General features: G+C 37.2%; 1 protein-coding gene across 1 annotated transcript; it reads right to left on the bottom strand.

Annotated features, from left to right (window-relative positions):
* Positions 1-15,294: 15,294 nt before the first annotated feature.
* On the bottom strand, positions 15,295-50,144 carry LOC131040643 (homogentisate 1,2-dioxygenase). The gene is made up of 9 exons (XM_057973597.2): positions 49,642-50,144; positions 45,568-45,798; positions 37,513-37,592; positions 21,561-21,728; positions 21,204-21,379; positions 17,891-17,960; positions 17,618-17,772; positions 15,935-16,018; positions 15,295-15,838 (listed from the first exon to the last, which is right to left on the bottom strand). Exons 1-9 carry the CDS (start codon positions 49,857-49,859, stop codon positions 15,617-15,619), a joined length of 1,404 nt encoding a protein of 467 aa, XP_057829580.1. The 5' UTR covers positions 49,860-50,144; the 3' UTR covers positions 15,295-15,616.
* Between the last annotated feature and the right edge of the window lie 21,945 nt (positions 50,145-72,089).

Raw genomic sequence — 72,089 nt, forward strand, 5'->3', positions numbered from 1 at the left:
ATCCTCTTCTGAATCCAATTCGATCACCAATGATTGATCAACTCCTCTACCTGAATGATATTACAATATTCGCACATTACATTCCTTGACCATGACCTTTTTAATAACCATGATACTTTACAATGAGTTTCTATCTCTTATTTTTACAAACTCTAAGGCCTAAACCAATTAGGTCGGCCACCTAAAGATATAATAATATCATTACATAATTCCATTTACAATTATATGCCATGTCATCTTAAAACCAAAACAATAATAACAAATCCATAAATCATCTTGAATCATCCAAGTAACATGTAGAGTACACGCTAGCATGATACCGGTCCATAACCTAGATAGGTACCGGACCTATTTTGGGTCCACCATGCCAAAGCAATGTCTTCAAGCATTTGAAGCACGATCAAAGAACATCTTTAGCATCCTGAAATTCTCGAAGAAACTGCACCAACACCAATTGTGCATCCTGTTACGATTCCTCAATGAAAGCTCTGTCGGTAAAGCCTTAAACCAGTGTCGGTAAGGGTTTACCAGAGTGTATGATAACATCCAATTACCAAGCTAATACCAACTGACCAAAACATGCCCATGGAGCATATAACTCATGAAATCCAATATACTTCACCAATCCAAACATGTCAGAAGTGTCAACAGATAATCTCTTCTGTCAATAACATTGGATCTTATACCGATAACCAAAACTTGTCTGTCGGTAACCATCCATATTAGCTAGTGTTGACATATCAATGACAAAACATCAATGCAACACATAATCAATTCATCCATAATGCCAACAAAGATGTATTTCATCAAGAGAAGCTTGTATCTACACGCAAGAGATAGAATGTAGAACAACACATAACATCAATATCAATGGCTTGGCCATTTCCTAAAGTGGCTTGTTTGTGTAGAATGTTGAAGTTGTGTTGCACTATTGAAAAGTGATTTAATGTAGTTATTCTTTTACACAATATAAGTCTAGTGTAGTTATACTAAGAGCTTGCCCATATGAGTAAAACATTGAAGGCCTTGTGTGTTTGTAGTCTCAATGAGAGTTGTAAGCTTCCAATATATGCACAAACATTGATCTGCCCAAGGAACAATTTTTAGCTCTTGCATAGATTGTTACAAACATTGAAGTTTGTGTGGTTTAGTCATGAAAGGTGTTGTTTCAAATAAAAGGCATGAAAGAGAAAGCTATCCCATTGTCTAGCTTTCAAAAGTCAATCTTGCAAGTAGTTGATGGTCACCTTGGCAATTTTCACATGTGGTCCACATGAGTATACTTTCCTGGGTATTTTTAACTTGCAATTGGAGAGTATGTGTTTTAGACTACTATGTGTACCACTTTTTGACCAAGTAATCTAAGATTCTACAAGGTTACTTCTACACAAGGTACTATTGATGATTGCCAAACTATCAATGTGCAATGCACTATTCTGATGGAGGAGCATCCAAGGTGTAAGAGCAATCTTGCATCACCTAGAAATATTATTTAGTTTGTCAATAAGGGTTAATAATGACAGGGTTACTATTTTTAGTAAGTAGTCAATTTTATCCAAAATCTTACACAAACCTCCTGAATGTTGAAATGAAGCCAATGGTCAAGGAATTATCTCAATATCTTGTGCCATTCAAAAAATATTCAAGTTTTTTTGGAAATTTCTACAATAAAACTTTAAATACATTTTTTAGGGCCTTAGAGGCTCCAGATGGGCTCAAAAGTTGACTTGAGTTGCAATAAAATACTCTGCCAATGTAGGCCACTTTGCAAGCTTTCCAACGATGTATGATGATTGAAGATTCAACTATTGATTTGAAAGTTATGGCCCCTAGAGCTTCGCATAATGAAATTTTAATAAAATATGTTTTTAAGTTGAAAGTTGGTCGGTTAGGGTTTTGGCACCCAAAAAATAGGGGATTCCACTTTCCAAAACATTCTACGACAGTTATACATTCTAGATAAAGAAGGTGAATGGCGGTGACAAAAAGACAATTCGGTAATGCAAAATATGGCTCTGGCTTTATTGTAATGAGAAAGCCCATGTGGTTATAGCATGTTATTTTTTGAATGTTGTAATTTCATTTGATTGAGGTAATAGAAAGCAAGTGTTTCCTTTCTCACACTTTCTATTTATTTATTAGTTGTTGTTGTTATGGTTTTGGATTTGTAAGGGGAGTACTCTTCATCAAGTGGTATTAGAGAAAGAGTTTCCAAGTGTGTAAATAGATCATTGAATGTGAGATGGTTTGCACTAGGACAATGGTTGTGGGTTTGTGAGAAAAGTGAAAAAAATGTTTCCGCGAAGGAATTGTGGTGAAATAAATATTGGTGTGACACAAGAGGATTTTAGAGCCCTTAAGAGACAACTTCAGACACTATAAGAGGAGTTGATATTAGGGAAAGAGATGAAAGCGAGGATGAATCTGAAGAAGAAAATCAATTTGAACAAGAACAAGAAGTAGCCAAACATCCTAACAAGGCTAGGCTTTTTAGGCCCATTTTGAAGATTGGAAGAAGGCAAAAATTTGAAGTTTCCACATTTTTTGGAAATCTTAATTTAGAAGAGTTGATCAATTGGATCAATGATCTATGGAAGAAAATTTTGAGTATGAAAGGAGAAATCTCGAAAGGGTCAAGTTTGCACAAAACAAGCTAACAAATCATGCAAGTATTTGGCGGAAAGAAGTTTAGTTAGAGAGAAATAGGAGAGGAAAAGAGAAAATAAGAAGATGAGATAATCAAACAAATTGAAGAGATGATTCATTCTTATTGACTATGAGCTTGATTTGTTAAAAAGGATGCAAAGGTTGAAGAAAGTAGGGAAATCTATCAGAGAATATACAAAAGAGTTCTATCGAGTCTTGATTAGAACATGCCTTTTTGAGGCCAACAAGGAGAAAGTTGTTTGTTACATAAATGTGTTGAAGCTAAGTATTTAAGAAGAGTTGATTTTGGTAAGAATGTCCACCATTGAAGATGCATATTAATTTTCTTTGAAGGTATAAGAGAAGTTAAATAGAAGATTTGAGAACAAACAAAATGGAAGAGGTCATGGTGGAAATATTGGTGGAGAGTCTTATGGAGGCCAAAATGAAGACTTGAAGAAGAATGAAGAATCTAGTAGTAGTCAAAATTTGCAAGAAAATAATTCTTATTGTTCTTGCGACCAAAATAATGGAAATTAAAGAGGAAGAGGAAGAGGAAGAGGAAGAGGAAGAGGAAGAGGGCCAAGAAGAGGAGGCTTTTGTGGGACATGTTTCCACTATGGAGAAGGATATAGAGCCTATGAGTGTCCCCAACATCAAGGGAGGACAAACAGAAGACCTGAGGGTAATGCACAAGTTGCCTAGATGTAGATGAAGTTGTCAAGTATTCACATTTTGAAGATGTGGATAGATGAGAGGTTCTTTTTACTAGAAGAGTCTTGTTGAATGATGAGAAAGAACTAGCCCAAGGAAATAATTTATTTTTCACAAGATGTAAGTGTAATGGTAAAGTTTGCAATTGTATTATAGATGGTTGTAGTACTAATAACCTTGTTTCAAATGAAATGGGTAGTAAATTAAAGTTAGAAAGAAGAAGAAATCTAAATCCCTATTGGATTGCTTGGTTGCAAAAGGACCATAAGGATTTGGTTAATGAACAATGTCTGGTAAAGTTCAAGATTGAAAACTATCATGATGAGGTATTATGTGATATTATGCCTACAGATGCTTGTCATGTGTTGTTAGGGAGACCATGACAATTTGATCATCATGTATTATATGATGGGTATGCAAATACCTATTCTTTAACATATGATGGAGTTTGACACAAACTGAAGCCATTAAAGGAGTTAGAGGAGAAGGTATGTAGTAATGGAAGATTATGTTTATTGTTGGCATTTGCATGAAGATTGCATTAATGATATGTTATGTTGTCATTGATGCCAATTGAACCCGTAATGGTATTTATGATATTGGCTTGTAACCGGTAGGAAGAGCTTTGAGGAAGATGTTATAAACCCATATGTTAGTTTGTGAGTTGAACCGGTAAACCAGTGTATAAGGTTAAACCCTTTTCTATGCAATGTAACCGGTAAACCCTACCAGTTATTTTTTGTTAAACCCTAACCGATCAAGTTTGTTGGTTTAAGATCTAATGATGAGTTGTAAAGATGGAGACACACGTGATCATTGAATGAGGATAAGTTCATATTGTTTTGGCATGTTTACTTGTTTGTTTGATTGTCTAGGGAATGAGCAAAGTGGATTGCATCTAATGCATAGCGTGTGATGAGTTACAAAGTCCGATGAAGCGATGATCATGGAGCGGTTGGAATTTTCTTGAAGAATGTGAAAAGATTGTTATGATTTCTAATGGTCAAGATTGAACCGACTTGTTTGTAATTTCTATGAGAGAATTAGGTTTTTGTTGTGTTACCGACCTAATTGATTTGTATTTAAGGTCGATGAAGTTGTTTGTAAGTGTGTTGGCAAAGTGTTGGCTGAAAACCAGTTGACTTTGTGGAATTAGGTTTTTGTTGTGTTACCGACCTAATTGATTTGTATTTAAGGTCGATGAAGTTGTTTGTAAGTGTGTTGGCTGAAAACCAGTTGAGTTTGTGGTTGCCTAATCGGAGAAAGGATCTGTAGTTTGTGTAAAGGCAGATTGAAGCTTAAAAGGATCTGATCAAGCAAATGTAGTGCTATTCAGATATATCAAGAAAACCTATTGTTTTCTAACAATTACAATAGAAATGAAATCCCTTAACCGGGTAAGCTCTAACAAGCTTGGTTACTTATTAAATCCTCTAACAAGGTGGTCCATTAGCTTGGATTCTCAAACCCTCTACCGAGGTTACTCCTAACAGGTATTTTGTTTTTTTATCAAGGCATTTTGTAAATCCCTTAACCGGGTGATTCCTAACAGAATCAGTTCTTAACAGAAATTGTAAAATCTTTAACAGGCTTGGCTCCTAATAGGGCGAACTTCAGAAGAGTTCAGATAGCTATCCTTGTGAGTCTCATCTCACTGTGGTTTTTACCTATTTGGGTTTTCCACGTATAAACATTTGTGTCAAGTGGTGAATTTTTTTGTGGTTATGATCTTATTTGTTGATTTGATTGACTACTTAACTATTCTGATAAGGCATGATAACTGGAAGCATTGAGAGTTTGAATATGTTGAGAAATGATTAAGCATTTTGATGTTTACAAGATTAAAGTTGTTATAACAGTTAACCAGTTGATGTTGAGTATTGATCTTGATAGTGAAAGTTTACTTTGAGAGTTTGAATTTGAGATTGCGCAGTTTTTCAGTTTGAATTTGAGTGCAAAGTTGTAGAGTATGTGAGATGGCAAAAGGAACAAGACAAAATACAAGGCCATATCAACCATTACCTATATTAAAGAGGCCATGGGTGTTAGAGTAATCGGGTCTTTACTTGATTAATTAAACGACATTTGTTTAAATAATTAAGTTCCCCTTTCTCTTTTACACTTAAGCTAACTTTAGGTGCATAATAATTAATTCTTTTATTAATTATTATGTGCAAGCCTAGGGTTTTCTCTTTTAGGGTTTTTTGACCTATTAGAGATTGAATTCTTTTCTTTTGTATCATTATTCTATTACACATTTTTGTGAATGCAAAGCTCTCATATTCTTGAGCATTTCCTGTGTTTATGTTTGTTCTCTGTTGCTTCCTTGCTTTTCCTTGTAACAGGTTTATTCAGCTTGCAAAGATCATTTGGGTTCCTGTGGTGTTGTATTTATCAACTCTCATAGGGTATCAGAGCTTCAGATCTGCAGCTACTTGTTATTGTTTTGAGTTTTTTTTTGCATTGGAAGCAGATCTGGGGTTTCAGAAGTTTTTTTGTGCACCTAGGGATAGGCCTTTTCTGAGCACTTTGGGCCTAAACGGACCTCACCATCGTGCTCAGAAGGCCCCAAAACCCCTATGGTCATATAAAGCTTGATCACTTTCGACACCTGAGCCTTTGGGGGGATATTTTTTTGTTCTGTACCAGGTCGTACGACCCTGGCACGCAGTTTGAGATTTTTTTTTTCAAAAAATCAATTTTTTGCCATTTTACGACATGTAGGCCGAAATTTGTTTTTAAAAAAAAAAAAACTCATTCAAAAATTTTGCAAAAGTTTTTAAAAAAAAAACAATTTTCTTTTGGGGTTACAACCCATGATACGTAGGGTACCGTGGGCCCTCTAACCCTGTAGCAGGCCCGTACTGCACGCCGCCGACCCTGACAGCTCGGGCCCCATCGGCCTCCACCTGCCCGCCGTCGCCCCTTGCACCACCCACTCCGCTACCGGAGCGCCACCCTCGGGCCACCTCCGCCCGAACCTACCACCAAACAGCCTCCGTGTGCCTTTTCTCTTGCCTTTGTAAGGGGGGTTGGTTTTTTCTTCCTATCTTGAGCATACGGAGTCATTTTTTCAAAAACAAATAGGCATCAGAAAGCTGGTTCCGAGCCGAACCTCATAGTATTGGAATTTTTTTTCAATTTTATTATTTGACTGTACTTTTTTCCAATTAAAGTGGGGTTACTTTTTTGCACTTCCGGGGCCATAGAATGTGCAAACGGACTCCATTTTTCAAAAACAAATAGGGGCTGGAAAGCTCTCAGATGACTTCTCCAGACGCACATGGGTGTACTTTCTTAATTACGGGTCCGATGTCTTTAATTCATTTCGAATCTTTAAGACATTTGTAGAGAAGCAGTCTAGTTGTTCTATTCGGCAAATACATACAGATAATGGGGGGGAGTATGTGAATCAGGCTTTCAGATATTTTTGCACTGAGCATGGTTTACAACATCAGTTTACTGTTCCCTACACCCCTCAGTAGAATGGTGTTGCTGAGAGAAAGAACAAGACTTTCTTTCAGCATGTTCTTTTATCTTTTTTTGGAGAGGAGTTTTTTCCCACTGGGTTTTCTCCTTTTTCTCTATTTCACAGAGATTTCCTTGTATTTGGGTACCTGATCAGGCCTTGTTGTCAGGACCCATCTTTCTTGCTTTCAGTAGTTGTTCTAGGTTTTAGCTTATCCCTAAGTCTAGCTTAAGGGGGGGTGTTAGAGTAATCGGGTCTTTACTTGATTAATTAAACGACATTTGTTTAATTAATTAAGTTCCCCTTTATCTCTTTTACACTTAAGCTAACTTTAGGTGCATAATAATTAATTCTTTTATTAATTATTATGTGCAAGCCTAGGGTTTTCCCTTTTAGGGTTTTTTGACCTATTAGAGGTTGAATTCTTTTCTTTTGTATCATTATTCTATTACACATTTTTGTGAATATAGAGCTCTCATATTCTTGAGCATTTCCTGTGTTTATGTTTTTTCTTTGTTGCTTCCTTGTTTGTCCTTGTAACAAGTTTATTCAACTTGCAGAGATCATTTGGGCTTTTGTGGCATTGTATTTATCAACTCTCACAATGGGAGGATATTATCATGGATTTTGTTCCTGATTTACCGATGACTCTGAGAGGACATGGTTCCATTTTTGTGGTGGAGGATAGATTCTCAAAGATATCACATTTTATTCCTTGTAAGAAGATTAAAAATGTTGTACATATGGTAGAAATATTTTTCAGAGAGGTGGTGGGGCTACATGGTCTACGAAATAGTATAGTTTCAAATCGAGACACCAATTTTGTTGGGTACTTTTGGAGGACATTGTGAAAAATGTTGAAGAGAGATTTGAAGTTCAGCTGAGCGCAATATCCACAAACCAATAGCCAGATCAAAGTGATGAATAGGTTTGGGTAAATTGTTGATATGCATAGTAGGAGATAAGCCTAGGAGATGGGATTTGACTTTACCATAGATAGAGTTTGCATACAATAATTATGTCAATAGGAGCACTGGTAAATCACCATTCCAGATTGTATATGAAAATAGTCCTAGAAATGCTTCAGAGTTAAAAAAAATGGACAAAGGAGAAAAGAGTAGTGTCAAAGTTGAGGACTTTACACAACACCTAAAGAATTTGCATGAAGAGGTGAGAACGCATATTAATAAGATGTATATTTAATACAAGGCAAAGGTAGATCAAAAAAAGAGATAAGGAATTTTAGATTGGAGATGAAGTCATGGTTCATTTCAGAAAAGAGAGGTTTCCAATGGAACATATAATAAGTTGAAGATGAAGAAATTTGGGCCATGCAAAATCTTGAAGAAGCATGACTCATGAAATGCTTATGAGGTAGAGTTGTCAAGTGCACTTAACATTTCACACATGTTTAATATTTTAGATTTGACTGAGTATCATGAAGGAAGTGTTGAAGATGAAATAATAGAAGCCTAGTGGAATATTCAACCACCTACATCAAATAGGGAGATAGAAGACATCTTGGATAGTTGTGTGGGTAGGAGTAGAAGGAACGAGCAATGTGAAGAGTACCTAGTTAAATGGAAAGGAAGATCTATTAAAGATTCATCATCGCTATCTAAGGTAGAGGTTGACCGTCTTGGTTTTCCTCAAAACACTTGAGATGTGACAATGTCACTTCTCAAATTACCCCGGGTGTTAGATGCATGAGCATCGACCAGGGTGTAAGAGAAATCTTGTATCACTAAAGAATACTGTTTAGTTTTTCATTGAGGGCTAATAATGACAGGGTTACTATTTTTGGCAAGGATACTATTTTCAGTAAGTTGTTAGTTTTGCACGAAATCTTACATAGACCTCTTGAATGTTGAAATGAAGCCAATGGTGGAGGAATTATCCAAATATCTTGTGCCATTCAAGAGATATTCGAGTTTTCTATGAAAATTCTTCAATAAAACTTCAAATGCATTTTTGAGGGCCTTAGAGGCTCCAGATGGACTCAAAAGTTGACCAGAGTTGCATTAACACACTAAGTCGGGTTGATGTGTTTTTAGGCACATGCAAACACATAATAAAATACCCAAAAGTATCTTATCCTCTCTTGATCAAAGTCTCTCAAATGCTGAATATTTGCATAAGGATCACTTGAGATAACTCCAAGGTTCTTAATATGTCAAGTCACGACATGTGGATTTAAGCTCAATGGTTAATGTGATTGTTGTTTCTTCAAGGGGCCTTACATTGTACATGAATGCTTGAATTTCTTAAACTTTGATTCTATCTACTTGCGTGGAGGAAAAAAAAAAGGGACAAAAGACTTAGGGTTTAAGAAGTCTAAGAATGTAGGAACGATGTACAATCTTTGGTGAAACTTGACTAAGCCTTGCTTTGAGATGCAAAGCAATAACTCGACAAAGCTTAGTGCAAGCTTCTAAGGAAATTAGATGATTTTCAAATCATTATCAAACATAGACACCATTAATTGAATGCATATCAATGATTGAATAACACTTGAATTTAAGCTCATTCAAGTATTCCAGTTAACCACACAAGGCGAATTTGCAATCAACAAACTGCTACTGATATGGATTAGGAGTTTCACCATGGATCATGCACAATGCTATATCATTCAACTAGTCAAAATGAAAACAAGTGAATTAAGAAGTAAAGACCATGAAACTTGTTGAAATGACACATTAATTCACCATAGCTTCAATGAAATCAAATGCTCTTTACAACAAGATTTTAGCAACAATCTTTGCCTTCTCCTAGTCTAATTTCGATTGTAATGATCTAACTATTTAACACCTATCAACTATTCACTCTTCACTCTAACAAATGAGAAGATTGAGCCTTATATAGAGAGCTCATTACAATTCAAAGGGTCGGATTGATTTGAGATCAATGGCCGAGATTACAAGATGAAAACCCTAATTAGGGTTTGTTATAACAAACTTCCTTCTGGCCAATAAGATCATTACAATAATTTGGACACATGTCCATCTTGATTCTTAACCAATGAGAATCGAGGTTAGGTACATAAAATAGTATTTGATGAGGCACCATGTGTCACTTGCTCCACCATGAAATGAAGCAGATTCATTGAAATTGGACTCGCTGATGTGGAATTCCTCTAATTGGATGCCATCTCAACTTGCTTGTAGACCTGATTCATCATCATGAATGAGTATTGAGTAATATCTCTTGATACTCTACATTATCCAGTTTACTCAATGTGATGATGATGGGAAGCGAACTTTGATTAACTCTTCTGAAACTATCTGTTTCCTTGATCATGTTTGATGTAGACTGTGTGATGACTTTGATTGATCATCCCTTGCTCATGATACAATTGATGAATGGTGCATCTGGTTGGACTAGACTCCTCAATGTATTGACTAGGATTCTTAGATTCTCGAAGGGAATTCAAGATTGTAAAACATTCTTTCATCATATAAGTTACTTTCCTTCATGCTCCAAGGTCTTGACTTTGATCTATGCTTGGCATGACTCGGGCTTGATCTTGATGTTGACTTGTCCTTGATTCCTTAATCAACTGCAAAGCAAACAAAAGTGTGGCAAGCACATAAAATACATATTAACTTCATTTACCTTCCACTTTTATATGTCTGATTTTGTGCTCGCTATAGGTTTGACGCAATGTGAGTTTTCACACAATTTTGCCCTCAAAGTGGATAAAAGATGTCTTCAATTTGATCTTGAAATCTTCTCTCAACCAAAATCACTGCCTTCAAGTGAATTTTGATCAAATGTAATGATCAACGTGATCATCAAATCGTCGGACTGGGTGTGTTTTGTATACTGAATTGCATATCAGAATGAAACTTGTTTGTATTTGTCACCAAAATCGCCACCTTGGATGATGTTTTGAAATGAACAAGAATACTCTCTTATATAGGCGTTGAGGGCTAAGGATGTGTCTTTTTATTCCAACTCCCTCATAGGCCAACTTGCATCTTACAAGGAACTTGTTAATTTGTTCTTTGCTTGGGAGCACTCATTCTTGAAGGCTGACCTCCTCATTTTGCTCATAATTTTCGGCCTTTTAGTTTTCCTTTGTACATAGCAATCTTGGTGGATATTTGAACATGGTTTGCATCATTTGGTCTAAACGACATTTTGAGGTACCTTTGCAACATTTGGTTGGAGGCGATATTTTAAGACACCTTTGCAACATTTAGTCTAGGTGGCTTTTGAAGACACATTTGTAGCATTTGGTTGGAGGAGGTATTTTAAGACACATTTGCAACTTGCACACTTGGGCGGAATTTGAAGGCACCTTTGCATTGCAAAGCTTGGGTGGATTTTGAAGGCATCTTTGCAACTTTTGACCTTTGTAACATTTGACCTTTGCAATTTGCACACTTGGGCGGATTTTGAAGGCACCTTTGCAACTTTGCTTTGAGGTGGCTTTTGAAGATACCTTTGCATCTCATGGTCGGCCATATTGACTTGTTTTGCAAACCATGAATTGATCGACTGAATTGAATATCTTTGCAATTTTTAACTTGGATCGGTTAAATCAACTAGCTTTGCAACTCTCCACTTGATCGGCCAAATTAGGTTCCTTTGTAAACCAAACATGATCGGCCAATTTAAGTAGCTTTGCAGTTTGAGACTTGACCGACCAAATTAGATAGCTTTGCAATTCTCTTTCATTCGTAGCATCTTAACTTCATCAAAGCTTCATTTGTACAAACTTGAAATTGTTAAGCTAACATTTATCAAGATCGATCTTTTGAGTAAACTCATGCCTTTGTCAAGTTTCACATCAAAACCCTAGCTCATGCCATATCAAACCCCTATTGCCTTCTAAGTTCTAACTTGCAAATTGACAACCTTTTTGCATCTTGACAATCTTAGCAACTTTGCGAGTTTGACAAAACCACATCCTTAAACTCACCCCCTTTCATAAGCAAGGGCAAACAACTACTAAACCTACCAAGCTAAACACTAAGCAAAGCAAAAAAAGTGGGGGTCCCCATTTGCAATGGCTCGATGTGTGAAAACGTCACAACATGCCATTGTAGGTCTCCACACCCCTAGAGCTTTGCATACTAAAAATTAAGTAAAATATTTTCTTAAGTCGTAAGTTGGTTGGTTAGAGTTTTGGCACCCACAAAATAGGGGATTTCTTTGTTGTTGTTGTTGTGTGTTTGGGTTTGTAAGGGGGTACCCTTCATCATATTTGTTAGTTCTATAGTTCCTTTAAGTGAGCATGATCATTCCTCTCCCTAGGAGAAGTCAAGCCTCTTAGGAGTTATGGGTTGACAATTTCACACTATGATACAAATGAGCTACATTAGAGTGCTATGAAAACTCAAACCCTTCAATTTTGAAGCCTATGGGAGTGGCTCACACTATTAGCGATGAGGTCCAAGGAGGTTGACGAAAAAATTCTTTTATCTAGAGGTTAACAATTTTTTTGAAGTCCCTAGAAACAATTTTGTTTTGCACTTTCTTCTTGCAAGTGATGGCTTAGAGAGGAAAGCATTGTAATGCCTAGAACCTAGATAGATATATCAAACAACATGAAACATGAGACCGAGCCTTTTGCTTTGACATTATGACTCGATTTCTATCTAGAATTGAATGACACTTTGCATGTAGGCAAAGTTATGGCTAAGCGAATGGAAATGGGTTTACTTCCAATAGCAAGCTTGAGTTGTGGAAGCTATATAGTTTCATTGATAAAGCAAAGAAGAGAGACAACAGATGCATGAAGAATAACGTACCTCTAAGCCACAACTTTTCTATTTCCTCTAGGAGCATTTGAATTATGTTTCTAACTTTGTTTGATCAGGAATCATTTGTAAATTGTTTTGTGGAGTTTACTTTGGCTACATGGTACTAGTTTTCCTTAGCTTTTTGGGTTGTTTACATCCTTGCATGGTCATTCTAATTAGTTGTGGATTGGTTGTGGACTGCTTGGGGATTACTCCATCTCTCCTTGGCAGTTCCATTTCTTTTACTAGAATATCCTTACCTTCTATGGATGCATGTGAATGCTATAAGAGCTAGCAGGAAGCTTTGCCTAGACAGAAATAATTTCTTGGCCATTAATTTGTTTGAAGGGGTCATGTGAACAATTTAAAAAGGGAGAAAAATGGCAACAATTGCAAAAAAGAGATAGAAAAGGAGGGAAGGGTCGAACCAAGAAGAGAGCATATTCAAAGGAGAAAATAAAGAAGAATGCTAAAAAAAGCAGTTTGATGCTGTAGAAAGAATGAAATAGAAGATACGTTGCAAAAGAAGAAAACAAAACATATAATAGAAGTTAAACAAAGCTAATTTGTTGGGCTACATGGAACACATGTTGAAGTGGTGTTTTGTGAGATAATTTTTTTGTTTCAATGCATTGTAAGCTAGATTTGGTCTACTAAAAAAGTATTTTATTTTCCTAAAGCAATGTATTTACTTGTGCATGTTGAATGAGCTACATAAGCTACAAAAAAAACCTGCAACTGAATTTTGGTCTCCAAATTGCATATAGTTCACTATGGTTTTGTTAATCAATCTCTCCGACCTTGATTTCACCAACTCCTAAAAGTGGCATGGCGTGATTAAAAAGTGTGTTAGTGCTTGTATTGCACTACGCTATTTGGAAACAATGTCTGCATAGACGTTCACAAAGCCACTCTCTCAAATTCTCAACCATGTACAAAACATCTCAGCATTGTATTATATGTGCAAGGGAATGATGTAGCAAGAGAAGAGTTTAGTAGAGTCAATGCAGAACAATGTGAGCTACACAAATCAATCAGTGTCACTAAATTTCAGATGACAAACCCTGATAGTATAAAAAAGGCCATGTTCACCGAACCTTGATAGTGTTAAAAAAAAGCCTTGTTCACCAACACAGTAGCTTAAGGGAGGAGTGATTTCCTTAGTTAAGAGACTTAGTCATATCAAATTTGTGGCAAAAAAGCTTGTTGGCAAAACAAAATTAGGATCATTATTAGGCACATAAGTATTTAAAAGCCCTAATGACCAACAACTAACATAAAAAATAATTCACACAACATGATATGGCAAGTATCACTCCCAATAACTAATTGTCATGAAAAGCATTAATGACAGAAGAACAGTAGTGTCAATCTAAACTCTATTGATGTGACATAGCAAACTATTGGCCTAAACTTCAATTTCTTGCAAACAAATGATATTAAAGGGTCTGAGTTGTTGGCACAACTCATATAGAGTCCTTCCTTAATTAAAGACTCTATTAAAACCTTTTACATTCCAAGACAGGGAATTCATCTATCCAAATCTACAAGCATAGAAAACTAGGTAAAGTTTGTTGGGTTTATTTTTAAAAATTACCAAGAGAAATAAAGTGATGTTTGCCCCCTATTATCCTTCCTAGGTGAGCCATTGTTCCCATGAAGTGCATTATGAGACCTCCCAATAGGTGGGATAGACGAAGAAGGCATAATGCCTCTATTTTTCCTCAAATTAGTGGTGCTTAGGAATGCATTATAACTTAAGTTTGAATTAGAAAAATGGAAAAAAAAACACAAAATCCCTAGGGTCAAGTGGTTTGAACATTTGCTACAACATATTAGGGCTTGACATTCCCACCCCTTATTTAGGGTTTTTAGATATTGTGGCTACTTTCTTGTATTTAATTGATACAATCCTCTTCTTTCTTAATGATAAGAGAGAAACTAGAGGTCAATGTCAATTTCAGGTTGACATGTGCCAAAGGAGGGAAATCTCTTTAAAGCCTTTGATGAGATCAAGCTCAATGCAAGACAACTTAACGGGTTGTGTCGAGTAAACATTGTTTGACTTGTGATATTTAAGTCACTCTTAAGGGTTTAACAATTTGGTCCAAAAAAGCCTAAGACAACGAAACAACTAACACTTTAAATGATGCCTATTGTTAAACCACAACCTTGGGATCACTATAATTTTCCAAATGAACCATCAACATGAGTTGGCCATCAACATTTGCACATGTTGGGCCTTGACAAAAGAGGAGAAAGAAAACTTTGGTGACATCATTGGCATTATGCCATACATCTACGAAGCATGCTAGATAGGTGGTAGTGGATTGCTCATAAGGGTTGTGACCAACATAGTAAACAATTATACTATTATTTTATAATATAAAGAGAATTTACAACATAAGAAGGTCAAAGCACCTATCTACACACTATGGGGGACTTTTGGATTCATTAACTTGTGGTAGACCTTTGGAACAAAATTCCATATTTTGGTTTGGTGTCATTCCCATTAACTAACAAAAAGTTAAATTGGGCTGGATGAGGTGAGGACCATACTTAAGCAAATCCACCCAAAGCATATGGGGAGAAATGTGAGGTTTTAATGCTAACATTGCCTAGAAAATATGAAAAAGACGAATGGTGTATGAAGTGACAAAAAGTACATAGCGTACACATCCAAAACCCAAGCAATGCCAAAATATTCTTAAGGCAATCTTCACCCAAAAAATATTTGGAGTTTATATCATTGATATCTATCAAGAAGATAGCCAAATACGGCATGCCATTTGATATCTAAATACTGTAGGTCGTTGTATTAAGCAGCATTCTTTGTTCCTAAGAGAATGCTGAAGCCATATTTCAGACAATAATCTGCTATTACCTCCCACGAGGTCAGCAACACCATTCCAATCTATGCTACGAATAATATATGGGCAATCATCAAATTATATCCTAAATATAGATGGGAATGAGCTAACAGAGCGCTCTAATACACATATTTACATGCAGCCTCGCCAATGTACCCATTTCATAACTGTCAACTGTCTAATGACCCATTTGCAGGCTGCACATCCTCAGTGGCATTTTCATGATTGAAATGGGACTTGAGACCAATCCAACACTTGTAATAATCATGATCTCTATGTGGAGAGTTCAGAGCCCATGGTGTGATTCTAGGTATCAGAGAAGATTCAAACATGAAGGCCATCGTATCTTTTATTTTGGTTGGCTTTGCATCATTTCCTCCTGCTATTGTTGCCTAAAATCACCCAAAAAATGTAGAATATAATTAAGTTATAATCTGCCAGGAAAAACGTATGATGCATTACATTAGAAAAACTACAGAGGATCCCACCTCAAAAGTACTAGTATCTGGTCCATGCGGAGTCATGCAGCTATGCAAGCTTGCAGCGCCAGCTACAAATCCGTCTGCTTTAGCCTGAGATACACATACATGTTATTTTATATACCTTATAAAAATTGACACTGAAGAAAAAACAGAAAAAGTAGTTTCCATGGCAAAAGTAACAACAAACTTTGAAGGTTGCAGAAGAAGTGCTTAGTGAGCTTTTCAATGGTAGGCTAGGAAACATAAATTTTGGAGGTAGCTGAAGAAATGCTTAGTGAGAATTTCAACTGCAGGCTATGAAATGTAAATTTCAGAACATTGTGTAACCATTCTTTGTGAACTCAATGGTTACTGACTAGAATCTACTGCAAATTAGCTGTCACTAAGTTGCATATAATATTCATAGAATCCTTCTTTGAGGCAGGCCATGCATTAAGCATTTTGCAAGAGACATTTCCCATTTTAATAAAAACAATTATTAAAAAAAAACATGCATATAAACCTTTTCTCATGGTAAAACTACTTACAAATAATATTTTTTAATTGATTGTAAGAAATTACTATAAAAGCATAGACCCAAGTATCTTGAACCTTGGGTTTTGATACCATGTAAGAGTTGAGGGCAATATTCTACAATTGACATAAATGAAATGCCCACAAACATTCTAGAGAACATAGAAGTTAAAACCCAAAGATATTGGGGTGGATTCCCCTAAGGAATTCTAGTACATAATATACTCGATAAAAAGAGAAAAAATCGCAATATGACATGATCGGTTGGTAAAGCCTTGTATTTATTCATCTAGTCCTATTAATATGTTAAGTGATTTGATCACTCAATTGCCTACTGGTCCAAACCTAGAATATTTCATTAATTTAGAAAAATACATTGACTAATATAAGAAAGAATTAATAGAAAAATATTAATGATTCTGATTTACATTCGTGTGAATAATACAAACTTAAGTTTACTAGCCACTTCTTATGCATTTCATTGATGGTTGTCTAGTCAACTCCCCTTTAAAAAGCACTAAGCCTGTGGAAAACACTTATAGATGAAAAGCTCTTTATAGTATGTTGCTCTCTTGATTTTACCCATCATATCTCATCTCCTCGTATTCTTCTTGCTTCCATTATATCATTTCAATTTTCACCCATCAACTCATCTCCCCACGTTCTTTACACCTATCTACTTCCATTACAATCACCATATTCATGTTGTTATTAGGATAACTTCGTATTTTCTCATGTCCCCACATTCTTCTCACTTATCTACTTCCATTCTAAATACCATATCTGTGTCATGCAGTTAGGGATAACATTATATTTGCCCTCTTCTTCGGTGATTTCAACATGGCATCCACAAGCCACACTTGTTGATATCATAATAATTAGATGTGTTCAATTGGAATTTATACATTGATTTTCTAATATCAGAAGCTATAATTAAAATATGTTTCTTAATATAAACAGTAGCAAATGTGAAACATGCAGAAAAAAATAACATTTATCACACTACATTCTCTATTTGAAAGGCAAAACTGGCAAACCAAATTTGTCAAAGAAACATTCGAAACACTTCACAAAAACTGAAAAATCAGAATGATGGTTTTCAAAGAGCTACAGCATCCCTAGCATTTTCACCTGTCAAGAATTGAAAAGAATGTAATTACTGAAGAGTCCACCTACCTCATAATTACCATAGATCAGGCCCATAAATTCACTCATACAGTTACGATGGTAATATGGAGGACGGAAGGTGTGCTCTGCTACCACCCAACGTGGTGGAAAAATAACAAAATCAACCACAGCTACTCCTGGCTTATCTGATGGTACTGTGAGAACTGCAATCCCAATGGCATGCATCAGAATTTGAAACAATTTAGAATAACATAAGCTACCTGAGGTTGGGAATATAAACTAGTTACATATATTCTCTCAACTTGCAAGAAAGCTAAGTACCTGTGTTGATGGATGGATCGCCATGATCAAATAAAACAGTATTGAAAGGACAGAATTTCTCCAGATCATACTACAAAATGTTTACAAAATATTAGTTTGAATTTTTTAACTCAATTCTAGAGATGGAATTCAACGGAACGATGTGAGATAAAAAGGAGACTAACTCTTACATATACAACATCATTATTCAAATTAAAGGCAAGGACTAGTCAGAAGAAGAACCAGGAGAAAAAAGGTAAGCAATCTTAACTGATATTTGTTTAAGTCACAACCTTATTATATTGAATGTACGTAAAAAACTGGCTGTTGAGAAGAAACTTCTCTAATCATTTTTCCATAGAAAAAGAAACATTTATATGGATGGATGCTTTTTATTTGGATTAAGCTATTAATAACATTTTATGCAGAAAACTATTACAGCATTGGATTCGAAGCAATTCTAACTTCAACTGAGCATGGAGCATAAGAATTAGTTAAAAGAGGTTACTTTTAAACAAGCAGAATAAAAAAACAATCTAATCAAAAAATTCTGAAAATTTTTTCTCTATATTTTAATCCAGGCATATCCTTCCTGTAGGGAGCATGGGCATCAACTTCTGTGATAAAACCACAATGAGGGACAATGCAACTGATACTGTAACAATTTGGCACCAAATTGTGGATTAAATATGATGCCTAGGACTACTGAGTAGATTCCAAACAATGTTCTCTGGACCTTTCCATATCAGTCATAACAGACTATATTCAATGGCAACCTACTTTCACCCTATATTATATGTTCTTGAACATTCCTTCTTGAACTGCAAAATATGTCCAATCTAAAACTTCTTCAAAAGAAATTGCTGGATGCTGGGACATAAAAAATTGACCTTATCTTCAGTAAACATCAAGCTTAACATTACCACGTCACTTTTGAAAGGTGCTGTTTGTTTTGAAATTACAGCAAGACCCCAATCTTAGACCGATTGTATCCTCATTCCTCAAGTATGTCTCTCAATGGTTCAGTATTTTCTATCATAGCCTCTGAAATATTTCCGATTTCACAAGGCAAGTTTGCTATATATTTGGGATAAACAACTGAAAATGCTATAATAAACATAAGGTTTTCAGTCCATGAAAATGATTGAAATGATTCTGGAGTCAACAGTCTGAATTTTGTTTACATCAACATTTCAGTACACCTTCCAGGAACCATCATTAGGATAAGGCAATATGAAGGGTGGGTTGCAGATTTAACTTACAAGAAGGCTTGTACACATTGGAAATGAGAAAGAAAAATAATATTTAAAATCTTTGGAAATGGTTAGTGGTAGGTGTGAGATAAAATTAGATACTTCATCATAAGAGAAGGTAGGTAGGAAAAAATTAAATAGTTAAATATTGAAAATAACAAAAAAAAAGAAAAGGAAATGAAAGAGCAAGGTTCAGTGGGTAAGAAACACAAGAAGAAGATGAGGTTTTATGGAGTTAAATAATTAAAAATTCGGAATAAGCAAGGAAAAGAATCAATGTTAAAGGTATAAAAGAATTTTATTTGGAAATGAGTAAGGGAATGTAGGTAGAAATTTATTGAAAAATTAACAGAAATGAGATAGAAAGTAATAAAGGGAGAAGAGGGAGGGGGATAAATGAGACAAGTACTAGCTGGAAACAGAAGACATGAAGATTGGGGAGATCTTGAGAGAGGAGAGGTGGAAGAAAAAAGATACAAACATGCAAGCGGCAGAGAAACTGAAAATGCTGCCAGTATCCTGAAAAGGTAAAGGCTGCAGTTACCTAAACAGGAAAATGATTGATTGAATAACTATAGCTGCAGTCTATCTAAAGAGCTCCAAACCACTTATTCATTATCAGAACCACTCTATCCTTATATACCTCCCCATTCGTGGCACATGTTAATGACTTTGCTACTAGTTCTCCTCCTCCACACTACTTTTCCTCAAGCCCAACCCCCACAACCACAATACAGTATTCCATGAATCTAGTATACCATACATTGCATATGACACAAGATTCAATATGTGTTTCTGTATCCTGATATGACCCAAGTAGGTCATAAGACATAGAGAAAATTGTACTAGACCAGAGATGTATCCTATTAAATTTCCTCAAAAAGAAAACACTCATCAATTGTTACGATGAGAAAAACACTTCTTTTCTAACACACCAACCATGATCACATTTTTAAGGCTCCTGGCTGTTAGATTTCTGTTTAAATTGTCCATAATTTTGGATAATAATCATTTTTGCAGACTGATAACAATGCAGTATTACCCTTCAAGTTGATAAGTGCCTACTTCATCTTTCAGCATATAAGTGACTGATCATTCAAACCTTATTCATGATAGTTTTTCTTATGAATTTTCAAGTTTCAACAATAAATCAGTATCCTGAAAAAATTTGTAGTTGTAAGACAAGTATTACATTCATTAAACATAACAATTCTAGTTTTAAGAGTAGACTTGAGAATATGAGATAACTGATGCACAGCCAATAAATGGAAGCCACTGGCAATGTCAATCAGACTTATAAGACTAAATGAATTTTTGGAGAGGAATATTTTATAAATTCTGTTATTAAAAAGCTACAAGATCCTACATATCAATCAGAAGCAATGCCACATTTTGACTATAAGGAGATCAAGGAGAAGTTTCTGTCACAGACAGCAACAATTAATAACAAATATTGGTAAACAAACCAGTCAGAAGAAGAAAAATTATAGGCTTCTTCTCTTCCAGGTAATGTCATCCTTTTATTGAGCCCTTATCATTTTAAGTTTTAACCATTTGAGCAGTTTAGAAGAATGCTATAAATTTTCAAATATGATCATACTTGCAATTGTTAAGCAAGTTATTAGCAAAGACTGAAACTTGGCAATATGTTGTGTCTTGATCCCATTAATTGCTTTTAGCTACTAGCTCAGCCCATATTATACACATGTACACATATGTAGCTTATGCCAACCAGCTACTGTAATTTATTGCATATTACCAATTGAATGGAACATATTTTATCCATCTTATATCCCCAACCCCAGTTTACAATGAGTTCATGCCTTCAAATATTCCATTTTAAGGATGCAAATAGAACCTTAATAGCCTGCCCAAGGTATGGATGCACTTTTCATGGCCAAGAGTGAACTAAAAATAAATAAACTAAAAAGCAGATGATAGACTCATATTGATTGAATACTTCAACCAAATGGGCTAATATCAATTGAAATATTTCAATCTTATGTGCCAAATGTCTCAAAATTCAATATACACTTGTTAGTTGCGAAGTATAAACAAGCCCACAGTTTGCTAGCACATACCTTGTAAGGAGCATAACTGCCATGCCATGCAACAACATTGAACGGAGAGAAATCCTGTTTTGCAGTAAACAGTGAACCTCCAAACTTGTGGACAATAGTGTAGCCAGGATATTCTTTATCCTCAAACCATGCTGTAGGGGTCAAAAAGTCAGGTGGGGAAGCAAGTCCATTTGCACCTATCCACAAAAATGTACAAATTATTTCAACTTGAATTTTATAGAAGAATACTAGAATGTTATAGTGCCAGGTTGCCAGCAACCAAAATCTTGAACTATCGCCTTCAGAAAACTCATATATTCTTTCCACAGTATCATTGTAAAATCCCCAAAAGTATTTGCATTGGATAAATTTGCATACCAATTGGACCAAGGTCAGGAAGTTGGAAATGGCCACCAAAAACCTCTACAACATACCCCCGTGAGGGCCCATCTGGTAGATCAACAGAATACCGGAAACCTTGTTGCAAAACAACTATTTCACCTGGAGATACCTGCAATCTTCCCAATTCTGTCGTTATCCATAATCCTGGAATTCATGATAGAATTAGTCAGTTGAAATTAAAAATGAATCTACTTTTGCATAAATTTTGAGCAGTCCTGAATAAAAGAACAAATTAAATGTATCATCTCTATATATGTGACATTTAGAAGGGTTGATCTAGAGATTATCATCACTTCAGTTTCTAATGAGTTTAACAGAAAAACCATATACATAACTACCACAAGTTTTTGTACTGAGAAACATGCACCAAGTACAACTTCTATGAACCTCCACTTACCACAGTTGTTTTGTATGTTTATTTATCCAGTTTTGTTGGAAAATGGGCCACCTAAACCAAATATGGACTGCTCACCAAGAGAGCTAGTAGCTCAGTGGTAGAGCACCCTAGCAAGCAGTGAATGGGAGGTCCCAGTTTCAACTCCTAGCTGGTCCATGAAAATTTTAATGTGGTATCAAAGCCAAAGTTAGCAAAGCTACTGCCAATTTTAACTGTGCTTCCTTTTGAACAGTTTGGAGAGAAGGCAATCCAAGCTGGGGGTCAAACAGATTTTACATTTAGGAAAGACTACTAAACTACTGCCTATATCTTCACTCGTCAAGCAATTTAGAAAGCCAAGCAGCTATTTTGTTGAGCCTCCTATTACCTTATCAAGTTTTCAAAAAATTCCTTGATTCAATTCCCAAACATCCCCAGTTCAAGAGGATTTAGGGCATTGGCATATCAGTTATATTGCAAGGCGTCATGACAGTTGCTGGTAGTTGAAAATGATAGCCTTACGAGTTAGCATACCCCTTCACAAGTTTTTGTGACAATAGCTTAAATAAATTCAGTTGGTACAAGGTTTCAACGAGAAGTTCCTAACATTCATCTTGGATTAAGCAGTCAGGGCCTCTTACGCAAGATCATTCTCTTGACAGAATTCACCTGGCACTTGTCTGACAGCAGCACTGTTGGTTCAGGAAATGAGAGTGACTTGTTCTCCTTTTCTTGCAGACTATTGTAATAACATAGCAAGGGGCTGTTTCATAGTTGATTCCCTACACTATGCAAGACTCACCTACTCTCTATGTTAGATTTGATGAATTTCAAGCTACCTTTTTATTTTCTGTATTCTTCACCATGCAATATCATATTCAGCCCCTTAGAGTAAATATGTCATGAACATTGTGCAAGATTGTTTCACAAGGTTATTATGCTACACCATGATTTGGAAGCTGATGTTCATCGTAATGTATTGTTTCGATTAATGTGGCAAGTATGGTTGAAAATCTCAGCAACAATGATATCGAATGGGGACATGAATGGACATGAAGAGACAAAATAGGTAAGAGATTAGATAGTGACACTTAACATGGTTACACAAATATTAGCATCTTTACCATTAGGTAGCTGAATACAACATGCTCATTAGACGTACACCTATACAAAAGTCTCCTTCAGCGAAGCTGCCATGACTAAGATATATAGAGATGAGAGAGGAAGACTTTGCCATCTTAGAGGAAACATTTAAGACACCTAATAACAATTGATGCACAAGGTCATCAACGAGCCCAGATAGCTGGCCCTTTAGTGGACGAGTCCAAAGAAGAGATGCAAATAGGAGACTACCAAGTGCAAGAAATTGACCTTGGGTTACAAACAAGGGCAGGAGAGAAGCATTCTTTGCAATAGGAAATAGATGAAATATTTAGAAGAATGCAAAAGGATGAGAGGACAAAAGAGGATCTCAAAACTCAAATTGAGGAGCTCAAGAAGTATATCAATGACCTTCTAGGACCTATGGACTCTGTTGCCCCTACCTCCAGTCTCCAAGATGCAAAAAATCCAAAGACGAGGCTTCATGATGCAGATGGTTTCCTACCAGCTACCATACAGTGCAGACAAGAGATTGTAACCTTGGGAGAAGAAACAACTAACAAGTCAATAAAGATATATCATTCGATCACTAAGCAATTGAATCTTTTGCACCAAATGTTGTCAGGAGAAGATGGTGAAACAAGTATAGAAGAGAGTATTCTCATGTGGGAAGATTACATCCCCATCTCAGGCATAACAAAGGCTACTAACGCAGATTTGCTACTCCAAGCTGCAATATTAGATGAATCAAATAAGGGTATGACAAGAGAATGGCTAAAGGCTATCAAGATGATTGTCACTGCCTTCAAGAAATCTAAAGATAACATATTAAAAATTATGAGGCTGCAACTACAGTCCTATTGAGAATAGAAGAGTTTATAGCAGCATTTTCATGCACATTCTTGGAAATAGAGATCAAAATGCACAAAGCCAATGCCATTGTATAGGAGTTCAAAGATAGTTTGTGTTTTATGGGAAATTCGGGCATAATTAACTAGAATAGATGAGCTAACCACTGGAACTCAAATTCTAATTAGCTAAATCCATAAATGACAATAGAATGTAATCAAATCAACAGAATAATGAAACTAAGCATTAAACTCCCTTCGTTGATCCAATTGGCTTCCATTGCTCTTCTGCATTATCATGGTTGCATGGCTCTTAGTGTTGTGCTGGAAATCCCGCATAAGATTGACACAATAATTTTGAAGATAGTGGTTATTGAAAATGGGAGAATGAAGCTCAATTTATAGATTTTAGAGAGGAGATTTGAACGGTCGAGATTGATACAAGAACAGATTCGATCAATGGTTGAGATCAGTTGAGACAGAACTGATTGAAAGTTGAACTCATTTGATTGATGAGTTGACTGAATAGATTGATCAATGAACTGAATAGACAAGTCTGTTCAGAAAAGCTGATTTGGAGTTAGAAAAGGTGATAGAGGAGTTAACTGAGTTAACTGATTAGATGACTGATTTGATTGCCTAGTCAGAAAAATGTGATTGACAGTTAGACTGAAAGTCAGCGCCCGTTAGGATTTTGACATGTTCTATAGGAAATTGACTTGAAATTCAAATTTCAGTTACATTTGATTTGAATTTGGATTCTCGAAAATATGAAATGAAATATGCACATTTTATTGAAATTAATTGAAATTAGCATTTGGGGAATTTTGAATTTTTGAATTTTGAAAAGAATGAGTTAGATAATTAAATAACTTAAAGAAATTATTTAAGGAAGACTAAAAATTGAATTTAATTAAATAATAAAGATTATTTAATTGAAGGTATTAATTTGAAATTAATTAAATAATAAAATTATTTAATTAATATTTAAAAAAGGGAGGTTGCATGATTAAGCAATTGGAGGGAAATTGAATAATTAGAAGTTAGAACTGATGAAATGTGATGATTAAATTAGTTTAGAAGAACAAAAATTTGATTAATTAAATAATTATTTAATTAATTAGGACGAATAATTAGCGTGTTAGTGATGAGACATTTTTAGGTGTCTACAGTTTGCATAGGCATTGTACTAAGGAAAGCATCAACCAAATGGTGTTGAATAAAGGTGAATCGACAAATATGTAGGTAGAACTCCCTTAGCTCAAGGAGATGAAGAAATTGAAAAGGTTGGGAAAGATCAGGCCATCAAGTTCAAATATACCAAAACCCCTGATCTAGAGGAGTTGAATGCAATTGTTAATGCCTTCAATAAGGCATTCCCAAAGGTAGTAGCAAATTCATGATTAATGTTTTAAGCAAGCTTAGTTATGAAATGAAGTTCACTAGCATTTGTTGCATAAGTTTTGATGACTTGAATCAGATTTCAAAAAAACTCTAAGTGCTCAATTGCACTTAGTGTTTTTCCCACGTGTTTTGGTGAGAGGTAGCGGTTTGAAGACAAGTTTGAGTGTGGATCTCTTGGATTTTCGCACAACTCCCAGCTACAGCTTCACATCGAACTCCAGTCTCATGGCATGAAAATAGGGCCACGTGGGAGGCATTTCTAGGTCCATAATTCATGCCATACTTTCCTCGTGCTGAAACGCTAGTTTGGCTGCAAGTTTTGGGCCAGATTTTGCTTTTTGCATCTACAAAATAATACGCCAACCTCTTGCATGAGGCATGGCAGAGGTTAAGATCAGTTGGGAATAAGTTAGACAATAGTTTAATTCCAATTTCATTTCAGTTCAAGCATTTTAAATGCCTAGTTATTGCACCAAAAACCCTAGGTCCCTAGTGTTGGTGTTGGAAATAAGCCACACCCGGACCGACGATGGACTGGTCCAAGAGGACCAGTAGCTCAGTGGTAGAGCACTCCAGCAGCATATGGAAGGTCCTAGGTTCGAGTCCTAGCTGGTCCATGTCTCAACATGGTATCAAAGCCAGGTCCAGGCTAGGAGCCCCAAGCACATGAGAAGTGTGGCTTAAGGGGGGGTGTTGGTGTTGGAAATAAGCCACACCCGGACTGACGATGGACTGGTCCAAGAGGGCCAATAGCTCAATGGTAGAGCACTCCAGCAGTGTATGGAAGGTCCTAGGTTCGAGTCCTAGCTGGTCCATGTCTCAACACCTAGCTATGGGTTGGCAAATTCTTATTGTAAACTCCATTTAAGAATGTTTATTTTACATTCTTAGGGTTAGAAACTCTTTATGCACAAACAATAGGCAAATGTGCTGCAATTTCAGTGTATTATGTTGTTGAACTTGTGAATTTTGAAAATTAATCAAATTCAAGCATTTGTGGTTTATATATTGGTGTTGATTGATCACTTGGTATTGATAGCTTCGTAATTACTTTGCTTGAATTGCATGACCTGGTTGAATCTTGATCTTGCGTGCTTCGTATGGTTTCATCTTGCTGCAATGCATTGGTATGGCATAGTGATTTTTGATGAAACTTGAATATTTGTGTTATTGTGATATTCCTCGGATGATTGCTCTAATAAATATATGAATTCTCAAATATAATTTATACGTTAATGGTTTTGTGAAATTCAGTCTAATCATCTCTGTAGTAACGTGATTGCATTGTTTTCATTGTCCGAATAGAATAGATTTCAATTTAATTTCTTGTCACCCTATCTATTTTGATCTTTTTGAAAATTCATGTTAGATTAGGTTGTTAGTTTAACAAGCTTTTGTTTCAAATTAATGTTGCAAGTGTTGTAAAATTGGAAATCTACATCTTTTGCCTTGCAAATTCATTCTTTTTGAGAAAATTGGCATTGTATCCCACTAAAACTAAGTTAGAACTAGGATATGCCCTTTAAACAAATAACCACATAAAATAATTGAGTGAAAACATGCACGGCTATGACCTAGCCTAAAGGAACCTTGGAGTGAATTCTCACTTTTCAAGAGAGGAGTTATAACCTTAAACCTCCTGCCATTGGTAGTGCTAACACCGTGGTCAACAATACCCTTATTTATTTGTTTATTAGATGGGAAAAGGGTTTGTATATTGATGAGTATGTGGAAGAAGGAAGACTGGCAAATCTTTTGAGAAATGGATATATGTGGTGAAAATATTGTATTTGTGTAGTTATTTTCCCCATTGTTGGACAATTGTCCCCTCATCTCCATTTTGAATCTTGAGGAAAATTCATGTGTTGTAAATCCCTTGGGTTTAGTGGGAGTTATGTTTTGTGAGTTGTGTTGAACAAATATGTCTATCTTTGTTTCTTATCTTGTGTGTGCAGGTTACTTAGGTTTCCTGCCTCCTGGTTCAGGGGTGTGCTTGAGAGAAAGCCCTATGGTTGGAAGGTGAGCTCCAATTGCCTACATGGAAGTTTCTTGTTTATTTGCAAGTTTGGTGGATTCACTTGGAAAATACCTTGCCATTGAGATGGCATTCTTCATCTTCAATATTTCGGTTATTAAGAATTTATTTAAGAAACAAGTCAATGTAGTGATGCTTTGTGTGTTAAGAAGATCTATCTACAAATGGAGTTCATAAGCTTTATGAGCAGGCTAGAGCTTAAATCAATATTATTATGTTTGAATACTTTGGTAGCAACATTGGAGTCAAATAGGGGTGTCTTCTATCCCCCACATTGTTTGGTTTATATATTGATAAACTTGGAGAAGGTTAAACAAAATTATTGGAGAGGGGATCCACTTGGCGAGTTAGGTGGTGAAGTTACTTTTGTATGCGGATGATCTTATTCTAATAGCAAAAATTGTCCATGGTTTGAGAGAGCATTTGAAGTCTATAGAACTCTTTTGACAAGAGATTGCTATGCAAATGAAACCAAAAATACCTAAGTCGTGATTTTTCTTTGAAAAGGAAGAAGCAATAGGTTAACTTTATCTTTGAGAGAAGCTTGTTGGAGATAGTGAAAGAATACAAGTACCTAGGAATTGATTCTCAAAATAGGCTCAGTTGAGAGACTTACAAAATAAAAAGGATACAAGGAGGATGTAGAGCTTCTTGCCTACTTCAAAATAGGTGTAGGAATGTGGTGTTATGGGATTGTAAAACCAAGAAAATGCTTTTTTGGTTTGTTGGTCATCTTGGTTGTCCTCTAGGGTTGTGATGTTTGGGGGAGTAGCATGTCAGGCCACAAGTGGCGGCAATTAGAAAGATTCTAGAAACATTAAATCACTAGTAGTCTCAAAGTCAAATCAACAATCCCCTATGAGATCCTTTTGATTGAAGTGGGAATGTTTTCAATGAAGCATCAATGATAATTCATTAGCTAAGCTACTTAAAAAAGGTTGAAAACATGGATAAGCATCACTAGCCCAAAATGGTTGTTGAGGAGGAATTAGACTATAGGGAGAAGACTTGGATCAAGAAGAATAGCAAGTGGATGAGAAAATGGGACATTAATTTGCAAGATGTCCCACCACTAATAAAGAGATAAAAAGGTTTATGTTGGAAAAATTCAAGACTGCCATGTGGACAAAAGAGATTGGCCAAAAAAATGCACTATGTCAAAGAGTTCAACCCAATTTGCAAGATGTCCCAACACTAATAAAGAGATAAAAAAGTTTATGTTGGAAAAATCCAAGACTGCCATGTGGACAAAAGAGATTGGCCGGAAAAAATGCACTATGTCAAAGAGTTCAACCCTGCATGGAAACATGATGAAAAAGCTTATTTGAGGGCTACAATTAAGGCTAAAATTTTAGTTGCACAATTGAGGACCGGTTCTTATAATCTTAGATGACAGATAAGTAGATGGACAAACCCTAAGGAAGAGTTGGAAGAACTTGCATTTTCTGTAGCAAAGGGGGCAGTTGAAACTAAATGGCACTTTATCATTGAATGTGCAGCGTATGAGGATACTCATTTTCAATTTGGAAATAATTTGAAGGTGGGCAGTTTGAATGAGCTATTTGAGGATGCAAGGATTCACAAAACCACTAGTTTCTTGATCAAGATTCATAATAGAAGAGCCAATATTGAAAGGAACTTGAAAATGTGTTAACGTTATGTGCCTTGGTCCCTTAGACTGCTTGGTCTCATGAACGTCGTTAAAATTCATTCATTCATTCATTCAAATGTATGTTATTTAAGAAAATGAATATTTTGTAAAGATCTATCTATGAATAGATTCCTTATCAAAATCTCTATTTACCAAAGTTGTCATTTGATGGTTGTAAAATGAGGTTGTATGTAAAAATCTCTATTTTGCTTGTTTACCATTTTAGTTAAAAGGAAAGAAAAGTATAGATTGTCAATAATTGATTTTCTTTTATGTTTTGTATAGTTATTTCCTTTTCACCTCTTGTTATTCTCAAAAGAATATATGTATGTACATATGTACGTACATACGTATGTATGTATGATTGATGTGTGTATGCATGTGTAGCATCCTAAATTGTACTCCCTTACAATTTTGACCGCATTTGGACCCTCACCTTAGCATTCGTGTCCCAAAACTTGATTAGGACCTAATTCTGCTCATACCATTCAATTATAGCCTCATTTCCACTTTTCACATCACATAGCCTCCTTGTTTTGGCCCTTAAATGGGGAAGGACTAGGGCGTGGCGCCTTGGCCCCCCTTAACGATCACAATGAGCTAGCGGAAATGTGATCTCCATGTCGGCTTATGTCAGAAAATTAAGATGTTTTCGACAGGTAAGTATAAAAGGAAGTCCACCCCTCTCATTTCATCATCACAGGAGAATCATAAGGCGTCCATCCAATCCATATTCAAGCAATCTATCATTCAAGCATTGAAGCATTCATCATCAAGCACTTCTAGAGGTCTTCAAGGCTACATATTCTTCACTCATCCATTGTGGGGCAACATTACATCATTCATATGTAAGCATGTGGGTGTCATTAGGCTTTTGTCATGTCCATGCTTTCATACAACATATGTGATTACATTCAAAAAGCAAAGCATCATCATCAACAATTGCAGATCTGAGGTATATCTTTCCATTATTTATTTCAGTATTTGCAATATTTAATTCAAGGTTAATTCCTAAACCGGGGTTTAATTCGTATTCCCAACCTATTTCCCCTTCTTTCTGTGTGTAGGAAGCAGGTACGAAGTTGCGATCTTCAGAATAAGCACTATCTACAGTGATGAATCAATCCCCCTTCGGAGTGCGAAAAGTTCGAAGGACCAAGGCGACCAGCACCACGGTTCCGACATTTTAGGAGATCCTCAAGGAGTAGGTCCGAATTTGCTTACATTACTCATATCCAAGTTTGTGGCTCAATCCCGCAACTGTAGCTTATTGTTTATGCACTTCTACTTCAATTTCCAACACTTTTACCCTAATTTCAGCAATTCGATTTACAAAAGAGGTTTACTTAATTCACATCATCAAAAACGCAATCCAATCAGAATTCTTAGTCGTAATCCTTGCTGGTTTGTGACTACATCCATTGGATTGCAACCGTCTTTTGAATGTGATGGTCTTGTTGTGATGTTTTCACACATCGCCCCATTGCAAATGGGGACCCCCTACTTTCTAGGCCCTCTTAGTCTTTTGGTTTGTTGGGTCTTTTCGTGGCAGTCTCGTTAGTCTCCTTGTTTTGCACGGGTTCGGGGGTCAATTTGATCAAGTCTGCAGCTCGTTTGAGCGAATTTGGCCAAGTCTAGATCCTGTTTTGTCCATTTTAGGGTTTTGATTCAGACTTGGATTTGAGGCCTTTCCTTTAGGGTTTTGAAAAAATTGAGCGTTGCATTGGAATCAGAGCCCTCCAAGGAGCCCGCCAGTGAAATTTGAGCGAATTCCGAGCAACTTTCTATTTTTAGAAAGTTCCTTTTTTTTAGGGATTTTCACTACATCCTGGATTGGTCTAATTTTGCCAAAAATCAAACTTAATATTTTTAGCAGCTTCTATTTCTAGTAAGTGCTTTCCTGACCTGTTTTGCCTTGGTCCTAACATTTTGAAACACTTACTATTTTGGGAAAGTCTATTTTTGGCAGGTTCTTCACAGGCACACATTGAAGACTGAGCATTCCTGAACATTTCTAAATCCGGAAAGTTGAAAAAGCAAGCTAATTGATCAAAAAATGGTTGTATGGATTCCCATTCCAAAAGTGGAAAGCATTGAAAATCTTCTACATCAAGCAAAGAAATCCACTTCAATTCCAGATATGGCATCCTGATCTGGAAATGGGCAAAAATGGCCAAGTCTAGATGAAAAACCAAGCAAGAATTCCTAAGCTACTAAAATCATGCCAAGGACAAGTGAGCGCCAAAATGAGGCCATGGAGGAATTTTCCTCCATGGCAAATTTTCCAGCACAAGGTGAGTTGGCGCTCTAGTGCAGAGATGGGCGCTAAAATGGGGTGATGGAGGATTTTTCGTCCACCCCCAAAATTCCTTCACCCTAGTGTTTTGCCACCCAAGTGCAAAGGAGGGCGCTAGAAAGGTGGTGTGGAGGAATTTTCCTCCACACCAATTTTTTCCTCCATCATGCTTAATTTCCGCCCAATCCAGGAGTGGGGCACCAAAACCAAGGCATCAAGGAAAAGCAAGAAATTTCAAAAATTCCTCCAAGGCAAGTGTTTGGTGCCCAAGGAGAAGCCAGAGAGCTAGAGTCAGGGTGTGGAGGAATTTTCCTCCACACCATAATTTCCTTCACTGCAAGCAAATAGTGCCCAAGTTTGAGAGTAGAGTGCTAGACAAGGATAAGGAAGGAATTTTCCTTCCAAGGTGAAATTCCGCCCAAGGATGGATTGAAGGTGGATTCCAAGGCAAGGAAGCAGTCAAGGAATTCCAAGGCAAGGAAGAAATCAAGGATAAGAATGCAGAAGTAAAATCCCCTCAGGAAAGAGAATTAAAAAAATCCTTCTCAAGCATGAAAATTCGCCCAAATGTTGAAGAAATTTCAAGGCAATGACAAAATTGGATAGGAAAGAGAATTTTTTCTCTCCTGGACCCCAAAACTCAAATTTGAAAAAATTGCTTAAAATAGGAAATGTGACAAATTGATGAAAAAGCTTCCTTGGAACAAGATGAACTCAAAAAGCACAAAAAATTCCTTCCCCAAGGAACAAATTTCCAAAATTTCTTCTCCAATTCCGAAATGTGCTCGACGTGAAAATCAAGGTTCAGAAAGAAAACTTTGAGAATTCAAAGAATTCCTTCCTCAGCAAAGAAATGCGCCCAAGATAAAGAAATTCTTGAAAAAAGGTGAAAATTGACTAAGTGTTGGAAATTCCTTCCTTTAGGACAAAATTCTTGAAAATAATAAAAAAAATTGGCTAAGGCATGAAGAATTTTCTTCCTCCATAACAGAGAAATTCCACCCAAGTTGGAATCATGGTGCCAAAGCAGAAAAGGAAGGAATTTCCTTCCAGGAGAATGGAATTCCAGACGAGGAAGAAAGTTCGCCAGGGTTTGAGAAATTTCAAGGCAAAGGTTAAAATTGGCTAAATGAGAGAATTTTCTCTCCTGAAATTCCAGATGAATAGGATTCCTGCAAGAGTGGATAAATTTGTTAAAATTCTTCTAAGGCAAGAAAATCTTCCAAAATGTCTTTTGTGAGCTCGAAATGGAAAGATTCTTGTAAAGGATGAGTTGGCGACATGCAAAGAGAATATTTTGTATTAATGAAGCACAACTAGGAAAATTATAAATGACAGCGAGGTCCACTTGCATGGCGAGAATCTATTGAACGCATGGCAGCATAATGACGCATGCATGGCTGGAATAATTGACCAAGTGGCGGCTAGGTCAACACATGCTGAGGTAGTGGAGCATATATTTTTTTGCACGTAGCCGTCGCATTTGGGAGGTGATCGTGCATTTATGGCATCATGGGTGATTTTGGATGGAGGAATATTTATTCCATTTATGATGTATTGGGCAGATTTGGTGGAAAATGGTGCATTTAATGCACAAGTGGACACCATTTTAGGCATGCAGGAATTAGTTGTTAGTGGGTATAATGGGCATTTGATGAATATTCCCACCTTGTTGCATTATGTGTGTGGAATCTTTTAGGGAAAACCCTAATTAGGGTTTTTGCATGTAATCAAGGCTGGAGGCCTATATAAGGGGGTGACCCCCCTCATTTGTAAGGAGGGAGATTTGTATGAAATTGTTACGATAAGTTTTTGAGATAATAACAGTGAAACATTGTTCTTTGATGGTGTCCACTTAAGTTATTTTTCAAAACTTGCATGGTTTCACCTTCCTCACTTAGAGTAGAAGTAGAATTGTGCTTTGATTTCAATAGAGAATGTAATGGTGTTTGATGAATTTTCATGGTTCATACTTTTTGCATCTTGTTGATTATAAGTTGTAGTGTAAAGTTAGCCTGAGCCACCAAATTTGTGCTAAGTTCAATTGAGAATAGTCGTTTCAATTGCGTCGTGTTGGGTATTCAAAAGCACTTTCTCAATGTGAAAATCCTTCAACATCCTCAAAAGATTGAACCGGTAGTTGATCTTGGTGAAGCAGAACTTGGTTTATTTGAATTTGTCCATTAGAGCACTATCTATTGATATCACTGCCCCCTTTCCCCTTTAATTTTAGTTCATTCCAATTCACTTCATTCGAAATTCGAAGCAGAAGCATCACAGAATTGCTATCTTCGATGATGAAGTTCCAACCACAACAAAGAAGTGAAAGAACGATCCAAACATAAGTCCTCTTGGATTAGCGGCATATCACATCAAGCCAACTGAGTCACATCCATTGCATAATCGGAACCTTGTAGTCGATTGTTTGAACTTATTGCAATCTTAAGCATACAATTGAACTTTTATCAAGAGAGAGTGAATTGACCATTGGGAAACTTTATTCTGTGTTAGACGCTATCATAAAAAGCACGTCAATAGGTGCCTAAGCAAAATTAGTGGTTTTACTACATCCAATGGTGGAAACCCTAATTTTCACCATTACAATATGTACTACTTATGTATATGTGTACATATGTATGTATGTGTGTATGTATGCAGGTAGGTATGTACATACGTGCATACATACGTATGTATGTATGTATGTGTGTACTTATGTGTAAATTATATATATAGATAATTAGCTTAATGTTTGTTTGGGATGTTGCTCTCTCTATATATATAGATAAAAAAAAAAGAATTCAAAATACAGTTCAACACAAGGCTGAAGCATTGGATGCAATGGCGATGAGGAAGGGGAGAGCCCCCACTCCCCACAAGCCTGCAGGCCTATGGGGCATGGGATCTCTTTGCCACTCCACCATCCATGGGGTTCAGCCCCATTGTGGGAGCAGCAGCCTATGTAGGGGGCATGGCCTCCATAGTGGTGCTTGATCCCCAAGTCTAAGGTGCAAAATGTTTTTTATGATGTTCATTGGGGTAAAACAAAAACAAAATGTGTCACCATACATTAGTGTGTGTGTGTGTGTATACACACTAAGAAATTTTACAAACTATCAAATAAAATATCCAATTAATTAAACAAAAAAATGTGTCTCTACATATATGCCATCTTTATATATAGAAAAAGAGAAAATTAGATGTAGAATGTAATAACGGTTTCTCCTATTTAAATCTATTTACTATATATTTATAAAATATATATTATTATATAATTACTTATTTGGGATATGTAATAATTTTAACAAAGTAGAAGTGGAAGGCAAACTTAAAAATTATAAATTAAATAATGTATTACTTCTTTTCAGGAGACCCTTAGTCCTTATCCCCTTCTTCCCTTGTGTTACTAAACGAATGTAACAAGTGAAGGATAGGAGTGCCTTTTTAAAATATCAGATTAGGGATTCAAGGGTGCCCTAGAATGATTAAGCCCTTATGTGGGTTTTTAACAAATCAATTTTCCCTCTAAGCATGTGCACTTTATAAAACAACAGAAAATCTTAGGTTTAATTTTAGTTAATTGGTTAAGCAAATGATTCCTTGAAGGGTAATAGTTGACTGTAGAGGTTAGTTAATTAATAGTTCCTATGGGGTTCCATTAATTAATAAGGTGATTTAATTAATCAATTTAACTTAGTGAGAGTATATGTTTAATAAGATAAAATAATGTGTAAATCATAACTTTGGAAATCAATTTAAGGGAATCTCCAACATAACCGTAGGTTGATTATTGTAGCGACTTATTCCACTTAAAGTTAATTCCTCATTATTGTTAAGTATTATAAACCTCAGATTATAGTTAATGTTTAAATGTAAGTAATTGGTATTAATTTAGTGTGTGCTTTCCTATGGCTGTTGAACACTAGTTATTCACATTTGTTTAAATTGATATTTATTCTTAGTCAAATTTAGATGTTCAAATGGGTTGCATTTTAATGTGCTTGAAACTAGATTAAATTAGTTAAACATATTAAAGTGAACAGTAATGCAAATTAGTTAGGGTCAGTTATTTTTAGGTGTTTGGTCACGCAATGATGGTGTGAGCACCCCCACTCTCAATTAGAAGCCTAGAGGGAGATTGTGCTTCATGGAGGTCCTCCCTTGAGATGTTTCATATTTAGACACCAAACTCTAATTAGGTTAACCATCATTGTAGGGTGTGCACAAGGGGTTTCATAATACCCACTCGCATTATTTTTCCTTCCCTTGCTCTTATGTGGTGTGCATGTGATGACATTGCACATGCAACAACAAAAAAAAAAATCTTAGCTTGTGTTTCATATCCACGTGTAAAATGTGGGCATCATATTCTATAGTTATTTACTAAGTTACCGGGTTCGCCTCTGGGCCCCCCTGGTACGGGTCCGGGTTCGGCCGGGTCTGTGGTACGGGTCCGGTTCGACCTGGGTTCGACCAGGGTTCGAAAAACCCAGAGTGGGTTCGACCCTGGTCAAACCCAGTCGAACCCGGGGTCGAACCCAGTTGAACCCAGGCAGACCCAGTCGAACCTGGGTGGCTGGGCGGCCTGTAAAGTCAAAAAACAATGCAAATTTAATTTTTTTTTCAATTCCACCTTGTAAAAAGTGAAAGTTATAACCTTAATAAGCAGAAAATTAGACGTTTTAAAAAAACAGAAAACTGATGCACGCCATGGAGTTCCGTGTGGGTTTGAAGGTTGTGATTTGGTGTTGGCGGCGGGGGCGCTGCCCCTCGACCCCGCCCTGTACCGCGACAGGGAGCGCGCCCTGGGCGCTGCCCCGGGACCCTGCAAGGGGCGCTGCCCCTCAACCCCGCAAGGGGCTCTACCCCTTGACCCCATTGGGGGCACTGCCCCCAGACCCCCGCAAGGGGCGCTGCCCCTTGACCCCGTTGGGGGCGCTGCCCCCAGACCCCCGCAAGGGGCGCTGCCCCTTGACCTCGTTGGGGGTGTTGCTGGCAAAATCCAGGGCCTCAGTTTGAAAAATTAAACTTGGATGTTCTTAGTTTGAATCCATTTAATGATCAAACTTTAAATTGTTGAAAGTTGAAACAATGATACTTGAATATTTTATCATTTTGATATTAGACTTGATGTATATGATGCTGTTATGGTATGATCATGATGCTACGATTACAAGTTTATGTTGGTTTTGTTGTTTATATGATGCTATGTGACATGCTAATCTTAATTCATGCTTATAGGTTGCATATATATATAATTTACATGTTTTTGTACTAACGAACCCAAACGAACCCAAACCCCTTTTCAAAATTTTGCCGTACCGGCGTACCGGGTTCTTCGAACCCGAACCGGTACCCGAACCCGAACCGGTAACTTAGGTTATTTATACTATTTAGTAATTTATTACTGCTTCCAAGTTCTTTTCCATTTTCAGAATAAGTTTTCCCCAAAGTTTCACCATGCCCTAACCTGGCCATAGCCACTTGGTGTTACTTAAATTTCATATGTTTCCAAGTACCCTTTTGCAGAACATGGTACAGCATAGGAAGAAATCATTAAACATATCCTGGTATCTTGTAAATACAATTAGAACATAAAACCAGGAGCAAGTCCAAAAAATGGAAATCACTCTTTCGTACATTCAATTTTTTTTCAAATGATGGAACCTTGAAAGATAAAACTTATAAGGAAAACAAGGTAGTCTGGACAAGCAGGACTGATACACAAATACTTTGTTCTTATTTATCAGATTGCTCTTTGAGACATAGAAATTATATAATCAAATCTTAAGGATGAAATAAAGAAATACAAAAAATCTAAAGAAACTAATAAAGGTCTTAAATTTGGACGTCATGGATTCAAATGAAGAAGCATGAAAACTAAACAATTTGAATAACAATTATTTTATAATATTATGGTTTTTCTGCTGCATCCAAAAATGGGCACTCTCACAGTATTTGCTTCTTAATCAAAAATTCGGCTCAGGTTAAGTTCTTAAAAAAGATCAAAGATTGAATCAGAGAACCATCAAACTCAATATTAATAACTTAACTTCTCATCCTATTTGAATGAGGACTTCTACAAATTTTGGCAACAATAATGATTACACCAACGGATGAAATTATTAGAACAGCTAGTGTGTCCTTGCAAAGATATCAACCCATGAAATATAATGCAAAACTATGATCCAAGACAGACAAGATCCAAAATACCACTTACTTCCTTGTTGAGGAACTATCAAAAAGTCTCCATCAGCATTTGCAAATGCACAGCCTTCCATAGATGCATTTGCAGCATACCTATAAACAAAAACCCAGAAAGATGCATAAAACAAGAATTCTCTGAAACCAAAATTAAGGTTTTCATATCATCTACTTCACTTTTTCAGGAGAAATGGGCCTTAAAAAAATGTCACAAAGCATAGCAAATAAAGAGGTTTTGATTAATAATATGATGAGGCTAGACCTAGACAAATTAAATCCATGGAGATCGCTTGCCATAGACTACAAACTCAAAAACAAAAAACCTTTCAATAAATACTGAAAAATGTATTTTTATAGAGATATCCTTCATAACAATAGAAGCAATATTTACAAAGAAAACTAGAAATTCTTAAGCATTATGGAAAACCAAAATGGAGAAGAAAGCCATTTCAATCACATAGATAGATTGTTAAGCATTCATTATCATCATGTCCTTTCCATGGGTATAGACATCTCATTCTCCTTATTCTCAGCCAACCTAGGTTTGTCAGTTGGGATAAAATGCACAGTTGTTCAAGGCAGATTAGAACAATTTATGCCAATTAAATTATCAGCTCCACGGTTGAGAAGAAATTCAGCAAATATGGGCTTGCTCGAAAAAAAGGTTGAGGTCATAGTACAAGTTGGAAAAAACACCCATTGCCAAAAGCATATAATGAATTTTTATGATGGTGGTGATATGCAAAAGATAATTATGGGATGAGATACAGAGAAATAGTCCTACTACATGATGCCGAGTATAAGAAATAGTAAAGGTAACTTTTAGATGGCCAGGACCATTTATATTGGAAAAACAATACTGCTAAATAAAACCAAGGAGAAGAATAAGGAAAGAGTGCTAACATTTAGATGGTTAGGACCTGTTGGTGTCTGTTTTATCATCTACCAAACATTAGGATAGGATACCCGAAGGTATTCTATCCTCTCCTGAAAAATCGCTACTGATTCCAAGGTCTATATGTGTGAACAAGCGACTTTAGTGGAATAGCTTCTTGGGTAGTGTATGCTGAAATTTTCAAGGGGGACTTACGTTTGACAAGTATTCTTGAACTGCTGGACTTAGATGGATATAGCAATTTAGGCTCTTCTTTCTTTTTTTTGGGGGGGGGGATTTTCCGGGATTTGGACTTTCAAAAGAAAGGGAAAAAAGAGATAGGGTTCAGGAAGGCTAATTTAATCCTACGAATTTTGGAGACGGTATCAACTGGGTGCTCTCAAGAAACCAAACCTTGCTTCACCACACTAGGGACAACTACACAAGGTCGGTGCAATCTTCAATGGGTTGTGCTTATGATCGAGATGTTGGGATGCACAGGGGATGGGCTCAGACTAACTTTGCACGGTAGAATGGACATCATCCATTTACCAAAAGTATGAGCGGAAATACACCATCAATTGATACTTATCAAATCCTTCATTCAAATTAACAACAATGAAAGCAAATCTAGATTAATTTTAACTAAGTGTTGAGGCAATTGAAACCATGCAAATCATTCAAATAATAGAGATTACAAAGCAGTGCACATGCAATATATTATTTGGAAATGACCTTAAGCAACAATACATCAAAAACCTCACCCTTTTCAAATGAGAGGAGGCAACCTTATATAGTTTCTTGAAAATCAATGAATGGCCGAGATCGAATAATGATCAAGGGCCAAGATCGATAATCACAAACCCTAATTAGGGTTTCCCCAAAATACTACTTTCGACCAATTACATTTGGGACACTTGTCCTTCTTGCTAAAAATAAATCTTTTATGAAAATAGAAGGTTGTTACATTGTGACGTGTGCCCTTCTAGAAGCTTCTGGATAAGTCAGGTTCATTGAACCTGGACATGCTGACTTGGAGTAATCTGATTGGTCGAAAAGATGACGAGACGCCATCTCAACATGTTGGATGTCTTCCTTGAATTCTTCAATTTGTGTCAAGAAATTGTCTAAGTATGGAAATTTGATTCCTTCTTGTCGCCATTTGATTTTGCTTGGGAGCTTGTCCTCTTTAGGAGATGAAATCCTTCAAGAAGTTGGAAGTTTATCTAACTTTTCCATATTTTCACCAAGTCTGAGAACTTTTCTTTCTTGATGCCTTGAATTTGGAATAGAAATCCCCTTGTGAAGTTTTTCTCATACTTAGCCAAATTTTGGCCCTCTCTATACTCGGACGAACCTTGCCTGTGGTCCCGTCTTCAATTTTGAATTTGGCTTGAAACTCCATTTGTATTTTCTGTGATGATCCTGCCTTCAGTTGCCATTTTACGTTGCGTGGGAGGAGGGTAAAAGCTCTAGATAACCCCTTGTAAATATGAAATAATGGGATCAAGCTGTTTAGGCATTCGCTATGATCATGTCCTCCTTCTCGATATCCTGACATTTGGAGAAGAATTTCTCCATGTCTTCATCATAATTGAGGAAATTGGAATTTTCTTTGTGAAGCATTTCCCATACTTAGCCAAATTTTGGCTATCTTCACGCCCGGATGAGCCTTGCCTGTGAACTTGTCCTCTTTGAAGTATGCCCTTGCTAGGCTCTTCCTCTGAAGTTTGGAGGCTCCCTTCCTTAGCTTGTCCAGCTAGGAATGATTAATGATGGCATCGTACTCCTCCAAGTGGTCCTGATACAGACTGTCTGCTTCGTCCTTAGCCATATACACTATGTTGTGATACTCCGGGATCCTGAAGGCCTCTCTAATGGCTTCATCACTGATGTTCGCCAGTATCCTCCCGTCAGGTGCGATGATGTCCTTGCTGGCAGGGTTGTAATGCTTGGCACACTCAACCGTTAGTTCATTACACTGCATGGTGGGAAGGAAGCCAGCAGCATGTACAATACCCTCTTCATCATCTTTCACGCAATGATGGTAGGCACAAGGTTGTCCAAGCCAAACATTCGCTTCTTGAACTCCCTCAAATTGATGTGTCCGAGGTTGGTGTCACCGACGTTCTTCCATTTTGAAGTCATCCTTGATTCTGGAGGAGCATCTTTATCCACCTGGAACTTCATGGTGCTCAAGACCTGCAGATGAATGATAAAAAATTTAAGTTAGAAAAAATTCTGCAGATTTTCGAAAAAAAAAAACGGGGCCGCGAAATGCCTAAGTGTTGGAAAATTTTCCATTTTTTCCACTCTCATACTTAGCCATAAAAATTGAATTTTCACCTCCAGGCCCTCAGCCTTGAAGCTGGTTGAAGTCACCATCAAGTGTTAAAACTTTCGAAAATTTTCATACTTAGCCAAAAAAATTGAATTTTCACCTCCGGACCCTCAGCCTTGAAGCTGGTTGACGTCCCCATCAAGTGTTAAAACTTTCGAAAAAAATTTATACTTAGCCAAAAAAGTTGAATTTTCACCTCCAGACCCTCAGCCTTGAAGCTGGTTGAAGTCCCCATCAAGTGTTAAAACTTTCGAAAAAATTTTATACTTAGCCAAAAAAGTTGAATTTTCTTTCTCCAAAATCATTTATTAAATTCTAGAAAAATATCCAGAAAATTCACAATTTTAATTTTACCTCTGACTTGGCTAGGCTTTTCTCCAAAATATTGAGAAAATTCAGAAAAGATTCCTTTCTCTAGAAATCTGTAAGCCTTCTACCAAAATATTATCCGACTTCCAGCAATATCTAGAATTTCCTCCAGATGATCTTCAAACTGACATACTTTACTAAGTTCTCCTTAGTAATTTTGAACTTCTTGGTGTAATAATGAATTTGATAATGAAGTATTTGTAGACAAGTTTTAAGAAAAACCCCTAAAATCATCCAACTCATACTTTCCATTTTGATTTAAGTTCGAAGATATTCATTAATCCTCCAATATTCCCTTTCAAAAAAAAACTTTCCATTTTGAATTAATATCTTAATAAAAATTTAATATTCCCTCAATATTCTCAAAAAAACATTCCATTTTGGATTTTTTTTGAGGATCTTTTTTTTTATTTAGATATTTCTTCATTTTGAATTTAATTTTGAAATCTCTGTGGATTTTGTGACATCATGTTGACTTTGTTTGACCTTCCATGTGTAGGTTGATTTTCTGAATTTTATTTCTATCTTTTTCAAATTTTGGCGAATTTAGCCAACCTCTCCGAGGTATGGCGGACTTTGTCTAGAACTCCTTCGTGGCTTCCTTTATGCCTTGGGCGGACTTTAAGTCTTGCACCTCCATGGTCTCCTAAGGTGGGCGGACTTTAGGCCTAGCGCCTTCATGGTCTCTATCAAACTTGGGCGGACTTCAAGCTCACCTCCTTCATGGCTCCTAAGCCTTGGGCGGACTTTAACCCATGCTCCTCCTTCATGGCTCCTAAGCCTTGGGCGGACTTTAACCCATGCTCCTCGTTGGTCTCCTTTACCTTGGGTGGACTTTAAGCTATGCTCCTCCTTGGCCTCCTTTATGGCTGGGCGAACTTTGACCTTGCCTCCTTGATGGCCTCTTCATGGCTGGGCGGACTTTAGAGTAGCCTCCTACGTGACCTCTTCATGGCTGGGCGGACTTTAGAGTAGCCTCCTACGTGACCTCTTCATGGCTGGGCGGACTATATATGAAATATAACATTTAAGTATAAGAAAGAGAAACTTATACTTTAAGTTATATTTCATATATATTGTCAGGATGTTTGAGAGTGGTTTCGGGCCTCTAGGACTAATAATGCAAAATCTAGTTTTTGGAGGATTCTCCAATTTTCCAGACTTAGTCAAATTTCAGGATCAGGATGACATTCCAGACTTAGCCAAATTTCAGGACATTTGAGGATCAGGATGATTTTTCGAGCTGATTATCCTTTGAAGGTGCCATGACCCCCTAAAATATAGGAACTTAGCTTTTTGGGTCAAAACTTGAAAATTTTGGATCGCAGTCGAAGTAGGTCAATGGTACAAGTGTAAACCCTAGGTTTGCATCCCGAAAAAGCAAAAAGCCTAAAATCTAGGGATTTAGCTTTTTTAGATCAAAACTTGGAATTTTCGATTTCCGATCGAAGTTGGCCAGTAGTATAAGTGTAAACCCTAGGTTTGCATCCCGGAAAAAGCAAAAAGCCTAAAATCTAGGGATTTAGCTTTTTTAGATCAAAACTTGGAATTTTCGAGTTTCGATCGAAGCTGGCCAGTAGTACAAGTGTAAACCCTAGGTTTGCATCCCGGAAAAAGCAAAAAGCCTAAAATCTAGGGATTTAGCTTTTTTAGATCAAAACTTGGAATTTTCAAGATCTGGTCGAAGCTGGTCGATGGTGCAAGTGCAAACCCTAGGTTTGCATTCCGAAAAAGCAAAAAGCAGATATCCCTAAAAAATAGGGAAAACTTTCTAAAAATAGCCATGTCGGGGATTGGGCCAGAAATGCCAAAAACGAAACTTCCTAAAAAATAGGAAAAAGCAAAAAGGCAAACTTTCTAAAAATAGAAAGTTGTCCAAATTGATCCAAATCGATTGCAATCTTCGTTCTTTGGCATCCCTAAGCACTTTGAGGGAGTTTGTACTCTGGAATCATATGATTTGCAACAATTAATTTTCCAGAGTCCGGGCTTGAACTGTTCGAAACTGAGTAAGGCTTGGTGAATTTGAAGCGAAAGATCATGGGTGCTAGCAGAAACTCTAGAAAGCAGGAAAAAAGAGGGTCCCCATTTGCAATGGGGCAATGTGTGAAAAAGGTCACAACAGGACCATAAATTTTGGAAAAACATACTTTAGAATAGATCAACATAAATGCCAAGGATGGATGGTGAACCCAGTAGATGATGGAGTGAACACTTCCTAATTAAAGTTCTACCATTCATTATGTTAGGGCCAAATATTTAGCCTCAGCATAATATTATATGAGGAAAGAAGATAACTACATAAAGGAACAATTGAACGAAGCAAGGAGGACCTCTTGGTCTTCTATCAATGAAGAACCATGGTTCCCTAGGTCCCAACACAGCAATTAAAGGGTCAAAGCATCAACTTATCCATAAATATCATGAATAAGGGGTAATCATGATATTACTAGTCAAAGATCAGCATTAGATGGAGCTACTAAATCCAAATTGCAATAATGATTAATCAAAAGCAACAAGTATCAACCAACAAGGTGAAATAAAATTTATTTATTGTCAACAGAAGCTGCTTGAGGCTGATGTATTTAGTTTCATTGCTCAGCTTTTCATTTGTGATACTTTTGTCTAAGGTATTTGTTTTCAGAAAGTGATCATCACTGAATGAAAATGCTATTATAACATCAAAGATTGTTTTCTGCAAGAAGAAAACCTAAAATCATTTTGCTTTCATACCCCAACACCTGTAAATGTAAGCGTCACATATTGGAACATAAAATTATACATCACAAAATATCCAAAGATGATACTTCACTTCTATAAAATACAACAGTTCTACTTCTCATTTATTATCTACTCCATACTATACAAATCCAACCGACAATACCTAAATTCTCCTTGAACACCTAATAGAAATAACAAAATTAATGTTATTACAACACCTAAATTCTCCTTGAACGACTAATAGAAATTAAAAAAAATTAATATCATCACAACTGCTATTATCACAGAGTTCAAACAAATAATTACAGCACAGTTATAAAAGAATTCCATCACACATCACCCCCTCTAAATTATAGTGATCACTTCACTAATTGAGGATTTGTCTTCTTTTGTCCCAAACTGATTGCCGGATAGTCAAGTTTGGAACCAGTTGTCTGCAGTATTCAAAAGATATTATTATTTGGTTTCTTCTCATGCTTTGAGAACACCTTGTTAATGTAGATAGCCTGTTGAGCACCTAGGGCTATTTAATATTATCATGTATATGGGGCATGGAGTAGCTGACATGCGGTGCACATAAACTTTAGTTGGCTATATTATGCAGCTTGTTAAAATTATAATGGGTTGAGCTGACTAAATGTGGCAAAAAGTGGGTTGAGGGTTTATCCTCCCCAGATATTATTAGATGAGAGAGATTATATAGGAGATTCATGTCATTGTAGAGGTATCATGTGATACATTTTGTTTGGTTCAGCTCTCACACTGGAAGATACATTCAAGTGACTCTTCTGTAAAGAATATATGTGGTGTACAACAACCTCAAGTGTATCCTTTATAAGTTATTGAATGTTCAAGTACATCCATACCATTCTCCTCACTTGTGTGATGTTTGATTCTATTTCTGCATATCTCTATCATTGTATGTTCGGTTCTTTACAAATACAAAAATGCAATTCAAATTTATGCAATGTAAAAACAACAGGGGTATCAATACAAAATTGTAAGTGTTTATATTTTAAAACACAAGAATGCAATCTTAGTTTAAAGTAAACCCTCTATGAAACTATGTAATTGTACGATCCTTTTTATCATATTTTTGAAGGATTGCAAAGGAGGAAACTCAAGTTTCTTTGTAAGTATTCTTAGAATGAGGGCCATGTCAATGTCGAGCGTTGCTTGTACATTGAAAAGGCATGAAACCCATAGTAACTTTGTATGTGTCGTCAAGCATTTTCCTTCCAGGTCAGATCTCCAACATGTTCTAGTAGAACTTAACATGCTCTACAGAGTGATAAAGGATTTCCTCATTTATTCTTTTAATAAATTCTGATACCCTTTTACTCCAATTTTTACATTTTCCCTCCAAATGGTGAAATTATAAAGAGAAGAAAATGGAAGGTCAAATATAAAGTGCTCAAGTTCATCAAGAAAAATGATGGGTTGGACTGGAATAAAAGCAAAAAAAGGCTTCAATCTGAGGGTTTATATAACTTCCAGGGATTATCTCAATTTTTGTCTGCATTCTTTTCTTTAGAAAAATAGATTGGTAAATTGTTTTGTAGTTGACTAATCACTTTCATGTTCTAAATGTTAAATATGCTAATTTGACATATATTGGTTCCATTCAATCACCAAATAAACTTCACTGTCTATATGGTCCAGGAAGTCTTTCAATAAAGTAAAGAAAACATGGCAATCTTTCACACAATGTCAAATCCTTGACATGTGCTGCATACTAACATCAAAATACAATATTCCACACTCACATGTGCACAGCAAATCCATGTCGAAGAAATGAACTGCCCGCTCCACAAATTGTGAATAGTCCATCAATAAAGTTTGTTTTAGTATCTGGAATACTCACAGGACTCCAACGCAATTGTGTAGGTGTGGCTGAAGTTAAGGACTGATTAAATTCACTAATCAGATGATCATGTGCTGGAATCCTAGGATGAAAAGGTTCATGTGTCACGGAGGGCTTGATACGATACAGCCAACTGCAGAAAGAAACGCAAATGAATAATGTTATCAGGATATTAACATAAAACCGGCAATCTTTTAGTGTATTAAACAAAATGCATACAAAGTGCTCATTGAATCCATAATACAGCCTCTAATTAAAAAACTGACTGAACAATATTTCCATATAAGAAGCAATGTGCAAGAAAACATCTAGCCATGCTAAAGCAATTACTTAGATATAATCAACATTCTTAATGCATAAAAACAATAAGAGCTTTTCCATCTGTAAGGAATCCGAATATTCATTACATGTGATAAAGTTAGTACTGCAGAATTGTGGTATTACTGTTATGAAATATATGGAACTGCGGAGATATACAAATATAATATGTTCAGAATACATGGCTTGTTAATATTGATTTGTTGGCATACGTCTTTGGGTTGATGCTAAAAATAAAACTAAACACAACACAAGTGAAATAACACTTTTCAAGCCCACAGAAATTGATGGGAATGTAACAATATACATATCATTGACTATCAGATCCAGATGAAATACAAAAGTAAACAGATCCACTTTCCACACGTTAAGAAGATAAAATGATATCACAACTGTAGCTATTTCTTTCAAGCTTTATCATTCAATCTATCTCTATTCCAAAATTATGAACTCCAGGAACAGAGGAATGTGTTTTTTATTAGAGGAAAGCCACAAACGGAGATTTCTTTAGTTTGAAATTCATTGCTCTCAAAAGATTCTTTGGTGCCTTAATTCTTATATATGGTGACCCAACTCCAAAGATCCTTACACCATTGAAGATGACCATGAAGAAATGCAATATTTTAACTATATAAAAATTAAATTATACGAGAAGACTCAAACATAGTATCGACACACCTTACTCTCTAAAATGTGCTAATGGCTTCAATCTATATAAAATTACCTCGTTTCGATCAGTTCATGAAAGCCAGAGAGTCATGCAACAAGCATCAGGTCATCTACGTCTCAAATAAAATTTGGGTGACAACAAAAATCCATAAAATTCTCTTGGATTTATATTTCTTTTTTGTGTGGGAGGATGGATACTTGAGATAAGGTGCCATCTGAGGGAGTCAGGTCATAACCCCAATCAGTCCCAGAAAAGGTAACTGCCCTATGATTTTAGCACTGAACCACACACAGGCAATAATTTTGTTTTTCTTAATAAAATCACTCACATTGACAGATTCCTATGGCTTAGCACTAATTTTTCCAGCTTAAATGACATCCTCGGACCCTTTCTGTGATGTAACATGGCAACTTCATGGTTATCAATTCCTCCTTTTCCTGCAGATGCCTATTTCTAGTGACCAGACAAATGGGAAATGTCTCGTAACTGAATGAAAGAAAGCATTAAGTTAACATATAGCCTAGTTATTCCGTGGAGCCACTTCTTAAATTTTATAAGCAACCATTTTCCGTAAATTCTGAAATGCTTTTAAGTAATAGAGCACCATTTGACATGTATTAATAGCACTGCCCCATTTTTTATTAGTTAAATTGTCTCATAATACATTTAATATTTAGCTACAGAAATATTTTCAAGGTAAATTACAAATGGATCCTTTGCTGGCAGGTGATGCAATAAAATGAAAAATTCTAAGCTTGAGCTACATATCTCCATATATATTGTCCTATCTCAAGCTGGTAATGACAAATGGATCCTAATTTTCAGGGCAAATTCCGTCTATTGTAACTTTTTTTCAATTCACAATATCCATGCAATCACCTAGACTAGAATTCTGCAAACAGTAGCCCCCTCTATGGGACCCCACAGAAGGGCACTTCTCAAGACTCAATAGAATAAAATAAATGCTCCTTCCAAGCAAAAGAAGGAAGGATATGTTGAGTGTTAATGTGGCACAAAGTCCCATTAGATGGATATGCTGTTGTAGTAAATTGCTTATAAATTATATCATGAATAATAACAAAAAAACTATAGAGGACCCACAAGGCATGGTAAACAAATAACAGAGAGAGGGAAGACGCTAACACATCAATCTGCAGACATGCACCTAAAACTTCCTTTCAGATTGGCAAATCTTTTGGCACTGTCATAAACCACCTCTCTCACAATTATTATCTGTTTATGTTAAACAAATTTCGTTGGGCTGAGACCTGTGTTCTTTTCTCTTTTCTGAACTTGCTACAACCTGCTTTAAACGTTTTGAAGATTCTTTGTATACAGCAATGTTTGACGTATTTCTATTCTAAGATAATAAAAAAACTGTGTGCAGTTCCCCTTAAAATAGAAGGCTAAATTTCTTTAAAATCCCCTTGGCTTATAGTTCGATAATGTGTGCAGAGCCTCCCTATCTGTCACTTCCATGCCACATGTTGTTTCGTATTCTCTCTTTGTATAAATGGAATATATTCTTTTGACCAATGCCTTTAAATTTGATTATTTTCCATAACAAAAATATGCACTATAAATTGTCACCACTTAACTTTCAAATTGTTCGACTAGAGCTAAAATCAACTAAACAACAGCGGACTTAAATTATAAATACCAAGTAATTCAGTACATCCAATCCTGAAAACCCTGAGTTGTGACACTTAAGGCAAATAAATCCTCCATTGTGGTAAAGTGGGGATCCTTTAGAAAAAAAGAAACAAACAAAAAAAGAAAAAATGCCCAATTGAATTGAATAGCTTGTTCTTTTGACATGATCAGAAGATGGACCACCTTAAGACAACTTGAGAACAAAGGCTACGATTGTGCAACTTCAATGGAACACAGGATGAAGCACGTTTCCTCTTAAAGTGTCCAGTATAAAATGCAGTTACATGCAAATCAGTTATGATCTAATACATTAGGTTTTAGATCAAAACAATCAAACAAAACTTCAAGAATTTATTCTATAGGTCAACATTCATAGACAATCTTCACATGAAGAATAATTTGACAGACCGATTTTACAAAGGAAATTAGAAGTCATGGCATCACATCAACTAAAATTATGTATCTGCCAAATTTCTTAATAAATGCAATAACATTTTCTCAATTGGGATGAGCTCAAGTGGTAAGTCGTCTGGATTGTTTTAGCCAAGATATAATAAAGTGCCTAATTTAGTCAACTGCCAAACACATCAGAAAGAGATGAACATGTTCAAGTTCAGTATTAAGTTTGGCTACGAGTACAAAACTCCAACAACATCTGTCCATGAGGGGAATGGCAAGTTCAAATTTAGATTGCACTTGACTATGAGGTCAAAACCTGGGATTACAAAGTTATATCCATATAGCTACATAGGGGAACTGGTAAGCTCGATTTTAGTATCAGACTCAGCCACAAGATCAAAAGCCAGAAGAACAAAATTTCAACAATAAAGTCCCACAGGGAAATGGACAAATTCAACTTGAATATTGCACCATCAAAAGCCAGGAGAACGAAATTTTAACAATAAACTGCCGCAGGAAAATGGACAAGTTCAACTTGGATATTGCACTTAGGATATGAGGTACAAACCCAGGATTACAAATTTCAATCAAATTCGAGGAGGAAAAGCTTTGAGCATATATCTGCACAGGAGAATCGACAAGTTCGAATTCTTTGGGGAGCGACCAAAAACCCCGGAATAAAAAATTTAAACAATACAATCCCATTGGAGGATTGGCAAGTTTGAGTTTAGAGGTCAAACCCAGGAGCATAAAATTTGACCAAAATATAACGTAAAGACTTCAAGCTTCTTCAATTCCCAATCCATAACTTAAAATGAATAATTAGGGATTTATAACCAGGGCAAGGAGAATCTTAAAACAATAAAGTAAAATGGAAAAATTTGCTTCGAAAAGAGTACTACAATTGAAGGTGGAGATGAAAATAAGAAATCTAACCTCTTCTGGTTGGATTTTCTAGGCACTGTAAATGCGGTCCCTGAGATTTGCTCGGCGTAAAGGCCATACGGACACTTCAACGGATTATTCTGCCCCACAGGCAATGCACCGGGCTTGGCTTCTGATGAAAAATGGTTACCGAATCCGCTCTGATACTTAAGCCCACTAAATTTATGCTCTTCTTCATCTGTTATGCTCAATTTGGCTAGTTTCTCCATTTTCCGACAGAAGATCAAAATTCAAGAAACGAGTCTCAACTCAAATGTTAGCCTTCACAAAACTACAGCAATTGATCAACTATAAATATTGATTTTCAGCATGTGGCAAAGGCTATTTAAAGAAGTTTCCTTGGAATTTGTAAGAAATTGTGTTTTATTCTCACACGGAAAGTACAGAATTCTGGATAACTACGCAGTTTTGTATAGATTGATACAATCCAGAATTGCTGAATCAGATTTTAGGTAGTTCTATGAAACCTTTCATATGTTTGGTGTTGGTTGGTTGCGATCTATTCAGCAGTACTTTTCAAACAGAACGGAACAATGCTGACTGGGAGATCACAGAATATATAAGGATTAGTGCCGACAGCTCATCTTTCCTTCATTTGGTGAAGATGGTGGGTCCCCTTGGTGACACGTCACATATACTTTTATCATGTAAGTAGAGTTCAAAAGGCCTTCAAAAGTTGTTGGAGATGTTTTTTTCAAACATGGCTGAAAAAGGAAAAAGAGTAACAAAATATTAATGTGTTTTTCTCTAATTCTAATTAAAAATATATATTTATGTGATTTTGTTTAAAAATTAGAAAGTATAGGTTATGGAAACATAAGTTTAAAGATAAGGAGTTTTTTTAGGGAGAAAATAAACAAAAATTTGAAAAAGTGAACTGATTAGAACATGTAGGTGTACTTTTTATCAATATTATTTGTCAAAAAGTGCATCCACATGCTTCATAAATGTGTTATTTTATCCTCTTTCTTTCACTTCCAAAATCAATATAAGAATAAAATAAAAATATACTCTTATATTTTATGAAATCTTTTATAGGTTTGATGCCCACTACTTCAAGCTATTCAAAAGTACAATTCAAATTGTGGGAACAAAGTTGATGGATGCTAATGATTTTTAATGATTAGAGGAATAACACATATTTTCTTCCACTAATGAAACCTCACATGCTTTTATCATGTAGGTATATTCAAAAGGGATCTAAGAGATAAAACTCACTTTATACAAGGCGAAAGGGCACACCGGGATATGTGTCCCTTGTATAAAGTGAGTTTTATTTGTATAAATTTATAATTATAATTATAATTATTAGTTGTGTATTTTTAGTAAAGAGAGATAGAGAGTTGGTCGATAAATAAGAGATTGAAAAAAAATTAATTTTTTTTGTCAGGTTTTAAGAATTCAATAGAATAAGGGTAGTGTATTCAAATATTTCATTCTTATATTTTGTATTACGAGTGCGATGGAGAACAAATGGCATTGCATCATGAAGTATTTAGCCTACAACATTTGCATCAACTGTGATGAAATCGTGAGAGGAAACAATCTAAACACCTTGTCTCAAAAGGTGAGGTTGGACAAAGCTAAAAACTTTTGAACAAAGATCCATTAGAGAAGATCTAACATCAAGATGAGTTTACAGACCTTATAAGGTTTTTGTTAGCACCCTCAAAATTGTGGTAAGAATTTTGGTGCTCAGGGTGTAAATCAGTACTTTGCTCATTAATTGTTCCTTGAAGGAGCTTGGTTTCTGAAGTTTGTTGTGTTTCTAAAGCTTATTCAAGTGATCGGTTGGTCAGTATTCTACTTTTGGTCAAATGACCTTTTGTTCTGGTTGCCTATGGCTTATTCAAGTGATTAGTTGGTCGGTATTCTACTTTTGGTCAAATGACCTTTTGTTCTAGTTGCCTATGGCTCAGTCTCTTTTCTTATGAGTTCCTTATCATTTAAAAACAGATCCCTTCATGTGTCCCCTAGGATGCTCTTACCGTTTGATTGAGTGTCCCTAGGACATATGCTTATTTGCCTAATCCTTAAAATGCAATGACCCCTCGACCTTTTCTTAAGTTTTGATTTCCTCACGTGGTTGAGAAGTGCGTTGAAGTGTAAAGCTTTGCAACCCCACAATGTTGTCAATTGTTCCCTAAGTTACTATGTGGGTATGCGGGTTGATGTTAAAAAAGATGGTGCCACATAACCCCTCCTTGTTGATAAATGTCTTTTGCATCGTTGCACAGGTGTGCGAGGAGAAGGCAGGAGGCAGGAGGTAGGAGATATAACTGACCCCACAATCTTGTGATGTGTCTTGCTCGGTTGAACATGCAGGTTTACGAAGAGAGTTCAAATTTGAATATCTCGTTTTGTTTGAAGGGTCGAAATGAGCTATTAGTTGTCGTACAACGCCATATAGGCAAAAAAAAGTGTCGATGTGGACCAATTAGGATTGTCTGTGTTTGCTTAGTAAGGAGGAAGATTGATAAATAGATTTCAGAAAATGACACAAGCTCTTAACAAAAAAAAGGTCTCGACAATTAAAGCAAGTCGGAATCATTTACCCTACTGTCAAAATCTCAAGAGGTGTCCCAATGAGTTTGTAAAATCTAAGAATGCTAGTGTGAGAAATTTCATAGTTGTTGAATTATTTACAGATGTCAGGATCATAGCTATCACTTAAGATAGAAATTTGGTTTTTACACCTTTTCAGATGTAGAAAAACAACATAATAAACCAATTCGTGCATATCAATACAATAGATGGGTAAATTCAAGTGTGTAGGCCTGACAATTGCATGTCGCTACTTTGCAACGTGAGAAGTATGCTTGACTGGTTATTACTCCCCAATAAAGTGGTTAAATTGCATTTGAGTTGTGTTTCAAAGTTGTAAACACAGGCATCATCCTAGAAATAAATTATAAAGAAGTGTTGTCACCTTACTTGGAGAGACTGCGAAATGAAGTGTGTAGATGGTGCAGTTGCATTTTGGCTAAAGAGAAAATGTCTAGAGTGGACTATGTTGCAAAGGATATGCAAGAGTCTTGAAGATAAACAAATTATAAATTTACCTTGTAGCCAAAGGGGTATTGAAAATACTAGTGGTTGTTAGAGGGATGTTCAAAGTCCGAGTGCAGCTACAGGTTTTGCTTGCAGTTTGCAAATAATTCCAATTTCTCTGCCAACCATTCTTCCCCCTCAAAATAAGTGATTTGTGGAGACAACGAAGGGTGAAGACACATGAGATGCGGTTTTAGAGCCATGCAATCTTGCTAGGTAGAAATTCTCAAAGTTCTCTCCTACTAGGAAAAACAATGAGAATCTTGCATCCTGGTTTTTTCTGCATCAATAACCACCCATGGTCAGTGGTAGCTTGGCTCACAAGGTGGTCGATTTTCATGGAAGCACTCTAACCTTGGCAACAAAGTTTTCATGTATAATTGGCTGGGTAGTTTCACTTCAAGACAAAATAGAGGCAACCGGTTCTACTGGGTAATATTCTTTTGTAAATGGGCTAATCGGATAAAATTTTGGACACATGTAAATGGCTAGTAGCTTGTTGCATTCCTTATTGCTATAAAAGGAATCCCATGGCTATGAATAAGGGTTCTGAAACTTTTCATTTCCTAGGTATTTAGAAACAGAGTCATCTAGGTTGGGTAATCTCATAATGAAAGAATGTTTTGTGTGTGTGAAAAGTGGACCTGTATCTGTATCTGGAATACACAACACTTCAATTAAGTCATTAGATGCATGGTTAGTAAATCAATAATCAATTAATAATAAACCATTACAAAGCGACCCATTGCCTTCTAGTAGATGCGAGTTTAGATTGCTCTCAGATTGGTAAGCTATCCAGTGACTAGACAACACCTAAACGAAGGATTTTTAAATCTATATGAGTATGAATATGAGCTAAATGAATGCAAGATTTAAGCTAGATATGCAAGATTAATTTAACATGATTTAAGAAATATATGAATATTTAAGCTAAATGATTTAAGCAATATGAAACAACTAATATGCAATATCTCAATGCAAATTCTCAATGAACCTAGAGAAAAAATAACATAATAACAATATATTCTCTAGGAGCCTTTAAATGAGAGATGAGACCCTGAATTTATAGAAAATTCAAAAAGAAACCAACGACTGAGATCAAATGATGATGAGCAGTCAAGATTTTCCAAGAGGAAGCACAATCCAGGTGAATTGATATGATTGGATGCTTTTTTCAATTTCAAAGGAAATTGAAGTAAAATTAAGATAAAATCAGGAAAAAATTGATTTATTCTCTATTTCATTCAATTTTAATATTCAATTGTTTTAATTGCTTTCTTTGAGATTATTTATCAATTTTTAATTTGTTTTTCAAGATTATCTCCAATTGATTTCTTTTCTCAAATTTTTTATTCTTTTTTGGTCAATTAATTCTTTTTTGATGATTTAATGGCAAATTGATTTATTTAATTAAATATGCTAGGATATTTAATAAAATAAATAAGATAATTGTTTAAAATGATTTACTTGGAATGATCAATTAATTAAATTAATATTTAATTAATATTGAGTGATTAATTTTCCATGTGACATTTGATGATTAAAGAATTAATTGTGTGCTCAAGATTTATTTAATTGCCTCTAGTTAGGACCTTGGTGATGTTGTCGAGATTAGGGGCCCATGGTTTAGATGACCATTTTTAGGGTATTACATTTGCCCCTCTTTGAATTAATGTGTGAGCAGCGCGTTGGTTCAAAGAATATGTGATGTCTAGGAGATACCAGTTCTGAACTTGATTGATCACAAACTAGTTGAAGAGAAAGGTGTTTATCTTGATTTGAAGCGATGAAGCTTAACAAAGTTGATTAAAGTGATACCGATCCTGAACTTGATTGAACTAGGAACAATAGAGAGTGAAGATACCAAACTTGAACTTGATTGATCAAGAAGTAGATCTTATTGATCTAGAACTTGATTGAACTAGACGCAGTGAGTGAAGACAAAAATCGATCTTGAACTTGATTGATCAAGATACGATGAGCAAAAAATAAACTGTCCAACTTGATTTGATGCGATGAAACTGAACACCTGCTTAGATTGAGCATGTGATCGAAGATACTCTTTAAACCCTTGATTGAGTTTAAATGAATAATCAGCTTGATGAAAAGCGATGAAACTGATTAATGTTAAGAGATTGATTCAGATGAAGACAAATATCAGCTTGATATGAAGCGATGAAACTGATATGCCCCTAGTGATTGATTCGATTCAAATAATCGAGAGATATCAACTTGATATGAAGCGATAAAGATGAGATGCCCCTTTAGCAATAAGGATTTGATTGATTTTCTTTAGTTGAAAAGATTTTTGCTTGACTTTTGATGAAGATTTGAAAATTTTCTCAACTTTGAAGATGTCAAGTCATAAGGTTACGAGTATGCCCCCTTGGGAGCGAAATCGAAAGATAGCGAGGGTACATTATAGGCAATATTGAGCGATGATAATGATTTGAGCACAAAGAATAATTCTGAGGAATTTTTGAAAATTTTGCGCTGATTGAAAAGAAATTGAGCACAAAGTTGAAGAAAGAATGAGCTTTTGATAAAAAAGGCGCGAAGTGGTCCAAATTGTGAAATTGACTAGGAAAATGATCTCGAATTTTGATTTCGATCCCGAAAATGGAATCAGAACAGGCGAATCAGCTAAGGGTACAATTTTCATGTCCACCAGAGCAAGTTAAAAAATTAGGGTTTTGGCTATATAAGGGGTAAAAGTGTCATTTTCAATTCATTTTAACCCTCCAAGTTTGAAAAGTCAAAAAGCCTTCTGCGAAGAAAATGGTGGTCCCTACTCGTGAGCATCAATTCGAGCATCAAAGACGACATAATCGACCTCGACACTATGAGCTAGTGGTAAGTGGTCAATCTTAAGCCTCTTTATGTTCTCAAATTTGAATTTTTTTGGTTCATTTTTCAAGTTTTGGCATGTTTGAAGTTGGCCCTTCTCGTTTAGTGGTGCGAGACAGGATCTTGTCTCGTACGACAAACTGCTAAAGTTTGTTTTGTCATTTTAGGCCATTATATTTGTCATTCTAACCCCACCCTTCTATCATACGACAACATGCATAAAAGATCATTTTGTCGTCCGGAGTCTAATCTTTTATCGTATGGGGTTCTTTTGTCGTACGGAGCCCAATCCTGATTCGTACAAGTTGTTGTCCTTCTGTGTTTTATTGTTTGGGAAAAAGTGAGCATTTTTTAAGGTCTAAACTTGAAATTTTGATTTTATAATTGACGTAGTTGGATTTGCGTGATGTTTTACTTCTCTTGTAGGCTTATTTGGAATGTTTTCTGATGCTTCGTTGTTTTGATTTTTGCAGGTTCGATTGCCTCATGTGCTCTTCAGATGTGTTTATCCTCCTACCATGACATTAGTGCGGCAGTTATCAGAGGTTGATCAGGCTCATATTGATTTTTGCGGCTTGACACACCTTCTTGGTTTACCAGACATCCGTGTGAATCACGGAATGCTCACAACATTGGTTGATCGATTCCATTCAAAGCATAATACCTTCCATTTGCCAGTTAGGGAGATGACTATCACTCCTAAGGACGTATATAGGATCCTCCATATCTCTTTTGCTAGGGATAAGGTAGATTACGATGCAACAATGCTACCTGGATTACAGGCGGTCAGGCATGTCTTCAGGGATCCTGATATATTGACACGTTCCATCAGTTGGGACATCATGATGAGCAGGTATAGTGAGGAGTTTCCTCTGGCTTGTGTTCTAGCAGGGTTTATCGGTTATTTTCTGATGTCGAATAGGGGATAGCAGGGATTCTAGTGTGGACGGGGCAGGATGCTAGAGAGATTGATGGAGACCCCTCAGAGGCTTGGCTGGGGTTCTTGCATATTAGCCCACATGTATCACGAGATGCATGAGGTTGTGTATAGGGAGGGCAAGAGCATGGCTGCAGGTGTTTTGATTTTACAGGTTTGGGCTTGGGAGCACCTCCCAGTTTGTCGATCGATTGTAGATGATAACAGAGAGTCAGGGAAGCCGATTGTATATAGGTATGCAGGTTATGTTACGCAGCCCCATCTGGGGAAGACCGATTTTTGGCGATGGTAGTTAGATGACCTTATAGTCGTGATATGGAGACCTTATAGGTGCCTAAAGCCATGGGATGATTGGCGGCTAGTACACAGGGATCTTTTTGTTACACGCCCACTTATTGGCAAATCGCAGACTATAGTAGAGCGATTTGTAGTTTCTCAAGTGATGAGGCAGTATGGCAGGCCTCAAGGGATCTAGTGGGAGTTCACAGCGTATGTGCGGTATGTTGATAAGGAGAGGCGGGGATGGTCACTAAGGTTACCCTATGCCTTGAGTATGCAGGAGCTCATTAGTTTACAACACTTGAGATGGGATTACATGGATGATGTTGCGGATGCGGGGGTATTGCCCTAGTATAGGGATTGGTTCCAACAGCATCCATTCCCTAGGTTGACAGATCCAACTGAGCAGGCTCCTTGTATTGAGGAGATTAAGGATGATGCCCTAGCACAAGGACAAGGACAAGGTTAGAGACAAGGACAGGGGCAGAGAGCCAAGGTTCCGAGGTGGGCAAGTGGTGATCCTAGAGCTAGTAGCAGCAAGGTTCCAGCTAGGGTTGGACAACAGCGAGGTGAGGGCGGATCCTTTGGGAGGATAGGTGTGAGGCTGGGCAGAGTTGAGGAGGAGAGAGCAGCGCTGAGACAGGTCTGACAATGGAGGGAGGAGTAGGGTGGAGGTGGAGGTGGAGGTGGAGGTGGGGGTGGAGAGCTTGCGAGAGAGAAGGGGACTGATGTGGGACGGTCGATGAGAGCACGTCTTGCGGAGCTGCAGTCACAGTTGACAGTGGCTTAGACTCAGCTGGCGAAGCGAGACCGACAACTAGTAGAGCTTAGGGCTGAGCGCAATCATCAAATTGCAAAGACTGACGCTTTGCGGTAGGAGGTCCTTCACTAGATGAGTAGGGTGACATACTATGTTGCAGCGTACAACGTAGCAATTCCAGTTGCGCAGCAAGTTGTCCCCTACTCGCAGTACATGGCACGATCGGAGAGAGCTCGGGAACCTCGTCAGGATCCCGGTCAGCAGGCTCCACCTCCTCCACCAGGCGATGAGGGAGAGGCTGAGAGCTAGATACTCTTTTTGTAGCTCTGATATTTTTTTGTAGACATACCCATTTTTTGTAGCCTATACAATTCTTTCTCCAATGGGAGTTTGTATATGTCAGCTAACATCATTTTGTACTTTGTGACTTTATACGATATATATATATATATATGAGATCGATTTGACTTCATTGTACTTGTGTTGATTTGATTATGAGATGCTTTCTATATGCTTTATTCTACATGTATGCATTTCTTTCCAGTATGGATGTATGTAATGCAAATGATTATGTCTATTTGTCTTTCTTTTCATATGTAAATAAATGAATGTGAATGAGTAATGAGTAATGCAAATGTTTATTTTTCTTCATGCAATAATATGAATGAAAATGAATGTATGAAATGTATGAATCTATATAAGATGCTTATGTATGCAGTTAACATCTCAAAACACAAGTAATTAATCGGAGAAATGATGAAAAGAGACCACTTAGCTAAGAAATGATGATGCTTCCAACTCTCATGCAGAAGATAAAGAGATCATTGTTACCATACCGAAATCACTTTAAATTCACAAAATGCAAAATTAAATGCAAAATGATATGCAAAATGCAACCTAAACCTAGTCACTGTATTTTGAAAAGCTTAATTTTCATCATTGAGCATTTTACAACCACAACAGGCAGACTAGAGTTCCTTTATTTTCATGTGCACTATTAATTATCTTGTTCGCAATGACCCTTTTTTCGTTCATATCCTTGGACAAATTACACATGGACTCGGATTGCACAATAAAGAAATTCCCTCAAAACAGACAAAGAAATGATGGGAGCCTCCCTGTATGGTGTAGGAGCACCCTTCAAAGGGCTCCCACCATTTGATTTTGATTGTGTTCTTGCTTCTTTAAGAAGCCATTGTATATACAATAAGAGCCAAGTGCTCATTGGTCCTAGTTTAGGTCCTAGTTGAGGTCCTAGGGTCATAAGTCAAAGTTGAGTTTCTCTTGAAAGTAGAGGGTATGTGTGCCTTTGAGGTGTTTAGGGTCCTTCTTAGCATGGTGGTGTCCTTAGGTTAGCCCAATGTGGGCCTAGGAGTCAAGAAAAGCAACATTGAGAAAGTTGCTCAAAAGTTGCAAAAGTTGCATGACAACTTTGAAAAGTTGTCAAGCAACTTTTCCACCTAGTAGGTAAAAATCCTTAGTTTAGCGTGGACAAACCTAATATGGGCACATAGACTGTGGAAAGGGTAGTATAAGTAGTTGCAAACCCTAAGATAATGGGTTGGATGTCAGATGTTGTACGGCCAAAGCAAAGTGACTTGACTGTGACTGCAGTTTTGTTGCCAGTCGACACAAATGGAGTAAGAAAAGATTGTTAATGGATTGATTTTTGAGTAAACCTGTGTTGAGAGTCTTATATGGTGTAAATAATTTCATCTTGAGCATTTAAATTAGGTTTTGTTTTGCAATTGTGGTGTGTTTGTAGATCTTTTGTAAGTTACCTTCTCACTGTCCAATTTGGGACTGTTTTGAGAGAATGGGTTGTTAACTCCTTTCCCCATTGTGGAATCACCATGAAACCATGGGGAATAGGAGCACAAACCCTGTACAATACTTCAAAGCAAGCAAGGCCCTTGAAGATGCAGGGAGGCCATCTAAAGACCCACTCCTAGGCGAGACTAGATAGTGCCCGGCTAGGAAGGGTTAAGTTGCAGAGGTCTTGGAGAGAAAGGAAGGACAAAGGAGGAGGCACCCTTTAGAGGAGTTGTAGAGGGGTAAGTGGAGTACCATTGGTGTGAAGGAGGAGCTTCCACCAATCCAGAAAAGGTGGCAAGAACATCAAACCTACACTGTGACCCTGGCAGGCCTAAAACCCTCTTTAAAACCCTTAAAAAACCTTAAAATCCACTCAAGGCAGTGTACGAACACTTGGAGGCCCAAAACCAGAAGAATCCTTGAGCCCTTGCCAAATGAATAGTAGGTCTTTTAGGAAGTTTCACAAGCATGTGCATCGTTTGCAAGAGGGAGCCCTAAAAGTTCAGATAGGAGGCCTAATTAGGCACATTCCTTGTAGCCCTATTTTGTAGGGAAAAGACAAAATAGTGAAATCGGTAAGGAGTTGGATGTTGGAAACCTCTTAGGGGCACATGAGTGGGTGGAAAATCATGTCTTAGACCTATCCTATCCTTGCTAGGACCTCAGAAGGTGTGGTAAAAGCCAAACCCTTATTAGCCTAAGTAAGGGTTCTTTGAGTTTCATGAGTAGGTGAGACCTTAGGAGAAGCAATTCAAGTTGTTGGTGGGTGGATTGGGCAAGGTCAGGGGATTCCACAAGTAGGGGAAGTCCTAGAGACCCTAGGGTGTGGTTAGAACACCTGGTGATCCAAGGAAAGGATCTAGGAGCATAGATTAGGCTATTCTATCCCAAACCCCATCCCATCAGATTGGTATCAGAGCAAGTTAAAGATTTGGTGGACCGTGCATGTCTCTATATACTGGTGAATTAGTAGGGGAGAGCAGAATGGTCACTAATGCAGAGCTGGCTAGGGAGGTCGAAGAGCACAAGGAGAAGAATAGACTCCTTGAAGAAGCTATGAACGAGATAAGGGATAAGCTACAGGAAGTGGTGGATCAGAGGACACATGGACCTTGGGGTGAGGACACCAAGGATAAAGGCAAGAAAACTATAGACATAGATGACACCCCTTGTTCAATGAAGAGCCATTTGTAAAGGCTATTAAGGCTTTGAACACCAAAGCTTTTGAAGGATTACCACATTTCAGTGGAAGGATGGACATTGACACTGTCATGGAATGGATTGAGGGTATGGAGAACCACTTTGAGTGTGAAGGTGTGATAGAAGCTCAAAAGGTTAAGGTTGCCAAATCAAGACTAAGGGGAGCAACTTTGACATGGTGGAAGTATCTGCAAGAAGAGAGGGTTAGCATGGGGAAGCTACCTATTGCTAATTGGAAGGCCATGGTGAGTAAGATCAAGGAGAACTACTTACCAAAGGATTACGAAGTCCAACTTCATAAGAAGAGATAGGGATTGAAGCAAAAAGACCTTGATGTGACCTCCTACACTGAAGAATTTCAAAAGCTTTATCTTAGATCCAAAGTCCAAGAAGATGAATCTATCAAGGTGGCTAGGTATCTAAGCGGCCTAAAGTGGAACATTCAAGAGGAGATAACCCTATGGACTCCTACCATTGTCCAAAAATGTCATCAGCTTGCTGCCAAGGTAGAAGAGAGGAACAAAAGGAAGGGAGACTCTAATAACAGGGGTAGAGGCAAAGGTAGAGAACAAATGAATCACCGAGGTGGTTACCAAAGCAAGGCAAATGAGTAAAGGAACCAAGGAGAAGCCAAGTTGACTGAGCATAGCAGTGAAACCAATCTCAGAGGGGGCCATTCTAGAGGAAGAGGTGCACAAGGGGGTCCAAGTAGGGGTAGAGGTACCGGCAGGGGTAACTCCTACTTTGCAACTATGAAATGTTACAATTGTGGTCAATTTGGACACCCGACCTATAGATGCCCTAACAAGCCTACATCATCAAATAGTGGAAAGAGGGTTGCTTGTGCACATGAAGACACATTAAGCAGCAAGACAACTGAGGTGGACCATATTGAATCAGAGATTGGAGAAAATCTAATGTTCAATAGGGTCTTGATAAGACAGTCGGTTAAGAATGAACCTAAGCATAGGAGAGCATTGTTTAGGGTGAGATGCAAGATCCTTGGTAAAGTTTGCAAGGTGACAGTTGATTCAGGGTCAACTGATAACATAATATCAGAGGAGGTAGCCAAGAAGTTGAAACTCACAAGGATACCCCACACTAGCCCTTACAAGGTGACTTGGTTGAATCAGGAGCAGAGTGTGCTTGTCAATGAACAGACTTGGGTAGAGTTCTCTATTGGAGGATACAAGGATAAGATCCTTTGTGATGTGTTACCCATGGATGCTTGTCACCTATTTCTAGGTAGACCCTGGCAATTTGATAGGAAGGTGATCTATGATGGAGAGGAGAACTCCATTTCCTTTAAGAAGGATAGCAGAACCTTTAAGATTCAATCTTTGACAGAGAATGAAGAGGGAACTTCAAGAACACCTAGTGTCTTATTGGCTACTGGTAAAGAGTTCTTACACTTGCTACATGAGGAGGAAACAATGAGGTGTGCCATCTTTGTGAAGCCAAAGGAGGAGGAAGACAAGTTATAGGCAGAGGTACCCAAGGAGGTGAAGCAAATGTTGCAAGAGTATAAGGACATAGTGAGTGATGGAGCACCTGCAACACTCCCACCAAGAAGGTCTATAAGCCATCAAATAGACTTTGTTCCCAGTGCATCCCTACCTAACAAAGCTGCATATAAGCTCACACCTAACCAAAACAAGGGGGTGGAAAGGCAAGTGCAGGAGTTATTGGAACAAGGACTGATCAAGAAGAGCATCAGCCTATGTGTAGTCCCAGTAGTGCTAGCATCAAAGAAGGGAGGCAAGTGGAGACTTTGCACTGATTCAAGGGCAATCAATAGGATCTCCATAAGGTATAGGTTTCCTATTCCTAGAATAGAGGATTTGATGGACTGTTTAGGAGGTGCTATGTATTTTACCAAGTTGGACCTTAAAAGTGGTTATCACCATATTAGAATTAAGGAGGGTGATGAGTGGAAGACTACTTTCAAGACCACAGAGGGGTTGTATGAATGGCTTGTGATGCCATTTGGACTCACCAATGCCCCAAGCACCTTCATGAGGTTGATGAATGAAGTGTTAAAAGACTTCACAGGCAGGTTTGTGGTGGTGTACCTAGATGACATTCTCATCTATAGTAGAACCAAAGAGGAGTACCTTGAGCATTTGAGGTTAGTCTTAGAGGGGTTGAATGAAGAGAAGTTATCAATCAACCTAGAGAAGTGTGACTTCTTGAAGCAAGAACTGGTCTACTTGGGATTTGTGGTGTCTAAGGGAACCTTGAAGATGGATCCAAGCAAAGTGGAGGCAATCTTGAATTGGCCTGCCCCTAGAATAGGGACTGAAGTTAGGAGTTTCCATGGTCTAGCTCAATTCTATAGGAAGTTTGTGAGGAACTTCAGTGGCTTATGTGCACCAGTCCTTGACACCATAAAAGGAGGCCTTAAAACTAAGTTCAAATGGACTGAGCAGGCTGATAAAGCATTCCAATTATTGAAGCAAGAAGTAGCCACAAAACCTATCCTACTCCTACCTACTTTTGACAAGCTATTCACATTGGAGTGTGATGCAAGTGTAATTGTAGTAGGGGGTGTATTGAGTCAAGAGGGAAGACTTGTGGCATTTTTCAGTGAGAAGCTCAATGAAGCAAAGAAGAAGTACTTAGCCTATGACTTAGAGTTGTATGCATTAGTTTAGTCTCTCAAAAAGTGGAGACATTACCTACTCCCTAAGGAATTTGTGGTGTTCACAGACAACCACACTTTGAGTTACATTAAGACTCAAGAGAATCTTAGCAATAGACATTTGAAGTGGATGGAATACCTCCAATCCTTCACCTTCAACATCAAGCATAAAAAGGGGCAACTCAACAAGGTGGCAGATGCTTTAAGCAGGAAGTTGTTGACAGATCAAGAGTTATAGTTGTAGAGCATAGGAATAGAAGGTTTCAAGGACCTCTATGAAGGAGATGAAGACTTCTCATCAGCCTACAAGGTTTGCAAGGAGTTTGAGAATCATTTTCATGGTGAGTATGCAAATTGCACTCTCCAAAATGGTCTCTTGTTCAAAGGTAATCAGTTATGTGTACCTAGAGGATCCATGAGGGAAAACCTCATCCAAGAAAAATACAATGGTAGTTTAAGTGGACACTTTGGGGTCAACAAAACCTTGTATTTAGTACAGAGGTACTACCATTGGCCCAAGTTGCCAAGAGATGTGAAAAGGTATGTGGAGCAATGTGGTGTGTGTCAAAGAGCAAAAGGAGGATCAAGTAATGTAGGTCTCTATCAACCATTACCGGTCCCTAATAGGCCTTGGGAATGTGTAAGCATGGACTTTGTAGTAGGACTTCCCAAGACAAAGATAGGTATGGACAACATTTATGTGGTAGTAGATAGATTTTCCAAGATGAGCCATTTCATTCCATGTAAAACTAAACATGATGCTAGCTATGTTGCACATCTCTTCTTTGAGTAGATTGTGAGGATTCATGGACTCCCATTAAGCATTGTTTCAGACAAGGACAACAAGTTCATGGCCATTTTTGGCAAACATTATGGAGGAGACTTGGAACTAATCTCTCATTTAGCTCAGCTTACCATCCACAAACTGGTGGTCAAACTAAAGTCATTAATAGGGTGTTAGGCAATTTGTTGAGGTGTTTAACTAAGGAGTATGGGCAGACATGGGATCTAATCATCCCTCAAGTAGAGTATGCATATAATGACAGTGTAAATAGGACCACAGGAAGAAGTCCTTTTGAGGTTGTCTATGGTAGACATCCAAGGGGAGTGTGTGAACTCAGGGAACTTGGTTCCATGGAGATGAAGAGTGGCCAAGCAGAGGACTTCACTCAAACCATCAAGGAGATCCAAGAGCAGGTTAAGAAAGCCATCCTTGAATCCACTCAAAAACTAAAGGCCAAAATGGATGAGAAAAGGAGAGAGGTTCAATTCAAGGTGGGTGACTATGTGATGGTCCATCTAAGCAAAGCTAGGATGCAAAGTGGCAAGCCTACTAAACTGCAAATGAAGAGGGTAGGACCTTGTAGAATTCTGTCAAAATATGGTGAGAACGCCTACAAGGTTGATCTACCTTCAGACTTAGCCATTTCACCAGTCTTCAATGTTGCCGATCTGATCATGTACAAGGGTGAGATAGTAGGGCAGACTGAGAATCAAGCCAAGGTACTACAAGACTTGGATGTGAATGCCTTACCTCAAGTGAAGCAGCCCATAGCAGAGGAGATCTTGGAGACAAGGGTGAAGAAGACTACTAGACACCAGGTCTACATGGAGCACCTGGTGAAATGGGCAGGTCAACCTATGTCTGAAGCTACTTGGGTTGAGGAGAGCAAGTTCAAGAAGCTTGGCATTGATCCGACTCTTCTTACTCCCCTAATTACTTAGTTTGTTGTAGAGGGGGAGTATGGTGCAGGAGCACCCTTCAAAGGGATCCCACCATTTGATTTTGATTGTGTTCTTGCTTCTTTAAGAAACCATTGTATATACAATAAGAGCCAAGTGCTCATTGGTCCTAGTTTAGGTCCTAGTTGAGGTCCTAGGGTCATAAGTCAAAGTTGAGTTTCTCTTGAAAGTAGAGGGTATGTGTGCCTTTGATGTGTTTAGGGTCCTTCTTAGCATGATGGTGTCCTAATGTTAGCCCAATGTGGGCCTAGGAGTCAAGAAAAGCAACATTGAGAAAGTTGCTCAAAAGTTGCAAAAGTTGCATGACAACTTTTCAAAGTTGTCAAACAACTTTTCCACCTAGTAGGTAAAAATCCTTAGTTTAGCGTGGAAAACCCTAATATGGGCACATAGACTGAGGAAAGGGTAGTATAAGTAGCTGCAAACCCTAAGATAATGGGTTGGATGTCCGATGTTGTATGGCCCAAGCAAAGTGACTTGACTATGACTGCAGTTTTGTTGCCAGTTGACACAAATGGAGTAAGAAAAGATTGTTAATGGATTGATTTTTGAGTAAACCTATGTTGAGATTCTTATATGGTGTAAATTATTTCATATTGAGCATTTAAATTAGGTTTTGTTTTGCAAGTGTGGTGTGTTTGTAAATCTTTTGTAAGTTACCTTCTCACTGTCTAGTTTGGGACTATTTTGAGAGAATGGGTTGTTAACTCCTTTCCCCATTGTGGAATCACCATGAAACCATGGGGAATAAGAGTATAGACCCTATACAATACTTCAAAGCAAGCAAGGCCCCTGAAGATGCAGGGAGGCCATCTAAAGACCCACTCCTAGGTGAGACTAGACAGTGCCCGACTAGGAAGGGTTAAGTTGCAGAGGTCTTGGAGAGCAAGGTAGGACAGAAGAGGAGGCACCCTTTGGAGGAGTTGTAGAGGGGCAAGTGGAGTACCATTGGTGTGAAGGAGGATCTTTCACCAATCTAGACAAGGTGGCAAGAACATCAAACCTACACTGTGACCCTGGCAGGCCTAAAACCCTCTTTAAAACCCTTAAAAAACCTTAAAATCCACTCAAGGCAGTGTACGAACACTTGGAGGCCCAAAACCAGAAGAATCCTTGAGCCCTTGCCAAATGAATAGGAGGTCTTTTAGGAAGTTTCACAAGCATGTGCATCGTTTGCAAGAGGGAGCCCTAAAAGTTCAGATAGGAGGCCTAATTAGGCACATTCCTTGTAGCCCTATTTTGTAGGGAAAAGACAAAATAGTGAAATCGGTAAGGAGTTGGATGTTGGAAACCTCTTAGGGGCACATGAGTGGGTGGAAAATCATGTCTTAGACCTATCCTATCCTTGCTAGGACCTCAGAAGGTGTGGTAAAAGCCAAACCATTATTAGCCTAAGTAAGGGTTCTTTGAGTTTCATGAGTAGGTGAGACCTTAGGAGAAGCAATTCAAGTTGTTGGTGGGTGGATTGGGCAAGGTTAGGGGATTCCACAAGCAGGGGAAGTCCTAGAGACCCTAGGGTGTGGTTAGAACACCTGGTGATCCAAGGAAAGGATCTAGGAGCATAGACTAGGCTAGTCTATCCCAAACCCCATCCCATCACTGTAGCATTCAAATAAGTGGAGTCGAGGTATGTGTGGCGATTTCACCTTAATGTGAAGGCACTTATCATAGACACCTTGCTGATTAGATGTTTTTAGATCATCGGAATCATTCCTACAAGTAGAAAACAACAAAAATATTATGCCCCCAATCCTTGCTCCTCTTAGTCAAGATAGACTTCCTCGAGTTACTCAGAGGGATAATAATTGAAATTTAATAAAAGACAGCACACAAAGAAAATTTTCATGCATAGCTCAAACCGTTCAGTAATTGTTTTGCTTGTGTACTCAATGATAAAACTCTTCAGTAGTCAGGAGATAGGTGACTGACTTGGAGTGGATGATCGGGTATTACTGACATAAAGATGACTTGGTTGATACTGTTTAGGACATGTAAAGTGCTCAGTTGATTAACCTAAGACTAGGACATTGATCAGTTTCAAGCCATGAGGGTTCCAACGAACCAGAATGTTATGAAAAGTGACTGAAATATGTACAAACGAAAGCAAAAATGCATGAAAGCGAGAATGCCAACGTTGCGTTGATAGATGGAGTGCTTGAGTACAAGAGGTGCATGTTTGCCAGATTTTCACTTGCTTGGAAGAGATTCTTTTTTTTTTTTTTACCAAGGTGCCTGTTTACCAGGTTTTCACGAAGGCATTTTTTATTTTTTTTTAGATTTCTTCAGGACTTTTTCTGATTTTTAGGATTTCTTCAAGACATTTTTAGATTTTTAGGATTTCTTCAGGACATTTTCTGATTTTTAGGATTTCTTCAGGACATTTTTAGCTATATAGGCTAGAGCAGAAAATATTTAGGTGAAGATTTTCTTCAGATGGATGGTGTTGATCGGTTCATGGAGCTGTTCTCCTTCTGATGTTGAGAGTTGATAGGCACCAGAGCCAAAAGTTGCGGTGACGATATAGGGACCCAGCCAGTTGGGTTCAACCTTCCCTTTGTTGTCTCAAAATTGTTGATTTTTAGAATTTTATCTGAGAACTAGGTCACCAACCTGAAATTCTCTTTACCGAACCTTCTTGTTATATCCTCTGGACATTCTCTTTTGATACACTCTAAGATGATCAAATGCCACTTGTCGATGCTCATCCAACAATTCGAGCTCTTGCAATCTAGATTTTATATAGTCTTCATCAGTAACAAGGCCTTGCAAAGAAACTCTTAGAGATGGTATTTCCACCTCAATAGGTAATATTGCTTTAGACCCATACACCAAAGAAAAAAGTGTAGCCCCAATAGGTGTTCTGATACTTGTTCTATAATCCCATAGGGTAGGATTGAGCTGCAGATGCCAGTTCTTTCCAGATTTATTGACTGTCCTATGTAAGATAGTCAACAGATTCTTGTTAGATGCTTTGGCTTGTCCATTACCTTGAGGGTAGTATGCAGATGACCAATGTTGTTTTATTTTGAATTTTGCACAGAGTTCGTTTAGATTTTTGTTCTTGAACTATCCTCCATTGTTAGTTATAATGGATGAAGGTATACCATATCTGCAGATGATATAATTAAGAATAAATAGAGCTACTTGTTTTTTGGTTGCTTTGATGAGCGAAACCACTTCTACCCACTTAGTGAAGTACTCAGTGGCAGTGATAATAAATTTGTGTCTGTTAGATGATGCATGATATATTTGGCCAATTAGATCAAATGCCCATTGTTGAAAGGGACAATGTGTCATGAAGGGTATGAGATCCCTTGTTGGAGCATGGATAAGGTGCCCATGCAGTTGGCACTTTTCACAGGTTTTAGCAAATTTTATAGCTTCTTTCTCCATGTTTGGCCAGTAGTAGCCAGCCCTTAGTAGTTTTCGTGCTAAAGTTAGACCGTTCGAATGGGATCCACAAATACCTTCATGAACCTTGGCTAATGCGCGTTGGGACTCCCCAATTTCTAGACATCTAAGCAAAGTATTATCTAAACCTCGCCTGAATAGGTCGTTAGCAATGATGACACACCGTGACACATTTCAGATTAGGTTCCTTTTTTCATTTCGGGAAAGATTAGCAGGGACAACTTGGTCACGCAAGTAAGAGTAAATGTGGCTATAACGAGATGAGTCATGTCCAATAGTAGAACAGACCATCTGGGACTCAGGAGAATCATAGGCAGGATAATGTAACTCTTCCACCAGGAATTCAAAGTGAAAATTAAATTCTTGTAGTTGTGGTATAGATGCCAAAGTGGCCATTGCATCCGCTACTCTATTTGTTGTTCTGGGGATCTACTGAAATGATACGAAGGTAAAGTATTTCTTGAGATCATCCACCATTCTCTTATAAGGCATCAGTTTCTCATCTCTTATCTGATATAGGTGATTGATTAAGTGGTTGATAATGAGTTGAGAATCGCCATAGATGTGTAAATCAACAATCTTCCACTCGATGGCCAGCTTGATCCCATTTACCAAAGCTTCATATTCTGTAATGTTGTTTGTGCAAGGGAAGAGAATCTTGTAATCTTTTGGGATTGAATATTTTTGGGAGTAATAAAAAGTATTCCGGCACTAGAACCATGTTGAGTGAAAGACCCATCAAAGAACATCTTCCATGATTGTTGAGTAAGGTGCACGATTGATTCATCTGGGAAATATATATGCAGAGGTTGATTGTCTTCAAGTGGAGCATCAACAATGTTAGTCTGCAATAACCTATCCTTTGATGGCTTTAAATTCCACATATTCAATATCGAATTCTGTAAGAACCATGACCCATTAGGCCAGTCTTCCCGTAAGCATTGCTTTACTGAGAAGATATTTGAGTGGATCAATCTTGGCTACCAGCTTAATAGAGTGTGCTAACATATAGTGCCTTAATTTTTGTGATGCAAAGACCAATGCCAAACATTCTTTCTTTATTATAGTGTAATTCATTTCATAAGACACCAATTTTCTGCTGATATAATATATAGCTCTTTTTTTTTAATTTTCATCTTGTTGTGCCAGAAGTGCCCCCAGTGAAGTATATGTAGCTGATATGTATAGAATCAATGGCTTACCTTGAATCGGTGGCATTAATATGGGTGGATTAGAAAGATATTATTTGATTTGTTTTAAATGTTGTTCACAATCTTTATCCCAGTTGTATTGAACTCCTTTTTGTAATACCTTTGTGAAGGGTTGAGCTTTGTCTGCTAGTTGAGATATAAAACACCTTATTGATTGAAGACGGCCCTGTAAACTTCTCATTTGACTGATATTCTTGGGCGGAGGCATTTCCATTATAGCTCGGACCTTTCCAAGGTCAACCTCAATTCCTTTTTTTGAAATTATGTAACCAAGCAACTTTCCCGATGTTACTCCAAATGCACACTTTTTAGGATTTAACCGGAGCTTGAATCTTTCCATTCTATCTAGTATGAGGCCTAGTGCTTGAATATGCATGGATCTCTTCATATTTTTTACTAGGGTGTCATCAACATAATCTTCCATATTTTTATGCATCATATCATGGAAGATAGTGGTTATCGCTCTTTGGTAAGTTGCTCCTACGTTCTTTAGGCCAAACGACATAACATTCCAACAGAAGGTTCCCCATGCACATGTGAAAGTTGTCTTTCTTGATCTTCAAGCATTATCTTGATCTAATTGTAACCAGAGAATTCATCCATTAATGAATACATCTCATATCCACTAGTCATATCTACTATCATGTCAATGTTGGGCAATGGAAAAACGTCTTTCGGACATGCTTTGTTGAGATCCCTGAAGTCTGTGCAAACTCTAATAGATTTGTTTGCCTTTGATACAGGTACAATGTTTGATATCCATTCTACGTAGTCTATAGCTCTGATAAATCCAGCTTTTAGCAATTTCTCTAGTTCAAATTTGACTGGCAGTGCCACATGAGGATGCATCTTACGAAGTTTTTTCTTGATTGGTTTAACTCCTGGTGTAATAGAGAGATGATGAATGATGAGATCAGGATCTAGTCTTGGCATATCTGAGTATGTCCATGCAAAGTTGATCTTCTTTTCTAAAAAAGGTTGCTGAAATCTTTTAACTCTTCTGTTGATAGTGATTGAGCTAAATGAATGATGTGTGGTGTCTTTTGACTCCCAATGTTCACTGGCTAAGTTGGCTCGATCAATATGGGAGACCTTTCCTGGAAATGACTTGGCAGTATATCAAGTATCTCACCTTTAGGCGCCTCAGAGAGCTTTTCACCTTTAGGTACGTCATTTATTTTCTCTTTTTTAGATTCTAACACCGCCACAATGTGGTTTTCGCCATCAGGTCTTTTATTTTTATTTTTCTTATTTTTACGACTAAGATACTTGATATCTGTTTCAGTCCCGTTTTCACTTTGTTCACTAGTGGAAGAGTTCATGGGTTCAACTGCATTAAGATAATAGGCTAACGTATAGTCATTGGTAAAAGTAGGTACATTCAAGGGTTGGTTATAAAGAGTAAAATCAATTAGTTCAAGATGTATTAGTGATAAGGTTGGAACAAGCTCAAGGGAGTTCACGGTACTATCATCATGGCTTCGGACCGACCAGTCGAGTTCCAGAAGACTACCTTGCGTATGTGTCTCGAGACCAGGAAGAGTTACGACACAATTATTGAAATTTATGTTAGTATCTATTGGACCTAACCCAACTGAACTACTTCTAGAGTCGTCACCTACTTCAGACTGGACTACATATCGTGGTGTGATAGTAACAGGGTCAGTAGACAGTATCTCAACATTCATGACAAAGTAGTCATAATGTGTTGTTGAATAGTTGTTGTTATAAATAGAGCTCCTATCTAAGTTATCAGAGTCATAGGATGAAGTTTCTAACTCATCTTCAAGTGGCTTAGTAAAAGTATATATAGTATCAATACCCACATCTTTGATGCTGCAAGTTCCTTCGTGATTTGGTTCACTGATTGCTTGTATTTGACACACTTGTGGACATAACCTTGATGGTTCTGTTAATCCTTGTCATCTATTCCATTCAGCTTCCTCTGGATTGATGACTGGTTCTATTTCTGTAGCTTCTAATTCTTCTTTTGTATTTCCGTACCTGATTTTTCCTATCTCATTAGAGGGAGAGTTAGTAGGTGAAGAAATTACTTGTGTCAGTTCTTCCTCCAGCTGTTGTTTATAGTCTTCTTGTCTTTTTAGTTTGATTTCTTCCATTTCCCTTTGCATTCTTAGGCGTATCAGCTCTTGTGCGTCATCTGTAATATCACTGGATTCTTCAGGGGTTTCTATAGTAGATGTATCTGAGAGGTGGTCAGGACCCCATTCATACTCATTTGAATCAATTTCTGAATCATCTACTTGTTGTCTGCCAATATATGTGACTGGAACTTTCAGTGGTGCAAACAATTCTCTGATTCTGTATACTTCGTCTCTCATATCCTCTAGGAATTCTACTTCATGTGGTATTATAGCTAATATAATTGGAACTTGATTACCATTTGTTTCCTCTCTCTGGGTGGGCAATTCTTTTTGTTCATCGTCACACTCTTCCTGAGTTTGTTGAGTATTAATTTCTTGTGTTGTTAAAGGTAGTACCTTTTTCTTCCACTTAAGTTGATGGTGGGACATGTGCTTTTGA

The sequence above is a fragment of the Cryptomeria japonica genome, chromosome 1 (genome assembly GCF_030272615.1).
Source record: "Cryptomeria japonica chromosome 1, Sugi_1.0, whole genome shotgun sequence".
NCBI classification, from domain to species: domain Eukaryota; kingdom Viridiplantae; phylum Streptophyta; class Pinopsida; order Cupressales; family Cupressaceae; genus Cryptomeria; species Cryptomeria japonica.

What these genes read in the sequence shown, in the direction of transcription:
- LOC131040643 (XM_057973597.2), bottom strand. Translation starts at nt 49,859, where the DNA reads ATGGAGAAACTAGCCAAATTGAGCATAACAGATGAAGAAGAGCATAAA. An exon ending in GCAGTTATGCTCCTTACAAG is followed by an intron (nt 17,961 to 21,203) that starts GTATGTGCTAGC and finishes AACATTTTGTAG; the next exon opens with TATGATCTGGAGAAATTCTG. An exon ending in TGATCTATGGTAATTATGAG is followed by an intron (nt 16,019 to 17,617) that starts GTAGGTGGACTC and finishes TGTGTATCTCAG; the next exon opens with GCTAAAGCAGACGGATTTGT.